Here is a 71,796-nt window from a genome sequence, read left to right on the forward strand (position 1 = left end):
AGTACTGAGAGGTGATCTCATTAAAATGCACAGCATTAAAACTGGATTACACAGGTTGGACGGGTCTGGAACCAGGAGCCACTGTCTCAGAAACAGGGGCGGGGCAACGATTGGCGACTGAGAGGAGCAAGTCTTCACACGAGGGTGAGGAATGTGTGGGAATCTCCACCCTGTCAGGTAGTGGGGGCTCATTGAGTGACCTCATTCAGAAAAGAGGTGGGTGGTGGTCTGAATACTGAGGGAATGGAGGGATGTGGAACGGGTGGAGAACATGCTGGGGTGTTAGACAAGTCGTGGTCTTGTTGGTAGCTCAAGGGCTGAATGGCCTCCTCCTGCTGTTTCTCACTGTGTGATATTCAATGTCCTTGTATACCGAGGCAAAAAATGCAGATATAAACTCAGTTTTATAAATATAAATGTAATTTGACTTAAATCTGAATTTAAGGGGGGGGGGGGGGAGCCAGGGAGACGAAGAGATGGTTTGGAGAGGGTGTTGACAGGCTGACACAGATGGGAAAATAGAAATGAAATGTTGGTGCTGGAAATGTGAAATGAAAACGAACATTGGAAACATTTGGCAGATTAAACGACGTGTGTGGTGAGAGGAACAGACTGACTCACATCAATCGGTGCCCCATGACCCGACACGCGACTTCTGTTTTTCTCTTTATTTCATTTGTGCAGCAGCTGCTGGTTTATTTAATTGTGGAGTTGCTGCCTTTGCCGGATCGTACGGCTGCAGGTGGTCGTGGTGTCAACGCTGCCAGTTCCTCCTCATCCCCGGCTATCCACAGGTTGAGACCATTGCCTCTGCTGGGTCCCACTGCTCACCAACACTGTTGGGTCCTGCAGCCCTTCCTCCAAGCTAACCATGCCACTTACCCAAATTGTTTTTAGTTGATACATATTTGCAGAGGTATCACAGCCTCAGCTATCACGGTAACAATCCCAATAATACCATCAAACCCACTGACAAGTGTAGTCTGGCAAGCTGATCTCTGCTGTTCTGAGGCCAGGCGTCATATCTCAGACAGCTTCTCATATCTATCCCCTGACTGTGATCCGACCTACATGGATCTTGTTGCCTCCTGTGATATGCCCTCTATCGTCTTCAATCTTGTAGTTCTCCAAACCTGCATTGCTGTTTCTAGTTTCTTCCCAAAATCCACGAGCAGGACTGCCCTGACAGACATAATGGAGAGGCAGAAGCAAACTCATCTTCAAATACCTTGTCTATTTTGTCATCCCCCCTCCCCCCCCCCCGTTCAGTGTCTTCCGACCTACATCAGAGATATTTCACATGCTCTTCACCTCTCACTGTCTTCCCATTCCTCGGCCCCCGTCGTCTTATCTTTACCATGGACCTGCAGTCTCTTTACTACTCCATTCACCATCAGGAAGGCCTCAAGGGCCCTTTGGATCTTCATTCTTTACTCCTTGTTCCAAACTTACCGTGGTACCATTCCCAACTCTTATCGATGTGTATCGACAACTGCATCGGGGCTGCCTCTGCACCCATGCAAAACTTGTTGATCCCATCAACTTTACTTTTGATCCTGCCTTGAAATTCACTTGGACAATCTCTCAATACCTTTCTCCTCTTTATCGATCTCTTTGCCTCCTTCACAGGGACAGACTATTGAGTAACATCTATGACGAGCCCACTGATTTCCACAATTACTTTGACCACACTTAGTTTTCGTTTTTAGTTTAATTTAGTTTAGAGATACAGCACAGAAACAGGCCCACCAAGTCCGCACCGACAAGCGATCCTCACACACTAACACTGTCCTACACACACACATTAGGGACAATTTACACTTGTACCAAGCCAATTAACCTACAATTCTGTATGTCTTTGAAGTGAGGGAGGAAACCGAAGAGCTCGGAGAAATCGCACGTGGTCACGGTGAGGACGTAGAAAATCCGTACAGACAGCACCCATAGTCGGTATTGAACCATGGTTTCTGGCGCTGTGAGGCTGCAAATCGATTGTGCTGCCCTCTTGTAAGGATGCTATCCTTTACTCTCAATTTCTCAATTTCCATCGCATCCGCACCCAAGATTCTTTCCACTCGAGGACATCAGAGATGTCTTCTGTCTTTTGCATTGGTTCTGTTCTCCCATTGCTGTTGGTGGAGCCCTCACCCATGTCTCCGATATCAAATAGTTCTGGTCTTACTCCCACTTCCCCCAGACAGCATAAAGGTAAGGGTTACCCTGGTGCTCACTTCCACCTCACCAGCCTCCGCATCAACATATAATTCTCCAACATTTCCGACACCCTCAACGTGATCCGACCACAAGTGTAATTTATATAAATAAATCCATAAAATGTAAAATTAATACTTTTACTTAGTTTGTGATGAATAGTTCAGATTAAATTGTAGCTCTCTGAGTGGAGGATCTATGAATGTTGGTCTATGAGATGAGGAAAAACTTTTTCAGCCAGAGGGTTGTGAATTTGTGGAATTCTCTGCCTCAGAAGGCAATGGAGGCCGATTCACTGAATGTATTCAAAAGAGAGTTAGATAGAGCTCTTAGGGCTAGCGTAAGCAAGGTATATGGGGATAAGGCAGGAATGGGGTAATGATCGTTGTTGATCAGCCATGATCACATTGCTGGCTCAAAGGGCTGAATGCACCACTCCTGCACCTATTTTCCATGTATATATGAAAAGGTTTAGTTTAGTTTAGATGAAGGTTTATTATTGTCACATGCACTGAGGGACAATGAAAAGATTTGTTTTGCATGTTATCCAAATCGATCAGATAGTGACTGACATCCACTATAAACCCACTGACTCGCACAGCTATCTGGACTACACTTCTTCCCACCCTGTCTCCTGCAAAAACGCTATCCCCTACTCCCAATTCCTCCATCTACGCCGCATCTGCACCCGGGATGAGGTGTTTCACACTAGGGCATCAGAGATGTCCTCATTCTTCAGGAAACGGGGCTTCCCCTCTTCCATTATAGATGAGGCTCTCACTAGGGTCTCTTCTACATCCTGCAGCTCCGCTCTTGCTCCCCCCATTCGTAACAAGGACAGAATCCCCTTCGTTCTCGCCTTCCACCCCACCAGCCAGCGTATCCAACAAATCAACCGCCAACATTTCCGTCACCTACAACTGGACCCCACCACTGGCCAAATCTTCCCATCCCCTCCCCGTTCTGCATTCCGCAGAGACCGTTCCCTCCGTAACTCCCTCATCCACTCGTCTCTTCCTACCCAAACCACCGCATCCCCGGGCACTTTCCCCTGCAACCGCACGAGATGCAACACCTGTCCCTTTACCTCCCCCCTCAACTCCAAGGACCCAGTCTTTCCAGGTGAGACAGAGGTTCACCTGCACCTCCTCCAACCTCATCTATTGCATCCGCTGCTCAAGATGTCAACCTCTTTACATCGGCGAAACCAAACGCAGGCTCGGCGATCGTTTCACTTAACACCTTCGCTCAGTCCGCCTTAACCAACCTGGGATTAAAGGCCATGAATGAGTAAGGCCCTGGGTTGGCAGCTGTACCATCGGTGGTTGCAGAGACAGCGTTTGGTTAGTTGTTCCTAGTGCTGAGCACTTCAACTACCCCTCCTAGTCTGACCTTTCTGTCATGGGCCTCCTCCAGTGCCATAGTGAGGCCCAGCGGAAATTGGAGGAATAGCACCTCATATTTCGCTTGGGCAGCTTTCAGCCCAGCGGTATGAACATTGACTTCTCCAACTTTAGATAGTTCCCCTGTCCCTCTCTTCCCCTCCGTCTTCCCAGTTCTCCCTCTATCTTCCTGTCTCTACCTATGTCCTTCCTTTGTCCCGCCCCCCTGACATCAGTCCGAAGAAGGGTCTCGAACCGAAACATCACCCATTCCTTCTCTCCCGAGATGCTGCCTGACCTGCTGAGTTACTCCAGCATTTTGTGAATAAATACCTTCGATTTGTGCCAGCATCTGCAGGGCCTGTTTCTGCGCTGTATCTCTAAATCTAAAAAAAGATCTAAATCTATTTTCTTACAGATACTGTATGCCATACATAATCAGTCCAAACACAAGTACAATAGATAGAGCAAAGGGGAAGATACAGAACGCAGAATGTAGTTCTCAGCAATGTAGCGCATCTTTAATAGTCATTAGTCAATGGTCAATTTATTTGTCACATACACATGAATGTGCAGTGAAATGAAAAATTACCCGCAGTTCAACAATAAGACCAGAAAAAATGAGCAATAAAAATATGCAATACACATACAATCATAAACCAACACCAAACAAAAGAAACATCCATCACAGTGAGTCTCCTCCAGTCACCTCCTCACTGTGATGGAAGGCCAGAATGTATTTTTCTCTTCCCCTACCGTCTTCTCCCGCGGTCAGGCTGCTGGAGTTGCCACATCGGGGCGGTCGGGGCTCCCGACATTGAAGCGCCGCGCCGGACCGTGAAAGGTCCGCGGCGGGCCGACCCAAGCCCCACGGTTCGGGGCGGGCGAAGACGCTGCCGCTGCCGGAGCTCCCGATGTCGGCCCCCACCCAGGGGCCTTCGGGCTTCCGACGTCCACGCGGCCCGCGGCGAAGCCTCCGGAGACGAGTCGGAGTTTAGTTTATTTATTATTGTCAAATGAGTCAAGATAAAGTGAAAAGCATTGTTCTGCATGTTCCCAGTCAAATCATCCCATGCCCAAGCACAGCAGATCCTATTCTGGAAGAACACATACAGTGTGCCACATTCCAGAACCATCTCGCAACTTCTTAATCTCTGAAAAGTCCAATGTAGGCCCAAGGAAATATGCAATTTCTTAAACTCTCACTTTAAAGCCTGACAGCTCTAGATAATGAAGTGGGGATTGTCTTAGTTCAGCGTGAGACCATGTTCTTTCCACCACAACTCTTTATTCAATCCACTCACTCACCCGGCTGCTGTAGGGCTTCCTGTGGCCGCCTCCACCAACATCATGACACTTGAACACAGTCAGCATGTCCCCCATCTCCTCCAACAGCCGGAGATGCTGGAGCTCTTTTAGATTTATAGATTTTTTTTAGATTTAGAGATACAGCGCAGAAACAGGCCCTTCGGCCCACTGGGTATGCGCAGGGCCGTCTTAACGCATGGGCCTGATGGGCACTTGCCCGGAGCCCCACGAGCATAGGGGCCCCATGCTGATCTGTGTATGTTAAGTGACTTGCAATAAATAAATACTACTTTAAAAATGTAGGTTCAATAAGTGCTTTTTTCGCAACATTTTCGGTCCCTGTGCTTCTCACAGCGATCTGTAAGTGCTTTTCGCAACAATGTAGCACCCTAAGTCCATCGCTAAGTGCTTTTCGGTAAGTGCTTTTTGCCAGCACGACAGGGGGGGGGGGGGGGCTGGTAGGGAAAGGGGGGTGGGGAGAGTAACGGTCAGGGCGACGGGGAGGGTGGGAGGAGGAGAGAGTGGGGGTGGGAGGAAGCAGAGTGGGACTGGGGAGGGGGACAGCAAGGGTGGGGGTTGGTGGTGGGGGGGAAGAGAGAGTGGGGGAAATGGGGGTGCTGGGGAAAGGGGGGTGGCAGAGAGTAACAGTTGGTCTGGGGGAGAGTAGTTGTCGTAGGGCCCCCAGTACACTGCTTTGCCCGGGGCCCATAATGCTGTAAAGACGGCCCTGGGTATGCGCCGCCCAGCGATTCCCGCACATTAGCACTATCCTACACCCACTAGGGACAATTTTTACATTTGCCCAGCCAATTAACCTACAAACCTGTACGTCTTTGGAGTGTGGGAGGAACCCGAAGATCTCGGAGAAAACCCACGCAGGTCATGGGGATAACGTACAAACTCCGTACCCGTAGTCAGGATCCAACCTGAGTCTCCAGCGCTGCATTCGCTGTAAGGCAGCAACTCTACCGCTGCGTCCTGTCTTTTAAATGTTGACTCTTGAGGCAGCTACTATAACAACATTTAAAAGACATTTGGACAGGCACATGGATAGGAAAGGGTTAGAAGGGTCAAACACGAGCAGGTGGGACAAGTGGAGATGGGGCATCTTCAATGGCAAGGGAAAGCTGGGCTGAAGGGCCCGTTTCTGTGCTGTATGACTATGAAGCTCTGCAGAATAAGCTGCCAAATGAAGTGAGGAGACAGTTGCAATTAGTGTTGAAAAGGTACCGGAGAAGTACTGGGATACAAAAGAGGGAAAGGAATAGTGTCCGATGGCAGACAAATTGATTAAGGTAGAGATATGCATGAGTTGAGCCGAGGGGTTTGTTCTTGCAGCAACTCATACTCTCCTGGAGGAACTCGGCAGGTCAAGCAGCATCAGTGGAGAGAAAATAATTGTGGAGGCTTTGGGTAGAAACTATTTCTGTGCTACAACTCTGTAACTCGCATTCTCAAGCGAGTCAGTCCAAGTCCAGAGGCTGTCCTGTAGGGGCAGTATTCCGCAGGGAAGTCTGCCCTCTCTGTACACAGACTATTCCCCTCTCCAAATGTTTTAATGAGAGCTGGGACATTGTTCCCCTGGTCACAAACAATACTTACTCTTCAACTCTTCATACTTACAAATCCTGTCACTTTGTTCTATTTAGCTTAGAGATACAGCATGAAACTGACCCTGCGGCCCACCCAGTCCACACCGACCATCGACCACCCATTCACGCTCGGTAACGTTTTGGGTCGAGACCCTTCTTCAGACTGCGTTAGTCTGAAACGTCACCGATTCCTTCCACCCAGAGATGTTGCCTGTCCCGCTGAGTTACTCCAGCATTTTGTGTCTATCTGCTGTGTATTGCCCTTGCTGTCGGGGGGGGGGGGGGGGTGACACGCAATTTCCCAAATTAATGCAACTACAGGTTGCAAAGCAGCGCAAAAGCGCTCCTTAAATGCAAGTTTGGAACATGAAGACTACATTACCCAGATGCCACGGGGCGGTAGGTCCCTGGCCGCTGGTGTCACAGGGCGGAGACGCCGGACGTGACGCCTCGCGCCGCGCAGTTCTGACGTCCACGGATAAGTTCATCGGCGGGTCGGAGTCGAGCGCTGGGCCGCAGTTTTAAGCAACGCCGAGGAGCACCCGCGGCTGAGCTCCACAACACAGCGAGTCAACGGGTTGAGGACCAATCCACCCGAAGCTCCGCGGACTGACGACAGGGCGGCGCAGATGCGCTGTCAGAATAGGGCGCCTTCTCTGTCGCTTGGCCACAAGGTAATTGTGCCGCCATTACTTCCACTGCGCCGAGTCCGCGGACGGACAGTTTGGAACGCAACTGATGGTTGAGACTTTCGAGATCTCATTGGCACAGAATTCCAAAGATTTTATAACTTTTGAAAGAAAAAAAGTGATTATCCGGTCATCTCCTTTACTGAGCAGTGGGTTCACACAGGGAAATATCACCCCGTGCTCCAGGTGCATCAAGGGATCCACTCAGTCATCTGACCAGATGAGACCCCAGACGGTTCACTCCATTGAGAGGTCATTCACGTGCTCTGAATGTGGGAAGGGATTCAACCAGCCATCTAGTCTGAAGATCCACCAGCGGGTTCACTCAAGGGAGAAACGCTTCACCTGCTCCGAATGTGGGAAGGGATTTACACAATCATCCAAACTCACCATTCATCAGCGTGTTCACACCGGAGAGAGGCCGTTCATCTGCTCTGAGTGTGGGAAGGGGTTCACTGAGTCATCGGCCCTTCTGACACACCAACGGGTTCACACCGGGGAGAGACCGTACGCTTGCTCTGAGTGCGGGAAGGCATTCTGTCGATCGTCCGACCTGTTGGCACACCAGCGAATACACACCGGGGAGAGACCATTCATCTGCTCTGAGTGTGGGAAGGGATTTGCACGATCATCCAAACTCCTCATCCACCAGCGTGCTCACACTGGAGAGAGGCCATTCATTTGCTCTGAGTGCGGGGAGAGGTTCACTCGGTCATCGGTCCTTCTGACACACCGACGAATTCACACCGAGGAGAGACCGTTCACCTGCTCTGAGTGTGGGAAGGGATTTAGGTGGTCATCTGGTCTGCAGACCCACCAGCGGGTTCACACCGGGGAGAGACCATTCATCTGCTCTGATTGTGGGGAGAGGTTCACTCGGTCATCGGTCCTTCTGACACACCAACGAATTCACACTGGGGAGAGACCGTATGCTTGTTCTGAGTGCGGGAAAGCCTTCAGTCAATCTTCCGGTCTGCAGACGCACCAGCGAATACACACCGGGGAGAGACCGTTCACCTGCTCTGAGTGTGGGAAGGGATTCAGCCGGTCATCTAGTCTACAGACCCACCAGCGGGTTCACACGGGGGAAAGACCATTCATCTGTGCTGAGTGTGGGAAGGGATTCACTCACTCATCGAAACTGTTGACACACCAGCAACTTCACACTGGGGAGAGACCATACGCTTGCTCCGAGTGCAGAAAGGCATACAGTCGATCTTCCGACCTGCGGAAGCACCAGCGAATACACACCGGGGAGATGCCATTCACCTGCTCTGAGTGTGGGAAGGGATTCACACGATCTTGCGACCTGCTGGCACACCAACGGATTCACACTGGGGAGAGACCGTACGCTTGCTCCGAGTGCGGGAAGGCATACAGTCGATCTTCCGACCTGTGGAAGCACCAGCGAATACACACCGGGGAGATGCCATTCACCTGCTCTGAGTGTGGGAAGGGATTTGCACGATCTTGCGACCTGCTGACACACCAACGGATTCACACTGGGGAGAGACCGTACGCTTGCTCCGAGTGCGGGAAGGCATTCAGTCGATCATGTGACCTGCGGAGGCACCAACGAATACACACAGGAAGAGGCTGTTCACCTGCTCCGAGTGCGAGAAGGGATTCGGTCGACCATGCGACTTGCTGATGCACCAGGGAACACACGCAGGGGAGAGGCCATTCACCTGCTTGGAGTGTGGGAAGGGATTTGCACGGTCATCCAGACTGCTCACTCACCAGCGAGTGCACAATGGGTAGAGGCCATTCACTTGCTCCGAGTGTGGGAAGGGATTCACTCAGTCAACTCACCAGTTGAGACACCAATGGACTCATTTTGAACACAAAGGTTGATTGTTCGGTATGTACACGGGGCGTCAACACTGAAGCTGCCGAAACTCGGCAAGTCCACAGGTGTCTGCGTCCATCGGTTTGCAGTCAATGCTGTTATTCATCATGACCAGGATTGGACCATGGTTATTGGGCACATTGAGGGGCGGTTCACTACTAGATTTGGAGGCACAATTCTATTAATCATGAATTTGAAATATAGTTGTGGTGTTTGAATGAACTGACTGCGAGTTTGTAGAGATCTCAGGGTCTGTTTACACTGAATCCCTCTGCTTCACAGTCTGAGTGTCTGTGTGTGTAGGAGCCATTTACACGGAGCCATCAGGGGAAGGCAGGTTAGGAGTGAGTGCGGGGATTGGCTGAGCAATTAAATTAGGGGATTGGTAAATTGGTCAATTAGTCAATTTAACAGCAAATATAAGCAAGGGTTGCTCAAGGGGGGGTGGCCTGTCGAGGAGCGGTCTTGTCGAGGTAAGTGCCTTGTGAGCAAAGTGCGAGTCTTTGGCTCAAGGGTCTTGCGCGAGGAGGCTACACCTGATTTGAAACTTGTGATTTTTTTGTCCACTGAAGAAATGGCAGGCAGGTTCGTGCAGTGTGTTTTCCTGTGGGCGGTCAGGGATGCCGATGGAGCTTCTGGAGACGACACCTGCAGTAATTGTGTCCAGGTGCAGCTCCTGAGTGACCTTGGGGCAATAAACAATAGACAATAGGTGCAGGAGTAGGCCATTCAGCCCTTCGAGCCAGCACCGCCATTCAATGCGATCATGGCTGATCACTCTCAATCAGTACCCCGTTCCTGCCTTCTCCCCATATCCCCTCACTCCGCTATCCTTAAGAGCTCTATCCAGCTCTCTCTTGAAAGCATCCAACGAACTGGCCTCCACTGCCTTCTGAGGCAGAGAATTCCACACTTTCACCACTCTCTGACTGAAAAAGTTCTTCCTCATCTCCGTTCTAAATGGCCTACCCCTTATTCTTAAACTGTGGCCCCTTGTTCTGGACTCCCCCAACATTGGGAACATGTTTCCTGCCTCTGTCCAATCCCCTAATTATCTTATATGTTTCAATAAGATCCCCCCTCATCCTTCTAAATTCCAGTGTATACAAGCCCAATCGCTCCAGCCTTTCAACATACGACAGTCCTGCCATTCCAGGAATTAACCTAGTGAACCTATGCTGCACGCCCTCCATAGCAAGAATATCCTTCCTCAAATTTGGAGACCAAAACTGCACACAGTACTCCAGGTGCGGTCTCACCAGGGCCCGGTACAACTGTAGAAGGACCTCTTTGCTCCTATACTCAACTCCTCTTGTTACGAAGGCCAACATTCCATTGGCTTTCTTCACTGCCTGCTGTACCTGCATGCTTCCTTTCATTGACTGATGCACTAGGACACCCAGATCTCGTTGAACTCCCCCTCCTCCTAACTTGACACCATTCAGATAATAATCTGCCTTTCTATTCTTACTTCCAAAGTGAATAACCTCACACTTATCTACATTAAACTGCATCTGCCATGTATCCGCCCTCTCACACAACCTGTCCAAGTCACCCTGCAGCCTTATTGCATCTTCCTCACAATTCACACTACCCCCCAGCTTAGTATCATCTGCAAATTTGCTAATGGTACTTTTAATCCCTTCGTCTAAGTCATTAATGTATATCGTAAATAGCTGGGGTCCCAGCACCGAACCTTGCGGTACCCCACTGGTCACTGCCTGCCATTCCGAAAGGGACCCATTTATCCCCACTCTTTGCTTTCTGTCTGTCAACCAATTTTCTATCCATGTCAGTACCCTACCCCCAATACCATGTGCCCTAATTTTGCCCACTAATCTCCTATGTGGGACCTTGTCGAAGGCTTTCTGAAAGTCGAGGTACACCACATCCACTGACTCTCCCCTGTCAATTTTCCTAGTTACATCCTCAAAAAATTCCAGTAGATTTGTCAAGCATGATTTCCCCTTCGTAAATCCATGCTGACTCGGAATGATCCTGTTACTGCTATCCAACGAGAGTTTCCTGGACAGGACCTACAGTGCGGTTGTCACGCCAAGGATGCAGGAAGTGAGAAGGTGGGTGACTGTGAGGAAAGGGAGTAAACGTGGAGCGCTGGAGGGTGTACCCAAGAGGGCGTATGTTTTCCTGTTCCTGTGTACCTGTTTTCATTCGGGACAGCCCCGGTGGCTGTCCCTAATGAAAACAGGTACACCCTCTTGGGAGCTGTCGGGGCAGAAGACGCTTCCAGTCCGAGCGGCGGACAGGTTGGTGGTTCCAATCCTGGCAATGAGACGTGACCGGGGAGACCGACGTCGGGCAGAGCCATAGGAGTGGGTGACTCCTTTGTCCGAGGTGCGGACCGGAGATTCTGTGGAGGCAGGTGAGACTTGAGGATGGTCTGTTGCCTCCCTGGTGCGAGGGTTAAAGATGTCACAGACCGAATTCAGAAAATCCTAGAGAGGGAAGGTGAACAGCTAGAAGTAGTTGTGCACGTGGGCACGAACGACATCGGGAAGAAGAGGAAGGAGGTTCTGCAAAGTGAGTTTAGTGAGTTCGGAAGACGACTGAAAAGCAGGACTTCTAGGGTGGTTATCTCTAGATTGCTTCCTGTACCTCGTGCAAGTGAGGGCAGGAACAAGGAGATAGGGGATATGAATGTATGGCTATGGGGCTGGTGCAGGGAGCAGGGATTTAGATTTATAGACCACTGGAACCTCTTCTGGGGTAAGGGTGACCTGTACAAAAGGGATGGGTTATACCTTAACTGGAGGGGGACCAACGTTCTGGCAGGCAGGTTTGCTAGTGCTTCACGTGTGGGTTTAAACTAAGTAGTGGGGGAGAGGCATTGACAAATTGGGAGTATAAAGATGGAGTTAAAGAGGAAGCGAATACAGGAAAAATTGCAAGAGACTCCCAAATTAATGGGAAGGAAGATTCGAGAAGGGATACGAGAGTAAGGTCGGGGTCAATAGTGACGATGTGAGACAGGAGGTGACTACCAAAGTTATAATGTATTTGAATGCGCAAAGTATAAAAACTAAAGTGGATGAGCTTGAGGCTCAGTTAGATATTGGCAAGTATGATGAATTACAGAGACATGGCTGCAAGGGGACCAGGGCTGGGAGCTGAATATTCTGGGGTATTTGACCTATCGAAAAGACAGACTGGTGGGCAGAGGGGGAGGGGTCGCTCTGTTGGTAAGGAATGATATTCAGTCGCTTGCAAAGGGTGACATAGAATCAGGAGATGTAGAATCTTTATGGACAGATCTGAGGAATTGTAAGGGTAAAAAGACCCTAATGGGAGTTATCTACAAGCCCCCAAACAGTAGTCTAGATATAGGGTGCAAGTTGAATCAAGAGTTAAAATTGGCATGTCGCAAAGGTAATGCTACAGTGATTTTGGGAGATTTCAACGTGCAGGTAGACTGGGAAAATGAGCTTGGTAATGGACCCCAGAAAATGGAGTTTGTGGAGTGCCTCTGAGATGGATTCTTAGAGCAGCTTGTACTGGAGCCTTCCAGGGAGAGGGCAATTCTGGATTTAGTCTTGTGCAATGAACCGGATTTGTTAAGGGAAGTCAAGGTTAAAGAGCTATTAGGAGGTTGTGATGTTTGATGGACCGTGTGGGGTGGGAGGACCCGTTGTTGCCTGCCCGCATTATCGATGATAATGTATTGTGCACCGCCACCTGCTGTACGGGAGGAGCAATGGGCCTCCCACCCCACACGGTCCATCAAACATTACAGAGGTAGTGATCATAATATGATAAGTTTTAATCTAGAATTTGAGAGGGAGAAGGGAAAATCAGAAGTGTCAGTATTGCAGTTGAGCAAGGGGGACTATGGCGGCATGAGGGAGGAGCTGGCCAGAGTTGACTGGAAAGAGACCCTCGCAGGGAAGACGGTGGAACAACAAAGGTAGGTATTTCTGGGAATAATACAGAAGGTGCAGCATCAGTTCATTCCAAAGAGGAAGAAAGATTCTAAGGGGAGTAAGAGGCGACTGTGGCCGACAAGGGAAGTCAAGGACAGTATAAAAATAAAAGAGAAGAAGTATAACATAGCAAAGCTGAGCGCGAAGGCAGAGGATTGGGACTCTTTTAAAGAGCAACAGTAGATAACTAAAAAGGCAATACGGGGAGAAAAGATGAGGTATGAAGGTAAGCTAGCCAAGAATATAAAGGACGATAGTAAAAGCTTCTTTAGGTATGTGAAGAGAAAAAAAATAGTTAAGACAAATGTGAGTCCCTTGAAGACAGAAGCAGGTGATTTTTTTATGGGGAGTAAGGAAATGGCAGACAAGTTAAACAGGTACTTTAGATCTATCTTCACTAAGGAAGACACAAACAATCTCCCAGATGTATTAGTGGACAGCGGTCCTAAGGTGATGGAGGAACTGAAGGAAAGGTGGCAGGAAATAGTGTTGGGCAAACTGATGGGACTGAAAGCTGATAAATCCCCAGGGCCTGATGCTCTGCATCCCAGGGTACTTAAGGAAGTGGCTCTGAAATCGTGGACGCATTGGTGATCATTTTCCAATGTTCTATAGATTCAGGATCAGTTCCCGTGGATTGGAGGGTAACTAATGTTATCCCACTTGTTAAGAAAGGAGGGAGAGCGAAAATGGGAAATTATGGACCAGTTAGTCTGACATCAGTGGTGGGGAGGATGCTGGATTCAATTATAAAAGAAGAAATTGCAGAACGTTTGGATAGCAGTAACAGGATAGTTCCGAGTCAGCATGGATTTACGAAGGGGAAATCATGCCTGACTAATCTTCAGGAATTTTTTGAGGATGTAACTAGGAAAATGAACAAGGATGCCAGTGGATGCAGTGTACCTGGACTTTCAGAAAGCTTTTGAAAAGGTTCCACTTAGGAGATTAGTGGACAAAATTAGACCACATGGTATTGGGGGTAGGGTACTGACATGGATGGAAAATTGGTTGACAGGCAGGAAACAAAGAGTAGGGATTAATGAGTCCCTTTCAGAATGGCAGGTAGAGACTAGTGGGGTACCGCAATGCTCAGTACTGGGACCGCAGCTATTTACAATATGACTTGGATGAAGGGATTAAAAGTAACATTAGCAATTTGCAGATGACACAAAGCTGGGTGGCAGTGTGAACTGTGAGGAGGATGCTTTGATGCAGGATGACTTGGACAGGTTGTGTGAGTGGGCAGATGCATGGCAGATGCAGTTTAATGTGGATAAATGTGAGGTTATCCACTTTGGTGGTAAGAACAGGTAGGCAGATTATTATCTGAATGGTGTCAAGTTAGGAAATGGGGAAGTACAAAGAGATCTGGGTGTCCTTGTTCATCAATCACTGAAAGTAAGCATGCAGGTATGGCAGGCAGTGAACAAAGCGGGCAGTGAACAAAGCTAATGGCATGTTGGCCATCATGACAAGAGGAGTTGAGTACAGGAGCAAAGAGATCCTTCTTCAGTTGTACAGGGCCCTAGTGAGACCGCACCTGGAGTAGTGTATGCAGTTTTGGTCTCCAAATTTGAGGAAGGACATTCTTGCCATTGAGGGAGTGCAGCGAAGGTTCACTAGGTTAATTCCCGGAATGGCGGGACTGTCGTATGTTGAAAGACTGGAGCGACTGGGCTTGTATACACTGGAATATAGAAGGATGAGAGGGAATCTTATTGAAACATATAAGATTATTAGGGGATTGGACACGCTCGAGGCAGGAAACATGTTCCCAATGTTGGGGGAGTCCAGAACCAGGGGCCACAGTTTAAGAGTAAGAGGTAGGCCATTTAGAATGGAGAGGAGGAAAAATGTTTTCACTCAGAGAGTTGTAAATCTGTGGAATTTTCTGCTTCAGAAGGCAGTGGAGTACAATTCTCTGGATGCTTTCAAGAGAGAGTTAGTTAGAGCTCTTAATGATAACGCAGTCAGGGGGTATGGGGAGAGGGCAGGAATGGGATATTGATTGTGAATGATCAGCCATGATCACATTGGGCCGAAGGGCCTACTGCGGCACCTATTGTCTATTGTAATTTATGTTTAGACTAGCTACTGTTGCATAGACTCCAAAGACGTACAGGTATGTAGGTTAATTGGCTGGGTAAATGTAAAAATTGTCCCTAGTGGGTGTAGGATAGTGTTAATGTACAGGGATCACTGGGCGGCACGGACTTGGTGGGCCGAGAAGGCCTGTTTCCGGCTGTATATATATATGATATAGATGATATTATATTATTTTGTCTAGATATATCTTGCCGTATTTTGGACACTGGGGGGCAGTCATTAGATGTACAGGGTGGTGTATAGAAATGGGCAGATACAGGGAGGGAGAGTATATATTTCTTACCAGACCTGGGAACAGACCTGGACAGACCATCGACTGGAAAGACCTGAGACCTGGGACCAGACCAGGGACAGAGCAGCCAGCAAACGTACTTGTATGCGAAATAAGTGTAGCCTGTTTGTTTGTACAACTATTTCAATAAACAACTAATTAAACTGGAAAAAACAACCGGAAGATCTGTTCTGTTGAGTCTGCGTATGATCACTCTGACTCCCTATGTAGTAATGGCAATTGGAAAAGAAGTCACTGGAAAAGTCGGAAAGTTGCCATTACAGTGTGTTTGTACCGTCTCGCTCGGTGCTTCCTGTATTGGGAGGTGAAGCCACACTGACTTCTAATTCCATGCAGAATACCCGCTTTTATCCTTGACTCAGTCTGTAATCCAACTTGCCAGTGACATCTCATGGTCCCTTCCGGGACCACCTAATTTCCATCTAGAAAATCATGAGAGGAACAGATTTTGTAAACGTACACGCCCAGAGTACAGGAATCGAGAAGCGGAGGACATCGGTTTAAGGTGAGGGGATAAAGATTTAACAGGAACCTGAAGGATAACGTTTTCACACAAAGGATGGTGGGTGTATGGAACGAGCTGCCGGGAGAGGTAGATGTGGCAGGTATTATTGCAATGCTTAAGAAACATTTTTGACAGGAACCATAATCAGGATCAGAATAACCTTTATTGTCATCCAAAAAAACAAGTCTTTTGGACAAAATTCCGTTACCCACAGTCCAACAATAAGAGCAATAAAATAAGCAATTACGCACACAATCACAAACCAACACAAAAAAAAAAAAAGAAACATCCATCCAGTCACCTCCTCACTGTGATGGAAGGCGAGAATGTCTTTTCTCTTCCCCAGCCATTTTCTACCGCGGTCAGGCTGTTGAAGTTGCCACGTTCCGGGCTGTGCTGGACGGTGAAAGGTCCGGAGCGGGCCGACCCAAGCCCCGCTATCCGGGGCGGGTGAAGACGCTGCCGCTGCTGGAGCTCCCGATGTCGGCCCCCACCCAGGGGGCTGCGAGCTTCCGACATCCACATGGCCCGCAGCCGAAACCTCCGAAGGCGAGTCGCAGCCGCTCCCGCAGCCTCCGAAGGCAGCCAGCTCCGCCGATGGTAAGTCCGGTCTGCGGGCTCTGCAAACCAGATCCCAGGTGGTCCCAGGTGGAGGCCCCAACTCCAGGTGTTTGGCCGATGGTGGGCCGCAGCGTGAACGGAGACACGGCCCAGAAAATAATAGGTCGTGTCTCCGCTGGGAAGACAATTTTACAATTTTACAGTCCCCCCCCCCACCCACAAATAGCACACAACCACAAAAAACAAAACACTACATATCTAAACACTACAACTAAGACAAAAAAACACACAAAGACAAATAGACCGTAGGTAAGCCGCAGCTGCTAGAGCAGCGCCGCCATTTTGCACAAGATAGGTTTAGAGGGATATGGGCCAAATGCTGGCAGGTGGAACTAGTGTAGGTGGCACATGTTGGTCAGTGTGAGCAAGTTGGGCTGATGGGCCTGTTTCTGACCTGTATGATTCTATGGCTCTGGGACTCTTTGAACAACTTACTCAACTTATTATGTTCAGTTCTGGACATAGAGTTAGAAGGTCATAGAGTGATACAGTGTGTTAACAGGCCCTTCGGCCCAACTTGTCCACACCAGCCAAGAGTGTCCCAGCTAAACTAGTCCCACTTGCCTGAGCTTGGTCCATATCCCTCCAAACCTGTCCTATCCATGTACTTGCTTAACTGTTTCTTAAATCATGGTTTCGTCCCAGCCTCAACTACCTCATAGAAACATAGAAAATAGGTGCAGGAGGAGGCCATTTGGCCCTTTGAGCCAGTACCACCATTCATTGTGATCATGGCTGATCATCCACAAAATAGTAACCTGTGCCTGCCTTCTCCCCATATCCCTTGATTCCGCTGGCCCCTAGAGCTCTATCCAATTGTCATTTAAATTCATCCAGTGAATTGGTCTCCACTCCCTTTTGTGGCAGAGAATTCCACAAATTCACAACTCTCTGGGTGAAAAAGTTTTCCCTCACCTCAGTTTTAAATGGCCTCCCCTGTATTCTCAGACTGTGGCCCCTGGTTCTGGACTCCCCAACATTGGGAACATTTTTCCTGCATCTAGCTTGTCCAGTCCTTTTATAATTTTATACATTTCTCTAAGATCCCCTTTCATCCTTCTAAATTCCAGTGAATACAAGCCCAGTCTTTCCAATCTTTCATCATATGACAGTCCCACCATCCCAGGGATTAACCTCATGAACCTATGCTGCACTGCCTCAATAGCAAGGATGTCCTTCCTCAAATTCCTCTGGCAGCTTGTTCCATACATCCACCAGCCTTTGTGTGAAAAAGTTTCCCCTCGGAGTCCTATTAAATCTTCACCCTGAACCTATGTCCGCTGGTCCTCGATTCCCCTACTTTGGGCAAGTGACTCTGTGCATCTACCTGAACTATTCCTCGCCTGATTTTGTACACCTCTATAAGATCACCCCTCATCCTCCTGCGCTCCAGGGAATAGAGACTCAGCTTACTCAACCTCTCCCTGTAGCTCACACCCTCTAGTCCTGGCAAAATCCTCATATATCTTTTCTGAAGCCTTTCAAACTTGACAATATCTTTACTATAACATGGTGCCCAGAACTTAACACAATATTCTAAATGCGGTCTCATCAATGTCTTATACAACTGCAACATAACCTCACAACTTCTATAATGTTAAAAACAGTATTTTTAAATTTCCCCTTTGGCGGTTGCTTTATTATGGTAGGAGTGTGAACTCAAATTACTGAACAAAACAAGGTGGGGGTAAATTTACTTTCGAAAAGTTGCCATGGGTAAATGGGACGAAAAATGTTGGGAACCCTTGGAATATAATGTAGCAAAATGTGGAGTCATGCATTTTGGTAGCAGGATTACAGGCGTAGACTATTTTCTAAATGGGGTGAGAATCCAGAAATTGGAGGTGCAAAGGGACTTTGGGTATCCTGCACCAGCACTCCCAAAAGTTAATCTGCAAGTCGAATCGGTAGTAAAGAAAGGAAACTCAATGCTGGTATTTGTTTTCAAGAGCCAGTATACAAAAACAGGGATGTAATGCTGAGGCTCTATCAGGCGCTGGTAAGGTCGCGTTTGGAATATGGTGAGCAATTTTGTTCATTATATCTGAGGAAGGATGTGCTGGCTCTGGAGAGGGTCCAGAGGAGGTTTACAAGAATGATCCCAGGAATAAGTATATTAACCTATGATGAGCATTTGTTCTTAATGGGCCTGTACTCGCTGGAGTTTAGAAAAATGAGGGGGGACCTCATTGAGAAATTGATTCTTGATTAGTCCAGAGGTTATGGGGCTGGAGGATGGGGTTAGGAGGGAGAGACAGGTCAGCCTTGATTGAATGGCGGAGTAGACTTGATAGGCTGAATGGCCTAATTCTACTCCTATCACTTCTGACCTTGTGAACTTCCCCACACTTGCCAGCATGTCCCAGCTCCACTAGAGCAACCTGCCTGCGTTTGGCCCAGATCCCTCCAAACCTGTCCTATCCATGTACATGTCTGTTTTTTAAAAGTTGTGATATTTCCTGCCTCAACTTCCTTTTCTAGCAGCTTGTTCCATATACCCAACACCCTATCTGTGAAAAAGGTATCCCTCAGATTCCTACTAAATCTTATCCCCTTCACCTTAAACCTCTGGCCCTTGATTAATCTATTCTGGGTAACAGACTGTGCATCTACCTGAACTATTACTCACATGATTTTATGCATCTCTATAAGATCATCCTGTGCTCCAAGGAATAGTCCCAGCCTACTCAACCTTGCCCTATAGCTCCGACCCTCAGACTCCTGGCAACATCCTTGTAAATCTTCTCTGCTCCCTTTCCAGATTGACAACATCTTTCCTATAACATGGTGCCCAGAACTGAAAACAATACTCCAAATGAAGCCTCACCAACATCTTGTACAAATGCAATATAATCTCCCAACATCAATACTCAGTAAATCTGGCTGATGAAAGCCAATGTGCCAAATGCCCTTTCAACCACCTTATCTACCTGTGACTCAAATTTCAAATAACTATTTACCTGCACTCCCTGATCCCTCTGCTCTGTAACACTCACCAGAGCCCTACTGCTCACTTAGGTCCTGCCCATGTTAGTTTTCCTGAATGTAACATTTAATTTCTCTATTAAATGCAGAGAAATTCTCTGTATTAAATTCCATCAACAATTCCTCAGCCCACCTAGCCAAACGTTCAAGATAGTGCTGCGCATTTTCAGAACCATCTTCACTATCCCAAGCGTGTGAAGGAGAGATATCGAAGGTTCTTCCTTCTTGCTGTCGTCAGACTGCACAATCAGCACAAGAGACACGAAGCTGGGATCAAGTATATCCCTGGTAGAGTTTCAGGAATTAAGGATCAAACTAAATAAGAAAATCAGAAGGGCAACAAGGGGCATGAAGGACAATCCCGAGAGATTTTATAAATACATGTGGGAAAAAGGGTAACTAGAGAGAGTGGTATCACTCTGGAATCATGGCGAAACATTAATGTAACAATCCAAAGGCTGTGGAAGAGCTGTACCGCTTCACAACAACCGTTCTGAGTATCGACCACAGACGAGTCTCCGCCTGCCCGTCTTTGTCTAAATCCCGCAGAGTAACGACTATATCCGCGCACCAAGAGCTCCGTCTCAAACCCGAACCCTTTTCTCTTATTTTCTCTTCAAACTTTTTAAACCAGAAATAAGGAAATCCCCCGGCCTTCTCCCTTGTACTTCCTGTATGAATGGTGAAGCGCCTAATCTCACTGGTGAGGGGAGCGGCCCATTCATGAGTGGCTTCGTGCACCAATGAACAGGCGGCAACAAGAGAAGCGCCGAAACCAACGGTCAGTCCCCAAAATGAGCTGAAGTTTGAAAAGTCCGCCAACATTTTTTATTCAATAAAAATCTCCAAAAAGAAATATATTATAATCTCAGATCTCGGATTCATCATTTCGCCTGTCACTTGTTCTCGGTCCATTTACACTAGAAACGGAGGTGAATTACTTCTCCGACATGAGAGATTCTGCGAATTTAATCTCGCATTTACATGAACTGGTAAACGATCGCAACAAATGCGTTTCACTGAACATAACAGCGGTCGCGTTTCTGTGTAAACAGTGGTATCACAAAATGATCGAGTAACTCAGCAGGCCAGGCAGCATCCAGGAGAGAAGGAATGGGTGACGTTTCGGGTCGAGACTAGACTATTTAAACATTATTAAATTATGGTCGGTCACTACTCACTGCGGACGGACACACGCGAGATTACAGCGTCAAAAGTGATTCTGTGAATCTGTCCTGATCTCAGTAAAAGCGGGGTTTTGGAAACAAACATAGAAAAAGGTGCAGGAGTATCCCATTCGACTCACCGCCGCCATTCAATATGATCATCCAAAATCATTACCCTGTTCCGGCTTTTCCCCCATATCCCTTCAATTCCCTCAGCCCCAATAGCTAAATCTAACTCTCTTGAAAGCATCCAGTTAATTGGCCTCCACTGCTTTCTGTGGCAGAGAATTCCAGATCCACGACTCTGTGAAAAAGGTTTTCCTCGTCTCCGTCCTAAATGGCGTACCCCTCACTCTTAAAACTATTTGGCCGTAGTTTGATCAACAAACATAATTTAAAATATTGTAGCTGCCTAAAAAAAAGCCCCCACACAATTTTGTAGCAATTCGATGCCGAAATAGTGCTACAACTCTTTCAGTGAGATTGTGGGTGGCTCTTAAAAGAGCCTTTGGGTTTTCGGTTTGTCAGCACGGAGGATCTTTACTTGGAACTGGTGTACTTGGTCACCGCCTTTGTCCCTTCCGACACGGCGTGCTTGGCCAGCTCCCCGGGCAGCAGTAAGCGCACTGCGGTCTGGATCTCCCGGGAGCTGATGGTCGCCCGTTTGTTGTAATGAGCCAGGCGGCAAGCCTCGCTCGCGATGCGCTCGAAAATATCGTTGACGAACGAGTTCATGATGCTCATGGCCTTGGAGGAGATGCCGGTGTCGGGGTGAACCTGCTTCATCACTTTGTAGATGTAGATGGCGTAACTCTCCTTCCTCGACCTCCTGCGTTTCTTGCCCGCCTTTCCTGCAGGTTTGGACACGGTTTTCTTGGCGCCCTTCTTGGCCGCTTTCGGTGGGTCAGGCATTTCGTCTCTCGGCTTCAGACACACGAACGTCTGAAACAAGCTCTGAGCGCGGATTAAATAGGCTGCCCCACCGCCCTATGCTAATGAGGGAATGGGGAAGGCGAGCACTGTCATTGGTCAGTTTGATTCCACTGTTTGATTAGACCACTGAAGCGACCAATCACAGCACCTCGCTGCCACCAATCACGGAGCGCGCCCACTGACCGTGTCTGGTGACACTGACAGGGCGGGGGAGGCGGAGTTGGGCGGAGCAGCTGCTGAGAATCATCGCTTCTCTCCTTGGAACAATGGAGGTTGCGAGGCAATCACGCAGGGGCCAGGCTGGGGAAGGACGGCACATTGGGTTTTCCCACAGGCCAGTTCCTGTGGGACTCGACAAACTGCCGGATTCAAAGTCACGGTCTCAGTTCCATAAAAGGACAGCCGTCACCACACATACAATACACATGGAGGTCGTAGGCTCAAGGTGAAGGGGAGAAGATTTTATAGGAATCTGAGGGGTAACGTTTTCACACAAAGGGTGGTGGATGGATGGAACAAGCTATCAGATGAGGTAGTTGAGGCTGGGACTATCCCAATGTTTAAGAAATAATTAGACAGGTACATGGATAGAACAGGTTTGGAAGGATATCTACCATGTGAGCTTAGAAGGATGGGGGGATGGGGAACCTCATTGAAACTTACAGAATAGTGAAAGGTCTGGATAGAGTGAACGTGGAGGGAATGTATCCACTGATCTTGGACAAGATATAGCCTCAGAATAAAAGGACGTACTTTTAGAAAGGTTCACCAACACCTCCTCCTACCTCATCTATGGTATCCGCTGCTCTAGATGTCAACTTCTTTACATCGGCGAAACCATACACAGGCTCGGCGAGCGTTTCGCTCAACACCTTCGCTCAGTCCGCCTTAACCAACCTGATCTCCCGGTGGCTGAGCACCAACTCCCCCTCCCACTCCCAGTCTGACCTTTCTGTCATGGGCCTCCTCCAGTGCCATAGTGAGGCCCACCGGAAATTGGAAGAACAGCACCTCATATTTCGCTTGGGCGGCTTGCAGCCCAGCGGTATGAACATTGACTTCTCCAACTTTAGATAGTTCCTCCGTCCTTCTCTTCCCCTCCGCCTTCACAGTTCTCCCTCTAACTTCCTGTCTCCACCTATATCCTTCCTTTGTCCCGCCCCCCTGACATCAGTCTGAAGAAGGGTCTCGACCTGAAACGTCACCCATTCCTTTTCTCCTGAGATGCTGCCTGACCTGCTGAGTTACTGCAGCATTTTGTGAATAAATACCTTCGATTTGTACCAGCATCTGCAGTTATTTTCTTACACTACTTTGAGAAAGGGAATGAGAAGGAATTTATTTTGTCAGAGGAGAGTGAATCTGGAATGCATTATCATATCATATCATATCTATACAGCCGGAAACAGGCCTTTTCGGCCCTCCAAGTCCGTGCCGCCCAGTGATCCCCACACATTAACACTATCCTACACCCACTAGGGACAATTTTTACATTTACCCAGCCAATTAACCTACATAACCTGTACGTCTTTGGAGTGTGGGAGGAAACCGAAGATCTCGGAGAAAACCCACGCAGGTCACGGGGAGAACGTACAAACTCCTTACAGTGCAGCACCCGTAGTCAGGATCGAACCTGAGTCTCCGGCGCTGCATTCGCTGTAAAGCAGCAACTCTACCGCTGCGCATTGCCACAGACAACTGTGGAGGTCAAGTCAATGAATATTTTTAAGGTGGAGATTTACAGATTCTTGATTTGTTTGGGTGTCAAGGGGTTTGGGGTAAAGGAAGGAGAATGGGGTTGAGAGGAAAAGATAGATCAGTCATGATTCAGTCATGCAGTAAACTTGATGGGCTGAATGGCCTTATTCTGTTCCAATGAACGCACATGTGTTCTGGATTTAATACAGGTTTAATCTGTCCCAGTCAGAGACTCAGGCACAAAGACCGAAGGCTGAACCTGGGGTCAGATAGAGAGATGGTGACAGAAGAGATCAGAGACTGAGTGATACAGAGTCAGGCCACTCATCCACAGGCCCAGCCTAGGTCATGGAACAAGGGAATGAAATGTCGCATCGTGCACTAGGCAGAGAGACAGCTAACAGGGACTGGTGTTGGGACCTTTGATATTTATAATGTAAAGACTTGAAGGGGAATGTGGGAGGTGTAATTTGCATGTTTACGGATTATATAAGAATGTGTGGTTTTGTAGGGAGTGTGGTGGATTATCAGAGGCAACAACAGAATATAGATCAGATGCAATGTCAGGCAGAGGAATAGCAGATGGAATTTAATCCTGACACCTCTGATGTGATGCAATTTGGAAGGTGTAATAGGGTGAGACGTACCAAGTAAATGGTCGGGCCTCAGGGAGAGTCAATGAACCGAGAGTCCATGAGATCATGGGGCACATATATCCTGAAAGTGGCAGTACATGTCACATGTTATAACAAGTGGCAATCATATTATAACTTAATTTAACATTAACAAACCCATTTATTAACTGTCTATATTAATTACCTGGAGGAGAGGGCAGAGTATAAGGTTGCACCTTGGCTGAGGGCAAAGTAGAGGGAACAAGGTATTCTTGTGTACTCATTACAGGGATAGGTGCAGCAAGTGGTGCGGGAGGGAAATTGGCATTTACTGCATTTACTGCAAGAGGGTTAAAGTTTAGAAATAGGTAAGTATTGCAGTTGTGCAGGGATTTGTGGTCAGTTTGTGCAACAAGGATTCACTCGGCACAAATACTGGCACTGTATTCAAAGCACACTGAGCTGCCAGAGCACAACACTGGCCAGTGAGGCCCAGACCAGTACAACACCCAGCTCTTCAATACAAAGGCAGAGATTGAACACAACACACTACAGATGGCCTGCAAGGGATGGGCAGCACAGTGGCGCCAGTGACACAAGATAGATCCCGCCCTCAGCTGCTGTCTGTGACAAGTTGGCATGTTCCCTCTGTGACGGCGTGGGTTTCCTCCGGCTTCCTCCCTCGTCACAAAAACGTGCTCGTTTGTTGGCTGTCATTGGCCTCTGTAAATTGTCCCTTAAATTGTGTGCAGGATATTAATCAGAGATTTTTGCAATTTTATCAGTTATTATATTCATCAAAAATAACAGATACTTCTGCGCAGATGCAAAAGTCTTTGCAGGAATGTAACCTTCCTGGTTTGAATGTGAGTGATAGAAATTTACTGGGCGCAGAAATAACTATGAAAGACGTTGAAGAGACTATTAAATCCATGAAAAATGGGAAGACTCCTGGCCCTGATGGCTTAAATAATGAATTTTATAAAAAATTCAGTGGTTTGATCTCTCCACGTTTGCAAACTGTATATAGTCACGCCTTTAAACAACAGAGATTGCCACAAACTCTGACTGAATCAACAATAATCCTCATTCCTAAAAAAGATAAGGATTCTGAAGACCCTGGTTCGTATAGGGCGATAGCTCTTTTAAATACTGATCAGAAGATATTAGCGAAAATCTTAGCTCAGAGATTAAGTCTAGTTATAGACAAATTGATACACCCCGATCAATCAGGCTTTATAGCCAAACGATATTCATTTTTCAACTTGAGACGCTTGTTTAATATAATTTATTCAAATAGACTATTAAATGAAGATTTAGCAATCATCTCGCTAGATGCTGAAAAAGCATTTGATCAAGTAGAATGGCCCTATCTTTTCTCAGTGATGGAAAAATTTCAACTAGGTGAAAATTTTTGTGCATGGGTGAAACTTTTATATACATCCCCAACAGCTAGAATATTAACTAATCAAATGCTGTCATCTAAATTTCATTTAGCTAGGGGTTGTCGACAAGGATGTCCACTATCACCACTTTTATTTGCCCTTATTATAGAACCACTTGCTGAGAGTATTAGATCAAATTCAGATATTCATGGCTACAACACTAAACATACAACCAATAAAATTTATTTATATGCGGATGATGTATTAATATATATTACAAAGCCAGAAATTAGCATTCCGAATTTATTAAATCTCATAACTCAATTTGGTTCATTTTCAGGTTATAGAATTAACTGGTATAAAAGTGAAATTATGCCAATAATGGAGTATAATCCGGCCATACTTCAACAATTTCCTTTTAAAATTGCCTATGAAAAGTTTAAATATCTTGGAATTTACGTGACTAGGAAATATACTTCTTTATTTAAATCAAATTTTCCTCCTTTACTTGTTAAATTACACAGAAATATCCAATTTTGGAAAACACTTCCTATATCATTAGTTGGTCGTAGTAATGCTATAAAGATGATCTTTCTTCCACAGCTACTATACTTATTTCAAGCAATTCCGATCTATCTTCCAAAAAAGTTTTTTTAAAAATTGATTCAATTGTTACTAATTTTATTTGGGACTACAAGACTCATAGAATAAATAAAAGACACTTATGTAAGCCTAAAATTAATGGAGGAATTGCTTTACCTAACTTTTTATTTTATTATTGGGCGGTTAATATTAAAAATATAACCTGCTGGTTGGATGATTCTGATCAACAACCGGATTGGTTAAAGATGGAGAAAGAGGATTGCTTACCATTCGATATTGGTGCGATCCTCTTAGCTCCAATAAATTTAAATAAAAAAACATATGGAGGTAATCCCATTATACATAGTGTTATCCGTACCTGGAAACAATTAAAGCTTACGTTAAAATTGAGTAAATTATCTGTTTTCCTTCCTATTGCGAATAATCCTTCTTTTAAACCGTCTGTCTTAGATAGAGGCTTTGCTCAATGGAAAAGTTATGGAATCAAAAGGGTGGGAGATCTTTACCATAAGGGAACTTTTCTTTCGTTTCAGGAGTTACAGCAGAAGTACGGATTACATGTTAATAATTATTTTAGATATTTACAACTTAGAGATTATGTAAAATCACACATGCAAGAATATAAGTTTAGAGGTCCAGAAACACTTGATGTATGCCTGAATCGACATTGTAACTCAAATAAATTAATATCTTTTATTTACAATACTCTCCTTGACATTGACATTCCGTCATCAGAATCTTATAGACGAGCATGGGAGGACGAATTGAATCAATTTATAATGCAAGATATATGGGATGAAAGTTTACAACATATACATCAATGTTCATTGAATACTAGACATTCCTTAATACAATTTAAAATAATACATAGATTACATTATTCGAAGACGAAATTAAATAGGATTTTTCCTAGTATCTCTCCTATGTGTGATAAATGTCAATTTCAAGAAGCTAATTTAACTCATATTTTCGTAACTTGTATAAAAATGCAAAACTTCTGGTTGGAGATTTTTAAAATAGTTTCTAAAGTTATTAATAAAAAATTAGATATGGACCCAAAATTAATTATATTAGGATTATCAGAACATACTACAAATTTTACAGTAAGTCAGGTACATTTTCTTGATTACAGTCTAATAACTGCGAAAAAACTAATACTTAAATTTTGGAAAAAACCAATAACCCCCACAATTAAAATGTGGACTATGGAAATGACAGAGACCCTGCATTTGGAAAAAATAAGGTTTGCCTTAATCGACAAACCTGAGTTATTTTTAAAAATATGGTCTCCATTTATTGAATTTTTAGAAAAGTAAATGGGTTTGGCACAGGACTAAAATAAAAAAAATTTAAATAAAAAGTTGAAACTTGAGTTGGGGGTTGGATGTACAGCTGTGGTTTTTGTCTCCCGGATCTACTCCCGTTAATTTTTATTGTTAGATCCTTTTTTTTTTTTAACCCTCTTACTCTCTCTCCCCAAGTTTATAGTTTTATATTTTTATTTTTACTTTCTCTCTTCAAAAATTTAAAAATTGAAGCTATGTAAGAACTTTGTAACAAATGTGTTTTATCTTATTTCGATTTGTACATATGCTTTTCAAAAATAAAATATTAAAAAAAAAAAAAAAAAATTGTGTGCAGGAAGTCGATGAGAAGGTGTTGCAATAGAGACATATTGGGAAGATTGATAATAGCTGTGTGTGGTGGGCCAGAACGCCAGTTTCCATGCGGTATCTTTCAAATAATTCATTGTACCGACCTAGAAACATCAACAGCACTGTGCTCTCAGGGCACAAACCTTTACAACAGCCGACACTGCACTGCAAAGCCACAGACCATCACAACGCCTGGCAATGCACTGAAAGGGTCCAGACCTCTGCAATAGATGGACTACACTGTTATGGTATAAACCATTATAACAGCTGGCACTGTATTGCAAAGCGATTCGATAAAGCACACAGTACTTTATTGTAATGTAAGAACACAGACTCTAGCAAATCCTGCACTCATCTGTGAGGCCACAGATTCCCAGCACTATTTGTTGGACAGATAAAGACATGAACACCACCTCCTTCACACTGTGAAGTCCAGTAAAGACCACACTCACCCAAAATGCACCAGCCACTCCCAACACTGGAAGGACAATCCCAGAGCATTTGTCACTGTATAAAAGGCAAGAGGGGAACCCGGGAGAGAGTGGGTGCATTCAGCACTGATGCGGGGTCTGCGTCTGCAGCAGAGGACGGAGCTGAGGTCGGAAATGAACAGCTGCATTCGAAGAAGGACTGGTGGAATGAAGGGATGTGAGGATGTGTAAAGGGCCACTGATGGAGGAGAGCAGAGATGTCAGAGAGTCATAGAACTGGAGGAGGTGACAGAGAGAGTGAGGAGGTGAGGTCTAAAGAGGAATTTGAACACAAAGATGAGAATGTTAAAACTGAAGTAGGAAACCGGAGCAGTAAGGCACTAACACTCACTATTCACTGCCCTGCAGGCAGGAAGAGAAGATCTCAATGTCCACAGTGGAGGGTCAGTCAGGTCCACAAAACCCCACCAGTCAGGTCCCAGATCCTCATGGGAATGGCAGACAGCAAGGACCAGCTCGTTAGATACAAATCAACATCATCTCCATCTCTCCAAATCAGTCTGCAAACAACAAGAGAAGCCGTTGAGATCACCTCTCATTCTTCTAAACCCCAACTGGTGCAGATATTCCACTTCCGTGGGTACTGATTGTGAATGATCAGCCATGATCACATTGAATGGTGGTACTGGCTCAAAGGGCCAAATGGCCTACGCCTTGTCCTATTGTCTATTGTTCAGTCCCTAACTTCAGGCTCCGATTTAAAGATGAAAATAAAAAAACCCTGCATCTGCAGGAACATCTGAGATAATGACAGATTCAGCTGGAATCCATTATGTCTTTGGAGAGAGAAACAGAGATGAGACCTGGATCTGAAACTCCATCTCTCCCCAGAGATGCTGCCTGACCTTCCGTATTTATTCCTAATTCTCCTATTAAAGGTAACATATGCAAATTTGCAGATGACACAAAGCTGAGTGGCAGTGTGAACTGTGGGGAAGGTGCTGTGAGGTTGCAGGGTGACTTGGACAGGATGTGTGAGTGGGCAAATACATGGCAGATGCAGTTTAATGTGGATAAATGTGAGGTTATCCACTTTGGTGGTAAGAATAGCAATGGAGATTATTATCTGAATGGTGTCAAATTAGGAGAAGGGGACGTACAACGAGATCTGGGTGTCCTCGTGCATCAGTCACTGACAGGAAGCATGCAGGTACAGCAGGCAGTGAAGAAAGCCAATGGAATGTTAGCCTTCATAATAAGAGGAGCTGAGTATAGGAGCAAAGAGGTCCTTCTGCAGTTGTACAGGGCCCTAGTTGGACTGGAGTACTGTGTGCAGTTTTGGTCTTCAAATTTGAGGAAGGATATTCTTGCTATTGAGGGCGTGCAGCGTAGGTTAATTCCCGGAATGGCAGGACTGTCGTATGTTGAAAGACTGGAGTGTCTATGCTTGTATAGACTGGAATTTAGAAGGATGAGAGGGGATCTTATTTAAATATATAAGATTATTAAGGGATTGGACACATTAAAGGCAGGAAACATGTTCCCAATGTTGGGGGAGTCCAGAACTTGGGTCCATAGTTTAAGAATAAGGGGTAGACCATTTAGAACGGAGGAAAAACTTTTTCAGTCAGAGAGTTGTAAATCTGTGGAATTCTCTGCCATTGTGGGCAGAAGGTTCCTCTGCTGTTCTATGTTCAGACTGGGAGAACCTCAGCATAGTGCAGGGGAGGTGAATCTTTGGAGTTTTCTATCCCATTGAGTTGTGGGGACCAGACGTTGTCAAACACTGTTTGAAAAGCACCGAGCTTATGCCATAAGGCTCCATAATGAAAGGTCACAGAGTCCAACAACCCAGCACTACTCTGTCGGGCCACAGATTCCTTTGTTGTACTGAAAGACATGAACACCCCCTGCACTACTCTGTAGGTTAAGGGAATGTCTGGAGTTTACTACACCATAGGGTTGTGGGGGTCAGATCACTCTCGGTATTTGAAGAGGGAAACAATGTTTTTTTCCAGAGAAAACCCAGTGCAGGTCATGGGATGAACGTACAAACTCCGTAAAGACAGCACCCGTAGTCAGGATCAAAGCCAGGTCTCTGGCACTGCAAGGCAGCGAGTCTACCATTGCGCCACCCTGCCGACCATGTAGGAAAGATGAGATTACATTGGAGAGGAGATTCACCACAATGTTGCCTGTGGTGGAATGTTTCAATTATGTGGGGAGGCATGACAGGCTGGGTATGTTTTCATGGTGCAGGAGAGACTGAAGCGAACCAGATAGAGATGTACAAGATTATGAGAGGCACTGATCAGGTAGATAATAAGAAACCTTCCCCCCAGGAAGAGGTGTCGTAGGCACATGTTTAAGGAGAAAAGAAAGAATTTTCAGGGAATATGAGGAATCATTTATTTTTTCACCTAGGCATTGGGTAATATCTGGAACGCACTGCCAGAGGGGGTGGTGGAAGCCGGTATTTACGAAACATGTGCTGATAATAGAGTAATACAGTGTGGAAACAGGCCCTTCAGCCCAACTTGTCCACATCAACCAACATGAGTCCTACCTGCCTGCATTTGGCCTATATCCCTCCAAACCTGTCCTATCCATCCACTTCTCCAATAGTTTCTAAAACATTGCAATAATCCCTGTTTCAAATATCTCCTCTGGCAGCTCGTTCCATACACCCACCAGCTTTTGTGTGAAAAAATTACTCCGCAGATCCCTATTACATCCTTTCCCTTTCACCTTAAAGCTATGTCCACTGGTTCTCGATTTCCCTGTTCTGGGAAAGAGACTCTATGTGTCAATCCAAGCAATTCCTCTTAAGATTTTATACACCTCTAGAAGATCACCCCTCATCCTCCTGTGCTCCAGGGAATAGAGTCCCAGCATGAACCTCTGCCTATAGTTCAGACCCTTGAGTCCTAGCAACATGACTTCTGTAATTCTTATCCTCTTCATTCTGACTTCTGTAAACCTTCTCTGTACCCTTTCCAATGACAACATCTTTCCTGTAACAAAGTGCCCAGAACTGAACACAATACTCTAAATGCGGTCTAACCAATGTATTGTCAAACTGCAACATGACCTCCCAACCTCTATGCTCAACAGGTAGACACAAAAAAATGGAGTAAGTCAGCGGATCAGGCAGCATTTCTGGAGAAAAGGAATTGGTGACCGTTTTGGGTCGTGACCCTACTTCATATTGAGAGTCAGGGATAAGAGAAAGAAGAGACAATGTACTCAATACTGACTGATGAAGGCAAATATGTCAAAAGCCTTTTTGACTACCCCACCTACCTGTGATGCCACTTTTTAGAAACTATGAACCTGCACTCTTAGATCCCTCTGTTCGACAACACTTCCCAGAGACCTACCATTCATTGTGTTTGTCCTACCATTTTCGACTTGCAAACTTGCTAATCTTGCCACGTATATTCTCATCCAAATCATTGATATAGGTGACAAACAGTAATGGATGCAGCACCAAGCCGAGGCACACCACTGGTCACAGGCATCCAGTCCAAGAAGCAGCCTTCCACCATCACCCTCTGCTTCCTTCCATGAAGCCAATTTTCTATCCATTCAGCTATCTCTCCTTGGATCTCATATGATCTAACCTTCCAGAGCAACCTACCATGTGGTACCTTGTTGAATGTTTTGCTGAAATTCATATTACATCTGCATGTAAATTGGTGAAACACCATGGGTAACACTGGGAGAGATGGCTGACAGCTCGATCACAGTGGGAGTTGAAAAAGGCCAAATGGCAATCGTAAAAATAACATAAGTAAAATGAGGTCAGAAGAGTAACAGGACATTTGTTGAGCTGCCATGGGGAGAGGTTGAAGAAGATCCAAGCGGAGATGTGTTTGTCGGAGGTGCATGATTTCCAGCTGTTGTCAGAGCAATCTGATATCAGGGGTATGCTGAAGAGTCTGTGAAATCTGTCATGGTTCTATATGTAAGGATGACATGAATCTTTGTATCACATGGCCATTGCATTTGACGCTTCTAAATAAAGTCTTGATGGCATTGTCCTATCTGTAGTGTGTTTTAAAGTTTTCTTTAATAGACGGTCCAAATAACATCTCAAAGAACAATTGGTTCAGTGAGGCAAGCTCAGAGCTGAGGGCTCAGGCAGCCAAAGCCAGTGCAGGCAGTGGTGGAGTGTCACAGTCACACAGTTGTACAGTTTAGAATCAGACCCTCGGGCCACTGAGTATATTCTCTCCATCCTCCCCACACCACCATCACCATGCCCTATACTAATCCCACCTGCATGCATTATTCCATATCCCTTTGTGCTCTGCTTATTCAAGTACCTGCCCAGGTATGTCTTCAATCTTGTTTCTGTCCCACCACCTCCTCTCCCAACTCATTACAGATATCAATGACCCTGTGTGAAGCACTTACACCTCAAATCACCTTAAATTATGTTCCCTCTCACCTTAAACCTATGCTCTCCAGTTAAGCACTCCTACCATGGGTAACAGATTCTAGCTATCCCCCATCTATGCCACTCAGAATGTTACGCACCCCTAACATGTCATCTCTAGCCTCCTTGCTCCGGACAGAGCAGCTACCCAATCTCACCTGCAGGCCCACTGAATCGAGGCAACGTTCTTGCAATAATTTCCGCGCACTATCTGGCTTACGCAAATCTTTCATGTGGTGTGTCAACCAGAACTCCAGGCAATACTCTCAAATCAACAGTTTGTACAACTGATGTCCATCTCTTGTACTCAAAGACTCAGCTGATGAAGGCAAGAATGGCCTTTTTCACCGTCCGACGCAGCCTGGAACGTGCCTGGAACGTGGCAACTTCAACAGCCTGACCGCGGAAGAAGACGGCAGGGGAAGAGAAAAGACATTCTGGCCTTCCATCACAGTGAGGAGGTGACTGGAGGAGACTCACTGTGATGGATGTTTATTTTTTTTTGTTTTGTGTTGGTTGTGATTGTGTGTGAAATTGTTTATTTTTATTGCTCTATTGCTGGACTGTGGTGACCTTTCATTTCACTGCACATCTTGTATGTGTATGTGACAAATAAACTTGACTGGACTTGACTGTGTACTGGTATCCCAAGGCCAATCTACTCAGCAACACTTCTGCAAGACCCATCCATTCACTGTAAATCTGCCCTGATATCACTACCAAACATCCATCAATTTGCACTTGTCTGAGTTAAATTCCACCTGTCATTTCCTTGTCCACTTTCCCAATTGATCTAAATCCTGTTGTCAACATGAACAACCTTTTACCCTGTACACTGTACCATCAGTGTGGTGTCACCTGCAAGCTTACCAACGATATCATGTACATTCTCACAAAATGACTCATATGTATGACAGAGAATAGAGGAACCAGTAACATACTGGGCAGAAGCCTCCAGTCTGAAATGGGAAGGAATGCAATGATGCTAAAGAGGCCACAGATGGTCACAGCACCAGAGGGGATTACAGAGAGAGTGAGTGAGTCAGAACCAAGGAAGAATAGGACCACGAAGATGAGAATGCTAAAACTGATGCAAGGACCCAGTGGATAAGGTACGAACACAAACTCACTGTTCACTGCCCAGCAGGCAGGAAGATGTCACAGTGGAGGAGCAGTCAGACGCATAAGATTCAACCAGTCAGGTCCCAGATCCACCTGGGAACGACAAAGAGCAAGGACCAGCTCAGTTAATACAATCGCCACCTTCCCCATCTCTCCAAGTCAGTCTTGGGACCTCACCCCCTCACCTCCTGGCCGATACCTCCGGCCACACCAACATCTCCCCGCCGGGCCTCACCACCATCCCCGGGCCCAGGCCGCTCCTCCTCCGTGGGCCTCGCCGCCGCCAAGGCAACGACGTCACGGACGCTACGAGACCTCTGTGACGTCAGACGCACGTTGCTCGGTGAGGTTGCCCCGCATCATGTGACAGGGGCGGCCGCAGCCCGGGGCAGAGGGAGCTGTCAATCACAGGAGTCAACACTGATGGAAAATTACATTAAATAATAAAAATAAATATGGAATGCAAATGACAGTGAGTCCAAGGGTCTGGCAGGTAATGAGATCGTATGCCTTCCTGCCAAGATTAAAAAGGACAGAAAGTGCTGGAGCAACTCAGCAGGTCAGGCAGCATCTCGGAGAGAGGGAATGGGTGACGTTTCGGGTCGAGACCCTTCTTCAGACCCAGAATAGGAAGGGCAGTATGGGAAGGAACGCAAAGATACTAGAGGAACAAGATGGAGCACTCCGTTTCAATCGCCTACACTGAAGTGTAGCACGGAACGGATCGGAACAGCCGCCATTTTAGTAGGCAATCCCCGCCGTCCCTTATGCCTCTCGCAGTGCAAGCAATGTTTTGTGTGAACATTATGTGTGATGATACCTTTAAAATGCAGAATATATCTCATCTATCAATTCACAGATTTTTGTTATTTTTCTTTTTAAATGTTTCTGCAAGTCTCTGCCTACTAAAATGGCGCCGTGACTTACTACGGTTTTTGGGTCGAGTGGTCTGGTCTATCTTGTTCCTCTAGTATATTTGAAGGAAAGAGAGTTTAAATGGTTAGCAATGGAAACAGGTAGTAGGCCTCGGTGGAGCGAGTGCAAAAATTCAGTGAAACGGTTGGCTTGTCCACACTTGGTTTCCCGAGGTACCGGAGGCCACAAGTACCAGCCAGCGAACTAAAGGCAAGTACATGACATCATTGGTGGGGAAGTAACTGGAAGAGGTTCTGTGCGACAGGAGCTAACTGTACTGAAATGTCAAGACCCATTCCTTCTCTCCAGAGATGCTGCCTGTCCCGCTGAATTACTCCAGCATTTTGTGTCTATCTTTGGTTTAAACCAGTTCCTTTGTACACAATTGATAGGTGGATACTGGTGAGGGGCGGATGGTTGGACAGGCGAATGGTTGGATGAAGGCCCGAGATGAAAAACAAAAGGTGTGATATAAGGATAGAAGAGGTACAAATTGTTATGCCTACGGGTGGAATATCGGTGGAAGGGGAGGAATGGGGTGTGAGTCCATGTGGGATATAGGGACGAGCGGGGAGGGGGGTGAAAAAGTAGGAGGGGTGGTGTTTGGGGTTGTTTATAGGTCAATAACCTACAATTGGAGAGGTGTAGGAAAATACCTGCAGATGCTAGTACAAATCAAAGGTATCACAAAATGCTGGAGTAACTCAGTAGCTCAGGCAGCATCTAGGAGAGAGGGAATGGGTGACGTTTCGGGGCGAGACCCTTCTTCAGACTGAATCAGTCTGAAGAAGGGTCTCGACCAGCAACGTCACCCATTCCCTCTCTCCTAGATGCTGCCTGAGCTACTGAGTTACTCCAGCATTTTGTGATACCTACAATTGGAGAATTCAATGTTCATACCATTAGGTGGTAAGCTACCCAATGAGGTGCTGTTCGTGCAGTTTGCTTGTGGCTGCACTCTGGCAATGCAACTGGCCCAAGATAGAATGGTCTTTATGGGAAGGGGAGTTACAAAGGCCAGAGGCTGGGAGATCCAGCAGGTCATGACGGACCAAGCGCAAGCATTTGGCGAAAGGTCATTGAGACTATGCTTGGGCTCGCTGAAGTAAAGGAGGCCACATCGGGTGCACCAATATACAGTACATTATGTTAGCAGAGGTGCATGCGAACCTCTCCCTCACCTGGAAAGACTACTGGGGTCCATGGATGGATGTGAGGGAGGAGTTATGGGGACAGCTGTTTTAACTCCAGGAATTGTAGTGAAAGTAGCTATGGACGGAGTGGTTTGGGTGGGTTAGGATGAGTGAACCAAGGAGTTACTGAAGAAGGGTCTTGACCCGAAACGTCTCCCATTCCTTCTCTCCAGAGATGCTGCTTGTCCCACTGAGATACTCCTGCTTTTTGTGTCTATCTTCGAGTTACAGAGGGAGCGGTCTGTGCAGATGGCAGAAAGTGGTGGGGATGGAAAGCTGTGCCTGGTGGTGGGGTCACGTTGAAGGTGATGCAAATGTCGGAGAATGATGTGGAGGATGCGGAGGCTCGTGGGGTGAATAGGTGAGGATTGGGGGAGTTCTATCATTGTTCCTTCTGTGGGGTTGTGGAAATGAGACCAGAAGTACAGGAAACAGAGGATATGATGGTGAGGGATACAGCTGTGGCAGTGGGGAGGAGAAAACCATGTTTACCAAAGAAAGAGAGGATCTCAGATGTCCAAGAATGGAAAGCCTCATTTTGGGAGCGACTGTGGTGGAGACAGAGAAATTGAAGTGGGCGGGGGGGGGGGGGGGGGGGGGGGGGGGGGGGCGGTAACATCTTTGCATGAGACAGGGTGGGAGGAGGCAGAGTCCTGACAACAGTAGGAGCAGGTAGGTGTAGAGTAGATTGACACAAAATGCTGGAATAGTGTCTATCAGCAGGACAGTCAGCATCTCTGGAGAGAAGGAATGGATGACCTTTCGCGTTGAGACCCTTCTTCCAGACTGATGTCAGGTGAGTGGGCGGTACAGAGATAAAATGTAGTCGGAGACAGTAACACTGGTAGGAGAACTGAGAAGGGGGAGGGGTTGGAGAGAGAGGGAAAGCAAGGGCTACTTGATGTTAGAGAAGTCATTGTTCATACTGCTGGGGTGTAAGCCACCCTAGCGAAATATGAGATGCCGTTTCTCCAATTTGTGCTGGGCCTCACTCTGGCAATGGAGGAGACCCAGGACAGAAAGGTCAGTGTGGGAATGGGAAGGTGGATACAGTAGATGAGGTTGGAGGAGTTGCAAGTGAACCTCTGCCTCACCTGAAAAGACTGTCGGGGTTGTTGGAGTCGAGGGGGCAAGTATAGGGACAGGTGTTGCATCTCCTGCGGTTGTGTCGTGGTTACCGGTGTTCAAAATGAAGCAGATGACACGGAGAATTCTTCAAGAAGTTAAAAGCCTTTATTTGCAAACAATGGCTGGAACAATCAGGATGTCAACCATCTGACTGCCCACTTAGTACATCGGGCAGTCTATGTTTATAGGATTATTCCAAACCTTATCTTCTTTACATTACCTCATACCCAGGCTCCTTTCTTCAGTCATTCATTTCTTTGCAGTCACCCGTCTGTCCCGCCACCATTAAATCCTATTCAGTAATATATCCTTATCTCAATGCTCACATCCCTTCTTACTTCGCCTCCCTTATTTCCTGCTAGTGCATCCCTCACATCCATTCATCACCCCAAGGCCTATGTCTTTCCTTATCTGCCACCATTAAACCCCACTCATTGATGAATGTCTGTATCTCTTCACATTTTGCCACCCTTATCTTCTATTCTGGTTCATCCATCATTCCAACTCATATGTTTCTCCTTCTCGCTCCCTCATTAATTATCCGCCTGAGCAGCAGTTACAGACACGTGTCAAGGGTAAGGAATGTCTAGAGCGCCTTAATTAGTTACAAAGAGGCGCCTAATGCCTAAGTAGTTACAAACCTTAAATAACAATGTCTAATGTATAAAGTAATATCGTAACAATGTCTAATGTATAAAATAATATCGTAACAATGTCTAATGTATAAAATAATATCGTATTATGTCTAATGTATAAAATAATATCGTATTATGTCTAATGTATAAAATAATATCGTATTATCTCCCATAGTTGCAGGGTAAAATACCCAGGGAGGGGGTGGTTTGGGTGGGAAGGGACGAGTTGACCATGGTGTTGCAGAGGGAATGGTCTCTGCGGAAAGCGAAAATGGAGGGAGATGGGAAGATGTGGCCAATGGTGTTATCCAGCATTTTGTGTCTATCTTTGGTTTAAACCAGTTCCTTTGTACACAATTGATAGGTGGATACTGGTGAGGGGCGGATGGTTGGACAGGCGAATGGTTGGATGAAGGCCCGAGATGAAAAACAAAAGGTGTGATATAAGGATAGAAGAGGTACAAATTGTTATGCCTACGGGTGGAATATCGGTGGAAGGTGAGGAATGGGGTGTGAGTCCATGTGGGATATAGGGACGAGCGGGGAGGGGGGTGAAAAAGTAGGAGGGGTGGTGTTTGGGGTTGTTTATAGGTCAATAACCTACAATTGGAGAGGTGTAGGAAAATACCTGCAGATGCTAGTACAAATCAAAGGTATCACAAAATGCTGGAGTAACTCAGTAGCTCAGGCAGCATCTAGGAGAGAGGGAATGGGTGACGTTTCGGGGCGAGACCCTTCTTCAGACTGAATCAGTCTGAAGAAGGGTCTCGACCAGAAACGTCACCCATTCCCTCTCTCCTAGATGCTGCCTGAGCTACTGAGTTACTCCAGCATTTTGTGATACCTACAATTGGAGAATTCAATGTTCATACCATTAGGTGGTAAGCTACCCAATGAGGTGCTGTTCGTGCAGTTTGCTTGTGGCTGCACTCTGGCAATGCAACTGGCCCAAGATAGAATGGTCTTTATGGGAAGGGGAGTTACAAAGGCCAGAGGCTGGGAGATCCAGCAGGTCATGACGGACCAAGCGCAAGCATTTGGCGAAAGGTCATTGAGACTATGCTTGGGCTCGCTGAAGTAAAGGAGGCCACATCGGGTGCACCAATATACAGTACATTATGTTAGCAGAGGTGCATGCGAACCTCTCCCTCACCTGGAAAGACTACTGGGGTCCATGGATGGATGTGAGGGAGGAGTTATGGGGACAGCTGTTTTAACTCCAGGAATTGTAGTGAAAGTAGCTATGGACGGAGTGGTTTGGGTGGGTTAGGATGAGTGAACCAAGGAGTTACTGAAGAAGGGTCTTGACCCGAAACGTCTCCCATTCCTTCTCTCCAGAGATGCTGCTTGTCCCACTGAGATACTCCTGCTTTTTGTGTCTATCTTCGAGTTACAGAGGGAGCGGTCTGTGCAGATGGCAGAAAGTGGTGGGGATGGAAAGCTGTGCCTGGTGGTGGGGTCACGTTGAAGGTGATGCAAATGTCGGAGAATGATGTGGAGGATGCGGAGGCTCGTGGGGTGAATAGGTGAGGATTGGGGGAGTTCTATCATTGTTCCTTCTGTGGGGTTGTGGAAATGAGACCAGAAGTACAGGAAACAGAGGATATGATGGTGAGGGATACAGCTGTGGCAGTGGGGAGGAGAAAACCATGTTTACCAAAGAAAGAGAGGATCTCAGATGTCCAAGAATGGAAAGCCTCATTTTGGGAGCGACTGTGGTGGAGACAGAGAAATTGAAGTGGGCGGGGGGGGGGGGGGGGGGGGGGGGGGGGGGGGCGGTAACATCTTTGCATGAGACAGGGTGGGAGGAGGCAGAGTCCTGACAACAGTAGGAGCAGGTAGGTGTAGAGTAGATTGACACAAAATGCTGGAATAGTGTCTATCAGCAGGACAGTCAGCATCTCTGGAGAGAAGGAATGGATGACCTTTCGCGTTGAGACCCTTCTTCCAGACTGATGTCAGGTGAGTGGGCGGTACAGAGATAAAATGTAGTCGGAGACAGTAACACTGGTAGGAGAACTGAGAAGGGGGAGGGGTTGGAGAGAGAGGGAAAGCAAGGGCTACTTGATGTTAGAGAAGTCATTGTTCATACTGCTGGGGTGTAAGCCACCCTAGCGAAATATGAGATGCCGTTTCTCCAATTTGTGCTGGGCCTCACTCTGGCAATGGAGGAGACCCAGGACAGAAAGGTCAGTGTGGGAATGGGAAGGTGGATACAGTAGATGAGGTTGGAGGAGTTGCAAGTGAACCTCTGCCTCACCTGAAAAGACTGTCGGGGTTGTTGGAGTCGAGGGGGCAAGTATAGGGACAGGTGTTGCATCTCCTGCGGTTGTGTCGTGGTTACCGGTGTTCAAAATGAAGCAGATGACACGGAGAATTCTTCAAGAAGTTAAAAGCCTTTATTTGCAAACAATGGCTGGAACAATCAGGATGTCAACCATCTGACTGCCCACTTAGTACATCGGGCAGTCTATGTTTATAGGATTATTCCAAACCTTATCTTCTTTACATTACCTCATACCCAGGCTCCTTTCTTCAGTCATTCATTTCTTTGCAGTCACCCGTCTGTCCCGCCACCATTAAATCCTATTCAGTAATATATCCTTATCTCAATGCTCACATCCCTTCTTACTTCGCCTCCCTTATTTCCTGCTAGTGCATCCCTCACATCCATTCATCACCCCAAGGCCTATGTCTTTCCTTATCTGCCACCATTAAACCCCACTCATTGATGAATGTCTGTATCTCTTCACATTTTGCCACCCTTATCTTCTATTCTGGTTCATCCATCATTCCAACTCATATGTTTCTCCTTCTCGCTCCCTCATTAATTATCCGCCTGAGCAGCAGTTACAGACACGTGTCAAGGGTAAGGAATGTCTAGAGCGCCTTAATTAGTTACAAAGAGGCGCCTAATGCCTAAGTAGTTACAAACCTTAAATAACAATGTCTAATGTATAAAGTAATATCGTAACAATGTCTAATGTATAAAATAATATCGTAACAATGTCTAATGTATAAAATAATATCGTATTATGTCTAATGTATAAAATAATATCGTATTATGTCTAATGTATAAAATAATATCGTATTATCTCCCATAGTTGCAGGGTAAAATACCCAGGGAGGGGGTGGTTTGGGTGGGAAGGGACGAGTTGACCATGGTGTTGCAGAGGGAATGGTCTCTGCGGAAAGCGAAAATGGAGGGAGATGGGAAGATGTGGCCAATGGTGTTATCCCATTGGAGGTGGCGAAAATGTCGGAGGATGTCATACAGTAGATATTCTATCCCCTGTGATGGAGATACAGAGATCAGGTAAGGTGAGTGAGGTGTCAGAGATAGTACATCAATTTGAGGACAAGGTGGAATTGGTCATGAAGTTAATGAAATCAACAAGTTCTGCACAGATGCAGGAGACAGCTACGATGCAGTCATCAATGTAGTGGAGAACAATTTGGGGGATGATGCCAATGTATGTTTGGAGCAAGGAATGTTGAACATTACCAATAAAAAGGCATTCACAGCTGGGGCCCATGTGAGTCCCCATAGCTACACCTTTCAGCTGAAAGTGAGGAGTGAGAAAGAGATGATACTTCAGATACACAATGCATTGTGGGTGCTCCAACTGGAGTATGTTCTTTAAAAAGGAAGGGTTGCTCTTGTAAGAAAGAGATGAAGTGAAACTGAATCCAGGGATGAGAGACTGTGAGGAGCCCCAACGTCAGAGAGTTTAACAGTTACTAAGCTGGGAAACTACTAGTATCCCTGAGAACCTGCAACACAGACAACTGGGACTAGTGTAGCTGGGATATTGTCGGCCGGAGTGGGCAAGTTGGGCTGAAGGGCATGTTTCCACACTGAATCACTCTATGACAGGAAAACCTGCCCTGGGAACTGTGGATTGGGCCAACCGTCTGTTCTGTGAGTGTGTAGATGTTGGGAGTTGACTAGAGGCATCCAAATAGTTAATGGGTTTTAGAAGAACAAATATGCAAGGACATTGCAAGACTAATCGGGTTGCCATGCTAGGGGATTTTAACTTTCCCGATGTAGACAGACTATCATAGTGCCAAGGGCTTTGACGGAGTGGAATAAGTCAGATGTGTTCTGAATGGTTTCTTCTGGCAATATGTAGAGGCCCCTACAAGTGAGAGGGCAAAGATGAATCTACTCTTCAGAAATTGGGAACAGCAAGTGACTGAAGTGTCAGTCGGGGAGCCTTTTGGGATTAGTGACACCAGTTTTATTAGCTTTGAAATGGTTATGGATAAAGACTGTGTGCCCACAAGTTAACATTCTGGATTGGGCCAAGGCCTACAATGATGGTATTAGACAGGAACTTGCTAACATTGATTGAGGTAGGTTTGAGGTAACATTGATTGAGGTAGGCCAAAGAATGTCTGGAATGTGGGATGCATTTATAAATGTGAAGTCAAGAGTTCAGAGCATGCATGTTCCTGTTCGGGTGAAGGGCAAGGCAGGTTGCAATAAGGACGCTTGGATTGCAAGAAAAATGAAGACTCTTATCAGGGAAAAGGAGGTGGCATTGGACAGGTGTAGGCACCTGTGATCAAGTGTATCCCTGAAGGAGTTTTTGGATGTAAGGAGCATACTTACGAAATTAGGAGGGCAAAAAGAGGGCAGAATATATTATGGAAAATCCTGAGATTTTAAATATGCATAAGAGAAAGGGGGTTACTACACAGAGAATATGGTCCCTCAGAAACCAAAGTTCTTTAATTTCTCTGTGGGGCCGCAGGAGATGGGCAACGTCCTCAATGAGTATTTCTCCTCCGTTTTTACCAAGGATGAAGACGTGAATCCTGTGGAACTTGGAACAAGTAATAGTGATGTCTTAAGGTCACTCCATATTATGGTCACGGTCAGGCTGGAAGTCCTAATGCATATGAAGGTACATAAATTGCCTGGGCCCGATCAGATATATCCAACTTACAGAAGAACCTGTGGCAGCCCTGGCTGATATATATCAATCATCATTAGACATGGGTGAGGTGCATGAAGGTGGCTAATGTTCTGCCTCTGTTTAAGAAGGGCTGCAAGGAGAAGCCCTGAAAACTATAGACCAGTGAGCCAAACATCTGTGGTAGGCTCGCTACTGGAATGGATTCTGGCAGATAAGATATACTGTATATGCATTTACACTGATTGATCAAGGATAGTCAGCATAGTTTTGTACTTGGAAGATCATGTCTTATGAATCTGAGTTTTTTGAAGAAGTGATCAAAAAGGGCAAACAAGGGCAAAATAGATGTTGCCTATGTGTTGCCTACATGGACTCTGCAAGGTATTTGATAAGGTTCAGCCTGGTAAGCTGCTCTGGAAGGTTAAATCGTGTGGGATCCAGGGAGAGGTATCTATTTGGAGACCAAAACTGTAGGCAATAATCCAGGTGTGGTCTCACCAATGCCCTGTACAACTGCAGCAGAACCTCCCTGCTCCTATACATAAATCCCCTCGTTATATATGCCAACAAACCATTCGCTTTCTTCACTGCCTGCTGCACCTGCATGCCTACTTTCAATGACTGGTGTACCACGACACCCAGGTCTCGTTGCATCTCCCCTTCTCCTAATCGGCCACCATTCAGGTAATAGTCTGCTTTCCTGTTCTTGCCACCAAAGTGGATAACCTCACATTTATCCACATTATACTGCGTCTGCCATGCCTTTGCCCACTCACCTAACCTATCCAAGTCACGTTGCAGTCTCCTAGCATCCTCCTCACAGCTAACACTGCCCCCAGCTTCGTGTCATCCGCAAACTTGGAGATGTTGCATTCAATTCCCTCGTCCAAATCATTAATATATATTGTAAATAGCTGGGGTCCCAGCACAGCCTTGCGGTACCCCACTAGTCACTGCCTGCCATTCTGAAAAGGACCCGTTTATTCCTACTCTTTGCTTCCTGTCTGCCAGCCAGTTCTCTATCCACATCAATACTGAACCCACAATACCGTGTGCTTTAAGTTTGCATACTAATCTCTTATGTGGGACCTTGTCGAAAGCCTTCTTGAAGTTCAGATATAACACATCCACTGGTTCTCCCTTATCCACTCTACTAGTTACATCCTCGAAAAATTCTATAAGATTCGTCAGACATGATTTACCTTTCATAAATCCATGCTGACTTTGTCCAATGATTTCACCATTTTCCAAATGTGCTGTTATCCCATCTTTAATAACTGACTCTAGCATTTTCCCCACTACCGATGTTAGACTAACTGGTCTGTAATTCCCCGTTTTCTCTCTCCCTCCCTTTTTGAAAAGTGGGGTTACATTAGCTACACTCCAATCCTCAGGAACTACTCCAGAATCCAAATAGTTTTGAAAAATTATCACTAATGCATCCACTATTTCTGGGGCTACCTCCTTAAGCACTCTGGGATGCAGCCTATCTGGCCCTGGGGATTTATCGGCCTTTAATCCATTCAATTTACCTAACACCACTTCCCGACTAACCTGGATTTCACTCAGTTCCTCCCTCTCATTTGACCCCCGGTCCCCTGCTATTTCCGGCAGATTATTTATGTCTTCCTTAATGAAGACAGAACCAAAGTAGTTATTCAATTGGTCTGCCATGTCCTTGTTCCTCATGATCAATTCACCTGTTTCTGACTGCAAGGGACCTACATTTGTTTTAACTAATCTTTTTCTCTTCACATAACTATAGATTTAATAGGAATCTGAGGCATAACTTCTTCATACAAAGGGTGGTGGGTGCATGGAACGAGCTGTCAGAGGAGATAGTTTGGGCAGGGACTATTGCAATGTTTATGAAACAATTAGACACGTACATGGATCAGAGGGGTTTAGAGGGATACTGGCCAAACACGGACAGGTGGGACGAGTGTAGATGGGACTGATTGGGCGATGTGGCATGTTGGGCCGAAGGGCCTATTTCCACAATGTATGACTCTCTGACTCCAAAGGGAATAACGCTTAGTGCAAGATAGAGTCCAGTGAAATTCGTATAAGGATAGTCCGATGGTGTCCAACGAAATTGATGATCGGTCTGGACTGCTTTATAGTTGAGATGGGATGATTCATTTGCTTGATACCAGCTGAGGGAAAATCCTGTCCCCGAATCTGGAGGTGTGCGTTTTCACATTTCTGTCCCACTTGCCTAATGGGAGGGGGTAGAAGAGGGAGTGATCCGGGTGAGACGCGTGGCGGTGGCCTTGCCGAATACAGATGGAGTCCATGGACGGGAGGGTAATTTACATGATGGTTTGGGCTACACCGACATCTCTCTGCAATTGATCGCGCATTTGGATTGAGCTGCTCCCAACCCTGATTTGTGATGCACCCTGACGAAATGTTTTCTACGATGCCTTTATAGAAGTCGCTGAGCGTAATTAGGGACATGCCGAACTTCCTAAGTCTTCTTAGGAGGCAGAGGCGTTGGTGTGTTTTCTTGGCCATTGCGTCGATATGGTTGGTTCGGAACACGTTGTTGGTGATATTTGCTCCTATGGACATGAAGCTTTCAAACGTCTCTACTTCGGCGCCGTCAACGTATTCAGGGGTATGTGTACCCCCTCGTTTTGTGAAGTCGATCACAATCTCCTTTATCACGCTGACAAGGAAGGAACCTAATGTCTGGGCACTAGATTACGAGCGTCTCAATTTCCTCCATGTATTCCGTCTTCTCGTTTTTCTATATTCGGCCCATTACGGAATGTCGTCTGATTATTTGTAAATTGACTTGGACAAGTATTTGGCTGCACGGTCTTGGGTGCAAACGGTGCTGAAAGGGGCGCTGAAAATACATCTTACAAGCACCAGTGTTGAAAATTATCGTCGAGGATGACTTTCCAAGGTCAGATTAGTGGGACACATCAAGATGAAGTGGAGATTTTTGTGAAAGACAATTAAATTTGGCTGTGGTTATTAACGTAGAAGTGTGGTTGAGGCCCTAGGCAGATTAACCACGATCATAGTTGGGGACGAAATAAAACAGAGGGTCAAATAGTTATAGTCCTACTTTAATGTCCTTACGTTTTGTTCTGGAAGTTACAGCATGTCAGTCTAATTGACGCCGGAGCTATCAGATTTGCAGCACGACTATGATGATATTGATGAAGGTAATACTACTAATATTAACATTAACACTACTTGCACAAACATTATTACCACCATTACTATAACTACTGCTATCACCAGCACTGCTAATACCATTGCTCACAATACCACATCCACTGACATTACTACTATAAATAATCCTACTATTACTACCTGTAATACTACTAATACGACCATTCAGATTTTTACTATATTTAACGCTACGACCACTATCGTGGGTAGACCAGCTTATAAAGAGACGTTGGGTACGCTGTATTTGTTTGCACAGAAATGGAAGGGACTGAGGGAGACGTTATTACATGTTCAAAAAATGAGGATAGTTAGGGTAGAAGATCATAGCCTTTCTCAGACGAAGAATCATAATCTGCTGGAGGAAAAAGAAACTGTTGATGCTGGGACACAGAGCAAAGTTGAACTATTTCTGGGGGGAGGGTCTGCGAATGTCCAGGGAACTAAACGGTTCTTCCAGGTGAGGCAGAGATTCACGTGTGCATCCCCCGAAGTCTATAGTCTTCGCTGCTCCCAATGTCGCCTCAGAGATTGGTGAGGTGAAGCAAGACGATGTGACAATTTTGCAAAGCAATCGTGCTCTTCTCGCAACAAACATCTTGAGCTTCGTATTGCATGTCCTTCAGGCTCTCCTTCCAAGTTCCCCACCGACATTTCTGGTGAATCTCTTGTCACTGCCTAATCGCTAAACGCTAATCGGTTCCATGCGTCCCAATTCACTTGAAGAGCCAACGACCCAGTGCAAGACCAAGTTTCCAATATTAGGCTGTTCACTCGCTGGGTTTATTCCCTCTCCCGGAGTCGACCCAGGCTCCCTCACCCTTTATTCACCTTGACCGTGACTTGCCCTCCCCTCCCCACAATAACTAATGACGTTGAACACACTTCCCCCGCCAACCCCGTACACTTGGCTGTATCTGCTCACGGACGACACCCGAAAGATGTATCTGTCTTTCTTCCGGCTCGGTTTGCCTATCCTCTTCCCTAGACCCTCCATCTACTCTCTCCTATCCATCATCACTCCCTCAAACGCATTAACATCGTCAAACTTTTGAACTGCCGCATTCAGTCACTTCGTCTCACCCGACGGGCGAAGTGTTCTCGTTGTGAGGCCCATCGCTCCCGGCTTTTCTATTACTGAAGCCTGACTTTGATCTATCTTTCCCGAATCTATGAAGGCGCTTTGCCTGAAAGTTTAACATCTCCTCTGAGGCCCCGCCTGCAATCAATAACAAACTACACGGCGAAGCGTGAAACCCGGATATGTTCTGAGTGCGTTTGCTAGCGTATTCGCTGCATAATCTTTTTTTTTCTGAATCCGAGCTTTACGTCTCATTATGAGGAGTGGACAGACGAGGATGAAACTGCTGCTTATTTTACTCGGTGCCTTAGCCGTGTCGCAGACCTCCATTGCCGTTGAGGAATTGAGAGGAAGATTGAGGTTTGGTCAGTTAACTTTACAGTAATCCCTATACCGACGTTTCACAGCAAATGTGTAGATTAACAATACTGTACGGTGATATAATTGAATAGAGTCGTACGCTTCCTTTCTAACAAGACAGACCCCGCGGCCTAAATTCTTCCGCGTATATCATAGAGCACACAACAGTACAGCACACGAACCACCCATTTGCCCCACTATGTTTGTGCCGAACATGATGCATAGTTAAGCTGAACTCAGCGACCTGAACATTATTTATATCCCTCTATTCCCGCCACATCAGTGTGCCAACCTATAAACCTCTGAAACGCCACATTCGTATGTGCATCCACCACGACTGCTGGCAATGTGTTGCGAGCCCACGCCACTCGCTGTTTGAGAAACATGTCCCACACATGTCCTTTGAACTTTGCCCCTCCCACCTTATAATTATTCCTCTAGTTTTGGACATTTCAACCCTGGGGAAAAAGGTTATGACCTTCTGCTCTATCTATGCATGTCATTTCTTATATACGTCTGCTAGGTCTCCCCTTCACCACCGACGTGCAAGAGAAAAACATCCAATTTCATCGAACCTCTCCCTGATGGTGAAAGCCTCTAATCCAGGCGTCCTTACCCTCTCTAAAACCTCCACATGTTTCATGTAATGGTACGACTAGAACTGCATATAATACACCAAATTCGACCTTTTGAGTTGTTTCGATAGAGCAGAAGGTCATAACCTTCCTAACTCTGATATTCAATGCCCCTCGCAGTTAAGGTTTAGTACCACACGTCTTCTTTACTACTCTCTCTAATTGTGCTGCCACCTTTCGTGAGTTATGAGCTTAGGTTCCAAGATCCCTCTGCATGCTAAAGTTATTAACCGTATGCTCTCTTCACACATTCAACCACCCAGAGTGAAACACATCAAACTTGCTTGGGTTAAACACATTCTGTAATTTCTGCAGCTACCTTCTCGTAAATGTAGATGTATTGGTGAGTAGGTGTCAAAATATGCGGCGGGACATAAACATGCATATACCCACGCACACACATACTCAAATACGCACAAAGGAACACACCCCCCCCCCCTCCACCCCCCCCCCCCCCCCCCACACACACACACATGTTTATATTCATAACGTCATAGTGAATTCCGTACACTTTAATTTTAATTTTAACTAGCACAAGTGTGCCCGTTGGGCCCGTCCTCGTAGGGTTTCCATTGTAACCGGGAGGGGAGTGGGGGGGAGGGAAGGGGGAGGGAGGGAGGAAGGGAGGGGGAGGGAGGGGGGGAGGGGGAGGGGAGGGAGGGGGGAGGGAGGAGGGGAGGGAAGGGGGGAGGGAGGGGAGGGGAGGGGGGAGGGAGAGAGGATGGAGGGGGGTAGGGAGGGGGGAAAGGGGGAGGGAGGAGGACCTCCCCTATTCCCAGTACCCCGCTTTCCCCGTTGGGCCCGTCCTCGTAGGGTTTCCATTGTTAACGGGAGGAGGGGAGGGAGGGAAGGGGGAGGGAGGGAGGAGGGAGGTGTGGAGGGAGGAGGGGAGGGGGAGGGGAGGGTTGGAGAGGGGAAGGGGGGGAGGGAGAGGGGAGGGACGGGGGTAGGGGGGGAGGGAGGGGGGAGGGAGGGGGAGGGAGGGGAGGGGAGGGATGGGGACCTCCCCTTTTCCCAGTACCCCTCTTTCCCCGTTGTGCCCGTCCTCGTAGGGTTTCCATTGTAACCGGGAGGGGAGTGGGGGGGAGGGAAGGGAGGAGGGAGGGGGGAGGGGAGGGGGAGGGAGTGGGGGAGGGGAGGGGGGAGGGAGAGTGGAGGGAGGGGTTATGGGGAGGGGGGAAGGGGGGAGGGAGGGGGACCACCCGTTCTCCCAGTACCCCTCTTTCCCCGTTGGGCCCGTCCTCGTAGGGTTTCCATTGTAACCGGAAGGCGGGGAGGGAGGGGGGAGGGAGGGAGGAGGGAGGTGTGGAGGGAGGAGGGGAGGGAAGGGGGGAGGGGAGGGGGGAAGGGGAGGGGGAAGAGGGGGAGGTGGAGGGAGAGGGGAGGGAGGGGGGAAGGGAGGAAGGAGGGGGACCTCCCCTTTTCCCAGTACCCCTCTTTCCCCGTTGGGCCCGTCCTCGTAGGGTTTCCATTGTAACCGGGAGGTGGGGAGGGAGGGGGGAGGGATGGAGGAGGGGAGGGGGATGGAGGGGGGGAGGGGAGGGGGGAAGGGGGGGGAGGGGAAGGGGGGGAGGTGGAGGGAGGGGGAGGGAGGGGGAAGGGGGGAGGGAGGGGGACCTCTCCTTTTCCCAGTACCCCTCTTTCCCCGTTGGGCCCGTCCCCGAGGGGTGAGGGAGGTGGGGAGGGAGTTGGGGAGGAGGGAGTGGGGATGGAGGTGGGAAGGAGTGGGGAGGAAGGGGTTGAGGGGGGAAGGGGTACCTCCCCTTTCTTTTTTCGTAACACTTGCCCCGGTGGCCCACGAGCATAGGGGCCCCATGCTGATCTGTGTATGTTAAGTGACTTGCAATTAAAAACACAACTTTAAAAAACAACCATTTGCTTTTCGCAACAATGTAGCACAAGCATTGTGACGTCACAAGCTGAAGACCTTGGAAAAAAAAAGGTTAAAAATTAAAAAATGTAAATTTGTAAAGAGCAGACACCCAATAGCAGCTGCTTGGCACAGGGGCATTGTGACATCACAATGAAGATTAATCCGCACCGCAGCGCCCCCCTTCTGTCAAAACTTCGATAAATCAGGGGGGGCAGCGCTTTAAAACCTCTGTAACTTAAAAAATATATGACCAAATTAAATGAAAATATCGCGGCCGGTCAGACGGGAGGTTGGTGATCAAGGCGGTTCAAAAACCGTGACGCGACAGTTTACAGTTTTGCCGCAATCACTGATATATACACAAACCCAGGATACAAACATATTTATAAACAAGAAGTGAGTTTTAATAGTATATAGATAGATAGATAGAAGATGAGGGACATTATCAAAGGCCTTATTAAAATCCATACCTTCATCAATCTCCTTTGCCGCCTCCTCAGAAAACCCAACCAGTTTATTAGGCATGACCTGCCACGTACAAAGTCGTTTGCCATGTCTGCAGAATCCATAAAGCTTACGCAAATCCCCTCCTACCTGTGACCCGAAGACGTTAATTCCGAAGCACCGCCAGACCACTGCGCGATTTGAATATTCTTCATACAATGGAGATTCTTCCTTGGAAATAGCAATTGTCCCGCATCAAAGTAAAATGCAATACCTGGATGTAGAAGAATAATTCCAAGCAGGGTGAATTTCGACAACGTGACACAGAATCGGGGAGATGGATGGACCATGCTTCTTTCTTCTTATGGCATCATCACTTTTTCTGTATGCCACCCAGAGTTATTGACTAAAATATCTTGCTCTATGTGTTTCAGATAATCTAAATATATGTCGCAGCATCGGAGGTTACTGCGAGTTGAACCAATGCAGACGAGGCGAGGAGTCGTATCTAGATCTGTGTTTTTTCGGTCAGAGATGCTGCAAGAGAGAATACTGGAATTCAAAACGTGCGAGTCACTTCAAGCTGTTGAACGGGCGCTCTCTGTCTTGGAACATCAGTGTGTCTGACGAATCCTCTGATTCCAAATAATGTTCTGGTCTGTTGCCCGAATCGTGCGAATAAAATATCAAAGCATCGTTTCGTCTTCTCGCTTCTGTTCTCCCGATTCGTTGCGGTAAATTGGGATCGGGTAAAATGGCGGGCCATTGTTTCTTTCTTACCTGTCAATCACGGGTTGGACCCTCCGAGCAGGGAATATTTGGTTATGTAGCACGTGGACTGAGATCACCTCTCTCTGACAGGTATATAATCGCAGCGTAAACGACTGTTGCTATTTAGCATTGGGATGACTGCTTGGACGTCCGTTTATGTCGTGTTCGTGCGTGTGTGTGTTGTGTGCGTGTCTGTATTTGTGAACGTGTGCGAGTGGGTGGGCGCGTACGCATGTGTGTGTGTGTGTGTGTGTTTGTGTATCGTCCTTACTCTATTACCCCTCTTGGGTCTTATTCTTTAAAACACAAACATACTCACAAACAAGTGTGTACAATTGAATCTGCGATCTTCTGGAAAAATCTACGCGTATCCGTTCGGCGTCCGAACGGTCATCGCAAGTCATGGGCGCTTGGCAGCTGGTCGCTTACACATACGCACATAAAGATATACTACTCTTTCTACCTCTTCAGCGAACCGGTGTGTTATTTAATAATAAAGGACAGACAGGGGGTCAGGGTGCATGGGGTAGCTCTACTGCCGGTAAGGAATAGAAGTCAGCCCTAAGTAAGAGATGTCATAGCATCAGAATATGGAGAATCCATGTGGGCCGAGGTAGGAAACTGAAATGTTAAAAAGACACTGGTGGGACTTTTATACAGACCTCCGAACAGTAGCCAAGATGTAACGTGCACATTACATGTTGATATACAATCGGCAGAAGGAAGGCAATGTTACATTGCAGGAAAAAATAACTGCAGATGCTGTTTTAAATCGAAGGTAGACACAAAATGCTGAAGTAACTCAGGGGGTCAAGCAGCATCTCTGGAGAGAAGGAATGGGTGACGTTTCGGGTCGAGACCCTTCTTCAATCTGAAGAAGAGTCTCGACCCGAAACGTCACCCATTCCTTCTCTCCAGAGATGCGGCCTGACCCGCTGAGGTACTCCAGCTTTCTATGTCTACCAATGTTACATTGGTCAGGTTTTTCCCAGTATCTCGACCCCAAGAGAAAAAAAAATAGTAGTGAACCTAGGCTTCTTAGAGCAGCTTTTCCTTGGGCCTGCTAGGAAAATTCTGGATTTGGTGTCGTGCAACGAACATAATTTGATTCGGAAGTTTAAGGTAAAAGGACCACCAAGGACACACTGACCATAATGTAACAAAATTCAACCTGCAGTTTGAAAGAGAGAAAGGGGGAAGCTGAAATCGGATATGTCGGTATTTCTATTGAGTAAGCTAACTACGGAGGCACGAGGGGAGAGCTGGCTAAAATTGATTGGAAAGGGACCCGAGCAGGGATGAAGGTCGAGCAACGATGGCTGGAGTTTAGGAATAATTCTTAATCGCAGGATCTTTGAATCCCAAAGAGGAGGAAAGATTCGAAGGACGGGGGTGATGGTGGGGGGGGGGGGGGGGTTGAAGCAACGGTATCTGACAAGGTAACACAAATACTGCAATGCAGGAAGAAATTTGAAGGTAGGTCAGCCAACAATATAAAAGAAGATAGCATTTTCTTTTTTCAGATATACAAAGGGCGAGAGAGAGGCAAGGGAAGACACTAGACCGCTGGAAAATTACGTTGGAGAAGTGATCATGGAGGTTAAAATCGCATATGAATTGAATAACTATTTTACGTCGTTCTTCACATCGGAATACACCAGTGACATCCGTAAAGTTCAAGTGGTTTCAGTGGACTGAGTTAGTGAATTTGCTATTATTACAGAGAAGGTGCTTGGAAAGCTGAAAAGTCCGAAGGTGGAAAAGTCACCTGAATCAGGTGGAACCCGAAGGTTCTGAAAGAGGGAGCTGTAGAGATTGTAGAGGAATTATTGGGGATCTTTCAAGAATCATTGAAGCTAGGAGAGGACTGGAAAAAATGCAAATGTTACTCCGCTGTTCAAGAAGGGAGAGAGGTAAAAAAGCGAAAACTATAGGCTGGTTAGCCTGGCTTCAGTGGTTTGTAACATTTGTGACTCCACTATTATGGATGAGGCTTCCGAGTAGTTAAAAGCACGTGCTAAAATAGGCCAAAGTCAACATTGTTTGGTGAAGGTGAGATCTTGCCTGAGGAATCTTTGGGAATTCTACGAGGAAGTAAATGCCAGGATAGACAAAGGAGACCCAGTGGATGTTGTTCACGTAGATTTTAAAAGGTGAACGCGGGGAGAGATTAGCAGAGGGGTGGTATAAGTGACAACAGTTAGAGGTGAAAATAGGGTGTCAGATAAAGGAAGAAGGGACTGAAATGTAAAACCTCGAAGAGTGAAATGGGTGGGCAAGGAAGGGCACAGCGGGGGAGTGGAAGAGGGAGGATACAGTGGATATATGGGACTAACTCGAGAATGTGAGGTGGTCCCAATTTTTGCGTGTCTTTCTATCTCTGCTCATTTTTGAAGACAGAAACAACGACTATATTTCATTGGAGAAAATAAATCAATACCCAGGAACAAGCCCTTCGACCCATGATGTCTGTGCCGAATGTGATGCCTACCTATACCAATACCTTCTGCCTGCGCACGCAGTATATCGATATCCGTTCAATCACCGTACATTCAAAAGTCTATTTAAAGGCAGCTTAAACTCCATCATATCTGCCTGCATCGCCAAACCTGTCAGAGCCTTCCAAGTACCTAGCACTCTCGGTATAAAAAAAATACTCAGCAATCTCATTTAAACGTGCTCTCCCTGACTTCAACACGTTATCGTCTAGTATTTGACATTTGACGCGATCTGCCTTCCCTGTGCCCTATTGAGTCTAAATGTGCACCATCGATCAGTATTTCTCCATTCGACAACGAATTCCTGTTTAATTGTGAAGGGACCATTAATGTTAGACTAGCGGGATGATTACGAACAAATCTTGTTCCATAAAATGTACTAGACGTTCTGTGATCCTGTTAATATAAACTGGGCTTTCCCACCCGCTGTATGTGATCTGCACGAGTTTTTCATTCTGTTAATATTCCAAAGGACATGTTGAAGTTTAACTCTCCAGTTTGTCTAGATTACGTGCGTTCGAATGGAACCGAGTTGTCTCACAGTGCTTGTGACATTCAGCAGAGCTCGCACAGAGCTAACTCACTAGATTTCCCTGAACCCGTAAATAAGATGGACTGCCTTATCAGTTTAGATTATTTATATTTTTATTAAGAAATATGACACATGAAAATAAAAAACAATGTCAGTTCAATGATGAGAATCACAGTCAAAGGATAGAAACAAAAATGGCAATACTACAATCAAAGCACTGTGTATCTCAATAGATTGAAATAAAAACTAGTCATACTTTCTGTGTTTCAAAGGTATAACAAAACAAAACAAAACAAAACAAAACAAAGCAAAACAAAAGACAAAAAAAGGGAGAAGGGGTGGGGGGGGGGGGGGAGGGGGATCCGTTAGTCAGGAGACAGAGATTGCAGAGAGTGAAAAAACGTTAAAAAAAGATTGCCACTTATTATAAAATTTATCAGAATTGCCACTCACTGAATATCTAATCTTCTCTAACTTTAGAAAGGACATGATATCACTGAGCCACTGAGAGCTGGAGGGAGCTTTAGTAGACTTCCAGTGAAGAAGAAGATGCCGTCTTGCCAGTAGGGAAGTGAAAGCAAGAATGTCTCATTGCATGGAGGTGTAACGGTTGTAGTCTTCTGGAAGCCCAAATATGGCAATATGGGGAGAGATGTTTATAGTTATCGAAAGTATTTTTGACATATTATTGAAATAGTTCTGCCAAAAACAAAATAATAATGGACAAGAATAGAACATATGGGTTAAATTGCAGGATGAAGCGTGACATTTGTCACAGCTGTCGGTGATATTGGGATAAATTTATGACAGTCGAGCTTTGGAAAAATGAATTCTAAAGAGTACCTTAAACTGTATGAGAGTGAGATGAGCACAAGTCGAGCTTGCATGAATTTTATTAAGAGCAGCGTCCCACCAGTTATCCTCCAGGTTCAACCCCATTTCACGCTCCCAGGCAGTCTTGACTTTGGTAGCTGGTAAACCGTCATAAGACAAGAGTTCGTTATAGACCTTCGAGATGAGTGACTTTTGAAAAGGGGGAGACATTGGAACAGAAACAGGAATTTGGGCAAAATATTCATTTTAATTGTATTTATTCTTCCAATCAGCGTCAGAGGTAGACTTCCCCCTCTTTGAAGGTCAGATTTCATTTTAGACACTAAAGATGAAAAATTCGCAGAAAAAAGGGAGGTAAAATTTCTGATCCCCAGGTGCTTAAAGCCAGAGGGGCTCTATTTGAAAGGTATATCAGACTGTTTAAGTTGTAATGCAGGAGCATTGATAGGATAGCATTCACTTTTGGAAATATTAACTTTATAACGTGAGAATGAGCCAAATGTCTGAAAAATAGATAGGATTGCTGGTAAAGATTGGTTTAGATCTGAAACATACAGCAATAAATGGCTGAATGGGAGATACCAGAGGGTAACGGTTGACAATTGTATGTCAGGTTGGAGGCCAGTGTCTAGTGGAGTGCCCCAAGGATCTGTGTTGGGTCCACTGTTGTTTGTCATTTACATTAATGATCTGGATGATGGTGTGGCAAATTGGATTAGTAAATATGCAGATGATACTAAGATAGGTGGAGTAGTTGATAGTGAGGTAGATTTTCAAAGTCTACAGAGAGACTTGGGCCTTTTGGAAGGGTGGGCTGAAAGATGGCAGATGGAGTTTAATGCTGATAAGTGTGAGGTGCTGCATTTTGGTAGGACAAATCAAAATAGGACGTACAGGGTAAATGGTAGGGAATTGAGGAATGCAGTGGAACAGAGGGATCTGGGAATAACTGTGCATTGTTCCCTGAAGGTGGAATCTCATGTGGATAGGGTGGTGAAGAAGGCGTTTGGTATGCTTGCCTTTATAAATCAGAGCATCGAGTATAGAAGTTGGGATGTAATGTTAAAATTGTACAGGGCATTGGTGAGGCCGAATCTGGAGTATGGTGTGCAGTTCTGGTCGCCAAATTATAGGAAGGATGTCGACAAAATGGAGAGGGTACAGAGGAGATTTACTAGAATGTTGCCTGGGTTTCAGCACTTAGGCTACAGAGAGAGGTTGAACAGGTTGGGTCTTTATTCTTTGGAGCGTAGAAGGTTGAGGGGGGACTTGATAGAGGTTTTTAAAATTTTGAGAGGGACGGACAGAGTTGACGTGGGTAGGCTTTTCCCTTTGAGAGTGGGGAAGATTCCAACAAGGGGACATAGCTTCAGAATTGAGGGACAAAGGTTTAGGGGTAACATGAGGGGGAACTTCTTTACTCAGAGGGTTGTGGCTGTATGGAATGGGCTTCCGGTGGAAGTGGTGGAGGCTGGCTCGATTTTATTATTTAAGAGTAAATTGGATAGGTATATGGATAAGAGGGGATTAGAGGGTTATGGTCTGAGTGCAGGTAGATGAGACTTGGTCAGGGAAAATGGTCGGCGTGGACTGGTCGGGCCGGACAGGCCTGTTTCCATGCTGTAGTTGTTATATGTTATATATATGTTAATAAATCATCAGCATAAAGCGATAGCTTAAATTCCATGCCCAATCGTGATATCCCAGTAAAAATAGAAGACCTCAAATATATTGGCAAGGGCTCTATAGCTAGTGCAAACAATAGGGGGGGGGGATAAGGGGCATCCCTGTCTGGTACCACGAGACAGAGTGAAAAAACTGGATTGTGAGGGAAGGCGATCAACCTGAAGTCGTTGTGCACGTGGGCACGAATGACTTCGGGCGGAAGAGGAAGGAGGTGCTACAGCGAGAGTTTAGAGAGTTGGGAAAAACACTGAGAAGTAGGACGTCGAAGGTGGTTATCTCTGGACTGCTACCGGTACCTCGTGCTGGTGAGGCCAGGAACAGAGAGATAGAGGGTATGAATTTATGGCTGAGGGACTGGTGCAGAGAGCAGGGATTTAGATTTCTGGACCACTGGGATCTCTTCTGGGCTAGGGGTGACTTGTACAAAAGGGACGGGTTGCATCTTAACAGCAGGGGGACAAACATTCTGGCAGGCAGGTTTGCTAGTGTGACACCTGTGGCTTTAAACTAAGTAGTGGGGGGGAGGGGTTAACACATTGTGAATATGAAGATGAGGTAAAAGGGAATACAGGAGATATTGCAAAAGACTCTCGGAAGAATGGGAACAGAAGTTCTAGAGGGGAAAAGAAATTAAGGGCAGGGCCAATTGTGAACGATGTGAGAGGGGAGGTAAATACAGAAGTTAAAGTGTTGTACTTAAATGCGCGTAGTATAAAAAATAAAGTGGATGAGCTTGAGGCTCAGTTAGTCATGGGCAAGTATGATGTTGTAGGGATCACTGAGACATGGCTACAAGAGGACCAGGGCTGGGAACTGAATATTCAGGGGTACACAACGTATAGAAAAGACAGACAGGTGGGCAGAGGGGGTGGGGTTGCTCTGATGGTAAGGAATGATATTCATTCCCTTGCAAGGGGTGACATAGAATCAGGAGATGTTGAATCAGTATGGATAGAAATGAGAAATTGTAAGGGTAAAAAGACCCTAATGGGAGTTATCTATAGGCCCCCAAACAGTAGCCTTGACATAGGGTGCAAGTTGAATCAGGAGATAAAATTGGCGTGTCAAAAATGTAATGCTACGGTGGTTATGGGAGATTTCAACATGCAGGTAGACTGGGAAAATCAGGTTGGAAATGGACCCCAGGAAAGAGAGTTTGTAGAGTGCCTTCGAGATGGATTCTTAGAACAGCTTGTACTGGAGCCTACCAGGGAGAAGGCAATTCTGGATTTAGTGTTGTGTAATGATCCTGATCTGATAAGGGGACTAGAGGTAAAAGAGCCATTAGGAGGCAGTGATCACATCATGATAAGTTTTACTCTGCAAATGGAAAGGCAGAAGGGAAAATCGGAAGTGTCGGTATTATAGTATAGCAAAGGGGATTACAGAGGCATGAGGCAGGAGCTGGCCAAAATTGATTGGAAGGAGGCCCTAGCAGGGAAGACGGTAGAACAGCAATGGCAGGTATTCCTGGGAATAATGCAGAGGTTGCAGGATCAATTTATTCCAAAGAGGTGGAAAGACTCTAAGGGGAGTAAGAGACACCTGTGGCTGACGAGGGAAGTCAGGGACAGCATAAAAATTAAGGAGAGGAAGTATAACATAGCAAAGAAGAGTGGGAAGACAGAGGATTGGGACTCTTTTAAAGAGCAACAAAAGTTAACTAAAAAGGCAATACGGGGAGAAAAGATGAGGTACGAGGGTAAACTAGCCAATAATATAAAGGAGGATAGCAAAAGTTTTTTTAGGTACGTGAAGAGGAAAAAAATAGTCAAGGCAAATGTGGGTCCCTTGAAGACAGAAGCAGGGGAATTTATTATGGGGAACAAAGAAATGGCAGACGAGTTAAACCGTTACTTTGGATCTGTCTTCACTGAGGAAGATACACACAATCTCCCAAATGTTCTATGGGCCGGAGAACCTAGGGTGATGGAGGAACTGAAGGAAATCCACATTAGGCAGGAAGTGGTTTTGGGTAGACTGATGGGACTGAAGGCTGATAAATCCCCAGGGCCTGATGGTCTGCATCCCAGAGTACTTAAGGAGGTGGCTCTAGAAATAGTGGAAGCATTGGAGATCATTTTTCAATGTTCTATAGATTCAGGATCAGTTCCTGTGGATTGGAGGATAGCAAATGTTATCCCACTTTTTAAGAAAGGATGGAGAGAGAAAACGGGTAATTATAGACCAGTTAGTCTGACATCAGTGGTGGGGAAGATGCTGGAGTCAATTATAAAAGACGAAATTGCTGAGCGTTTGGATAGCAGTAACGAGATCATTCCGAGTCAGCATGGATTTACGAAGGGGAAATCATGCTTGACAAATCTACTGGAATTTTTTGAGGATGTAACTAGGAAAATTGACAAGGGAGAGTCAGTGGATGTGGTGTACCTCGACTTTCAGAAAGCCTTCGACAAGGTCCCACATAGGTGATTAGTGGGCAAAATTAGGGCACATGGTATTGGGGGTAGGGTACTGACATGGATAGAAAATTGGTTGACAGACAGAAAGCAAAGAGTGGGGATAAATGGGTCCCTTTCGGAATGGCAGGCAGTGACCAGTGGGGTACCGCAAGGTTCGGTGCTGGGACCCCAGCTATTTACGATATACATTAATGACTTAGACGAAGGGATTAAAAGAACCATTAGCAAATTTGCAGATGATACTAAGTTGGGGGGTAGTGTGAATTGTGAGGAAGATGCAATAAGGCTGCAGGGTGACTTGGACAGGTTGTGTGAGTGGGCGGATACATGGCAGATGCAGTTTAATGTAGATAAGTGTGAGGTTATTCACTTTGGAAGTAAGAATAGAAAGGCAGATTATTATCTGAATGGTGTCAAGTTAGGAGGAGGAGGAGTTCAACGAGATCTGGGTGTCCTAGTGCATCAGTCAATGAAAGGAAGCATGCAGGTACAGCAGGCAGTGAAGAAAGCCAATGGAATGTTGACCTTCGTAACAAGAGGAGTTGAGTATAGGAGCAAAGAGGTCCTTCTACAGTTGTACCGGGCCCTGGTGAGACCGCACCTGGAGTACTCTGTGCAGTTTTGGTCTCCAAATTTGAGGAAGGATATTCTTGCTATGGAGGGCGTGCAGCGTAGGTTCACTAGGTTAATTCCCGGAATGGCGGGACTGTCGTATGTTGAAAGGCTGGAGCGATTGGGCTTGTATACACTGGAATTTAGAAGGATGAGGGGGGATCTTATTGAAACATATAAGATAATTAGGGGATTGGACACATTAGAGGCAGATAACATGTTCCCAATGTTGGGGGAGTCCAGAACAAGGGGCCACAGTTTAAGAATAAGGGGTAGGCCATTTAGAACGGAGATGAGGAAGAACTTTTTCAGTCAGAGGGTGGTGAAGTTGTGGAATTCTCTGCCTCAGAAGGCAGTGGAGGCCAGTTCGTTGGATGCTTTCAAGAGAGAGCTGGATAGAGCTCTTAAGGATAGCGGAGTGAGGGGATATGGGGAGAAGGCAGGAACGGGGTACTGATTGAGAGTGATCAGCCATGATCGCATTGAATGGCGGTGCTGGCTCGAAGGGCTGAATGGCCTACTCCTGCACCTATTGTCTATTGTCTATTGTCTAATGCCGTTGGTGGAAATACTAGCTTGTGGAGATGTATAAAGGAGACGTATCCACGAAAGAAATACATTTCCCAGCCCTAATCTACTTAGTACTGGAAGCAAATAGTCCCGCTCAACCCTGTCGAAGGCTTTTTCAGCGTTGACTGAGATCACGACTTCAGGAGTTAGACAATAGACAATAGACAATAGGTGCAAGAGGAGGCCATTCGGCCCTTCGAGCCAGCACCGCCATTCAATGTGATCATGGCTGATCATTCTCAATCAGTACCCCGTTCCTGCCTTCTCCCCATACCCCCTGACTCCGCTATCCTTAAGAGCTCTATCCAGCTCCCTCTTGAGTTGTTGTGGTAGTTTTAGAATAGACTAGACCGAGTGGGCCCGTTGGGCCCGTCCTCGTAGGGTTTCCATTGTAACCAGGAGGGGAGGAAAGGGGGAGGGTTGGGGGAGGGAAGGGGGAAGGAGGAGGGGAGGGAGGGGGGAGGGGAGGGGGGGAGGGGAGGGGGGGAGGGGAGGGGGGAGGGGGGAGGGAGAGGGGAGGGAGGGGGGTAGGGGGGAGGGAGGGGGGAGAGGGGGGGATGGGAGGGGGAGGGGGGAAGGGAGGAGGGAAGGGGGGGAGGGAGAGGGGAGGGAGGTGGGTAGGGGGGAGGGAGGGAGGGGGACCTCCCCTTTTCCCAGTACCCCTCTTTCCCCGTTGGGCCCGTCCTCGTAGGGTTTCCATTGTAACCGGGAGGAGGGGAGGGCGGGAAGGGGGAGGGAGGGAGGAGGGAGGTGTGGAGGGAGGAGGGGAGGGGAGGGAGGGGGGAGGGGAGGGAGGGGGGTAGGGGGGAGGGGGAGGGAGAGGGGAGGGGGGAGGGGAGGGGAAGGGGGGAGGGAGGGGGACCTCCCCTTTTCCCAGTACTCCTCTTTCCCCGTTGGGCCCGTCCTCGTAGGGTTTCAATTGTAACCGGGAGGGGGGGAGGGAGGGTGGAAGGAGGGGGGAGAGGGATGGAAGGGTGGAGGGAGGGGGGGAGGGATTGGGGAGGGAGGGAAGGAGGGAGGGGGGAGTTAGGGGGGAGGGGGGAGGGAGTTGGGGAGGGAGGGGGAGGAGGGGGGGAGGGAGTGGGGATGGAGGTGGGAAGGAGGGGGGATGAAGGGGTTGAGGGGGGAAGGGGGACCTCCCCTTTTCCCAGTACCCCTCTTTCCCCGTTGGGCCTGTCCTCATAGGGTTTCCATTGTAACCGGGAGGGGGGGAGGGAGGGTGGAAGGAGGTGGGAGGGGGAGAGGGATGGAAGGGTGGAGGGAGGGGGCAGGGAGTGGGGGAGGGTGGGATGGAGGGAAGGAGGGAGGGGGGGAGTTAGGGGCTGAGTGGTGATGGAGGTTGGGATTGAGGGGGGAGGGAGGGGGGGAGCGAGTGGGGATGGAGGTGGGAAGGAGGGGGGAGGAAGGGGTTGAGGGGGGAAGTGGAACCTCCCCTTTTCCCAGTACCCCTCTTTCCCCCACCACCAAGCCCCCTCCGCAACGACCCCTGTTGTCCCCCTCCCCAGTCCCCATTCCCAGACCCCCCCACCATTCTCTCTCTCCCCCAGACACACTCTCAGTGCTTTTTTCGAAACACTTGCCCCGGTGGCCCACGAGCATAGGGGCCCAATGCTGATCTGTGTATGTTAAGTGACTTGCAATAAAAAAAAATATTTTAAAAAAGATAAGTGCTTTTTAAGTGCTTGTTTTGAAACATTCGCGGTCACATAGTGCTTCTCACTGCGATCTGTTAGTGGTGCTTTTCGAAACAATGTAGCACCCATCTCAAACAAGCATTGGGAGGATGGGAGGGAGGGAAGGGGAGGGAGGGAGGGATTGGGGAGGGAGGGAAGGAGGGAGGGGGGAGTTAGGGGGGAGGGGGGAGGGAGTTGGGGAGGGAGGGGGAGGAGGGGGGGAGGGAGTGGGGATGGAGGTGGGAAGGAGGGGGGATGAAGGGGTTGAGGGGGGAAGGGGGACCTCCCCTTTTCCCAGTACCCCTCTTTCCCCGTTGGGCCTGTCCTCATAGGGTTTCCATTGTAACCGGGAGGGGGGGAGGGAGGGAGGAGGGAGGTGTGGAGGGAGGAGGGGAGGGGGGGAGGGGAGGGGGGAAGGGGAGGGGGGAAGGGGGTAGGGGGAGGGGAGGGAGGGGAATCTCCCCTTTTCCCAGTACCCCTCTTTCCCCGTTGGGCTCGTCCCCGTAGGGTTTCCATTGTAACCGGGAGGGGGGGAGGGAGGGTGGAAGGAGGTGGGAGGGGGAGAGGGATGGAAGGGTGGAGGGAGGGGGCAGGGAGTGGGGGAGGGTGGGATGGAGGGAAGGAGGGAGGGGGGGAGTTAGGGGCTGAGTGGTGATGGAGGTTGGGATTGAGGGGGGAGGGAGGGGGGGAGCGAGTGGGGATGGAGGTGGGAAGGAGGGGGGAGGAAGGGGTTGAGGGGGGAAGTGGAACCTCCCCTTTTCCCAGTACCCCTCTTTCCCCCACCACCAAGCCCCCTCCGCAACGACCCCTGTTGTCCCCCTCCCCAGTCCCCATTCCCAGACCCCCCCACCATTCTCTCTCTCCCCCAGACACACTCTCAGTGCTTTTTTCGAAACACTTGCCCCGGTGGCCCACGAGCATAGGGGCCCAATGCTGATCTGTGTATGTTAAGTGACTTGCAATAAAAAAAAATATTTAAAAAAAGATAAGTGCTTTTTAAGTGCTTGTTTTGAAACATTCGCGATCACATAGTGCTTCTCACTGCGATCTGTTAGTGGTGCTTTTCGAAACAATGTAGCACCCATCTCAAACAAGCATTGGGAGGATGGGAGGGAGGGAAGGGGAGGGAGGGAGGGATTGGGGAGGGAGGGAAGGAGGGAGGGGGGAGTTAGGGGGGAGGGGGGAGGGAGTTGGGGAGGGAGGGGGAGGAGGGGGGGAGGGAGTGGGGATGGAGGTGGGAAGGAGGGGGGATGAAGGGGTTGAGGGGGGAAGGGGGACCTCCCCTTTAGGGATGGGGGAAGGGATGGGGGAAGGGATGGGGGAAGGGGGGAGGGAGGGGGACCTCCCCTTTTCCCAGTACCCCTCTTTCCCCGTTGGGCCCGTCCCCGTAGGGTTTCCTTTGTAACCAGAAGGGGGGAGGGAGGGTGGAAGGAGGGGGGAGGGGGAGAGGGATGGAAGGGTGGAGGGAGGGGGGGGAGGATGGAGGGAAGGAGGGAGGGGGGGGAGTTAGGGGAGGAGGGGTGAGGGAGGTGGGGAGGGAGTTGGGGAGGAGGGGGGGAGGGAGTGGGGATGGAGGTGGGAAGGAGTGGGGAGGAAGGGGTTGAGGGGGGAAGGGGGGGAGGGAGGGAATAGGGGCCCCATGCTGATCTGTGTATGTTAAGTGACTTGCACAACTTTAAAAAACTGGCAGTTGCTTTTCGCAACAATGTTGCAACAATCTCACACAAGCATTGTGACGTCACAAGCTGAAGATGTAAATTTAAAACCGAGCTGATCTCTCATTGGTGCACGGGTGCCATTGTGACATCACGCGCTGAAGCCCCTTCAAGAAAAGGGTTAGAAATGAAAATTTAAACTTTAATATCTCTCTAGCTTTAAAAAGGTAGCTTCAATTTGAACGAAAGTACTTACAATAGTTGCCCACGTTAATGGTGAATATGGCGGTACAAAAATCGTAGCGCTTTGGTGTACCGTCTGGGAGGAGTAGGGTTTGTAAGTTATGGACAGAAATTCTTCGGAATCTTCCGTACATACACATATACATACATACATACGGAATGTTGGACCGCAGAGTTTTAGTAGTATACTAGACCGAGTGGGCCCGTTGGGCCCGTCCTCGTAGGGTTTCCATTGTAACCGGGAGGGGAGGAAAGGGGGAGGGTTGGGGGAGGGAAGGGGGAGGGAGGAGGGGAGGGAGGGGGGTAGGGGGAGGGAGGGGGGAGAGGGGGGATGGGAGGGGGGAGGGGAGGGGGGAAGGGAGGAGGGAAGGGGGGGAGGGAGAGGGGAGGGAGGAGGGTAGGGGGGAGGGAGGGAGGGGGACCTCCCCTTTTCCCAGTACCCCTCTTTCCCCGTTGGGCCCGTCCTCGTAGGGTTTCCATTGTAACCGGGAGGAGGGGAGGGCGGGAAGGGGGAGGGAGGGAGGAGGGAGGTGTGGAAGGAGGAGGGGAGGGGAGGGAGGGGAGGGAGGGGGGTAGGGGGGAGGGAGAGGGGGAAGGGGAGGGGGGAGGGAGGGGGACCTCCCCTTTTCCCAGTACTCCTCTTTCCCCGTTGGGCCCGTCCTCGTAGGGTTTCAAGGAAGGGGGAGAGGGATGGAAGGGTGGAGGGAGGGGGGGAGGGATTGGGGAGGGAGGGATGGAGGGAGGGGGGAGTTAAGGGGGAGGGGGGAGGGAGTTGGGGAGGGAGGAGGAGGGGAGGGAGTGGGGATGGAGGTGGGAAGGAGGGGGGATGAAGGGGTTGAGGGGGGAAGGGGGACCTCCCCTTTTCCCAGTACCCCTCTTTCCCCGTTGGGCCCGTCCTCATAGGGTTTCCATTGTAACCGCGAGGGGGGGAGGGAGGGAGGTGTGGAGGGAGGAGGGGAGGGGGAGGGAGGGGGTGAGGGGAGGGGGGAAGGGGAGGGGGGAAGGGGAGGGGGGAAGGGGGTAGGGGGGAGGGGAGGGAGGGGGATCTCCTCTTTTCCCAGTACCCCTCTTTCCCCGTTGGGCCCGTCCCCGTAGGGTTTCCATTGTAACCGGGAGGGGGGGAGGGAGGGTGGAAGGAGGGGGGAGGGGGAGAGGGATGGAAGGGTGGAGGGAGGGGGGAGGGATTGGGGGAGGGTGGGATGGAGGGAAGGAGGGAGGGGGGGAGTTAGGGGCTGAGTGGTGATGGAGGTTGGGATTGAGGGGGGAGAGAGTGGGGATGGAGGTGGGAAGGAGGGGGGAGGAAGAGGTTGAGGGGGAAGTGGGACCTCCCCTTTTCCCAGTACCCCTCTTTCCCCCACCACCAAGCCCCCACCGCAACGACCCCTGTTGTCCCCCTCCCCAGTCCCCATTCTCAGACCCCCCCCCCATTCTCTTGGAATAAAAAAAAATACTTTAAAAAAAATAAGTGCTTTTTAATTGCTTGTTTTGAAACATTCGCGGTTAAGTGCTTTTTAAAAAAACATTCGCGGTTAAGTGCTGGTTTTGAAACATTCGCGGCTACTTAGTGCTTCTGTCAGCTGCTTTTCGAAACAATGTTGCAACCATCTCACACAAGCATTGGGAGGATGGGAGGGAGGGAAGGGGAGGGAGGGAAGGAGAGGGAGGGAGGAGGGAGGTGTGGAGGGAGGAGGGGAGGGAGGGGGAAGGGGAGGGGGGGAAGGGGGCGGGAGAGGGGACGGAGGGGGGATGGGATGGGGAAGGGGGGAGGGAGGGGGACCTCCCCTTTTCCCAGTACCCCTCTTTCCCCCGTTGGGCCCGTCCTCGTAGGGTTTCCATTGTAACCGGGAGGAGGGGAGGGAGGGAAGGGGGAGGGAGGAGGGAGGTGTGGAGGGAGGGGACGGGGAGGGAGGGGGGAGGGGAGGGGGGAAGGGGGGGGAGGGGGAGGGAGAGGGGGAGGGAGGGGGGAGGGGGGAAGGGGGGTGAGCGGGGAGGGAGAGGGGTAGGGGGGAGGGGAGGGAGGGGGACCTCCCCTTTTCCCAGTACCCCTCTTTCTCCGTTGGGCCCATCCTCGTAGGGTTTCCATTGTAACCGGGAGGAGGGGAGGGAGGGAAGGGGGAGGGAGGGAGGTGTGGAGGGTGGAGGGGGAGGGGGAGGGAGGGGGGAGGGGAGGGGGGAAGGGGGGGAGGGAGGGGGGGGTGGAGGTGGGAAGGAGTGGGGAGGAAGGGGTTGAGGGGGGAAGGGGGGGGAGGGAGGGAATAGGGGCCCCATGCTGATCTGTGTATGTTAAGTGACTCGCACAACTTTAAAAAACTGGCAGTTGCTTTTCGCAACAATGTTGCAACATCTCACACAAGCATTGTGACGTCACAAGCTGAAGACCTTGAAAAAAAAGGTCAGAAAAAAAATCATGTAAATTTAAAGTAGTAAACACCCAATAGCAGCTGCTTGTCCATCGCGAGCTGATCTCTCATTGGTGCACGGGTGCCATTGTGACATCACGCGCTGAAGCCCCTTCAAGAAAAGGGTTAGAAATGAAAAATTTAAACTTTAATATCTCTCTAGCTTTAAAAAGGTAGCTTCAATTTGAACGAAAGTACTTACAATAGTTGCCCATGTTAATGGTGAATACGGCGGTACAAAAATCGTAGCGCTTTGGTGTAACTTCAGGGAGGAGTAGGGTTTGTAAGTTATGGACAGAAACTCTTCGGAATCTTCCGTACATACACATATACATCCGGAATGTTGGACCGCAGAGTTTTAGTAGTATATAGACTAGAAGAAGTGGGCCCGTTGGGCCCGTCCTCGTAGGGTTTCCATTGTAACCGGGAGGGGAGGAAAGGGGGAGGGTTGGGGGAGGGAAGGGGGAGGGAGGAGGGGAGGGAGGGGGGAGGGGAGGGGGGGAGGGAGAGGGGAGGGAGGGGGGTAGGGGGGAGGGAGGGGGGAGAGGGGGGGATGGGAGGGGGGAGGGGAGGGGGAAGGGAGGAGGGAAGGGGGGGAGGGAGAGGGGAGGGAGGTGGGTAGGGGGGAGGGAGGGAGGGGGACCTCCCCTTTTCCCAGTACCCCTCTTTCCCCGTTGGGCCCGTCCCCGTAGGGTTTCCATTGTAACCGGGAGGGGGGGAGGGAGGGTGGAAGGAGGGGGAGAGGGGTGGAAGGGTGGAGGGAGGGGGGGAGGGAGTGGGGGAGGGTCGGATGGAGGGAAGGAGGGAGGGGTGAGTTAGGGGCTGAGTGGTGATGGAGGTTGGGATTGAGGGGGGAGAGAGTGGGGATGGAGGTGGGAAGGAGGGGGGAGGAAGAGGTTGAGGGGGAAGTGGGACCTCCCCTTTTCCCAGTACCCCTCTTTCTCCCACCACCAAGCCCCCACCGCAACGACCCCTGTTGTCCCCCTCCCCAGTCCCCATTCTCAGACCCCCCCCATTCTCTTGGAATAAAAAAAAATACTTTTTAAAAAAAAGTGCTTTTTAATTGCTTGTTTTGAAACATTCGCGGTTAAGTGCTTTTTAAAAAAACATTCGCGGTTAAGTGCTGGTTTTGAAACATTCGCGGCTACTTAGTGCTTCTGTCAGTTGCTTTTCGAGGGAGGGAGTAGGGAGGTGTGGAGGGGGGAGGGGAGGGGGAGGGAGGGGGGAGGGGAGGGGGGAAGGGGGGGAGGGAGAGGGGAGGGAAGGGGTAGGGGGGAGGGGGAGGGAGGGGGGAGGGGGGAAGGGGAGGGAGGGGGGAAGGGGAGGGGGAGGGAGGGGGGGAGGGAGAAGGGAGGGAGGGGGGAGTGAGGGGGGAGGGAGGGGAACCTCCCATTTTCCCAGTACCCCTCTTTCCCCATTGGGCCCGTCCTCGTAGGGTTTCCATTGTAACCGGGAGGAGGGGAGGGAGGGTGGAAGGAGGGGGGAGGGGGAGAGGGATGGAATGGTGGAGGGAGGGGGGAGGGAGTGGGGGAGGGTGGGATGGAGGGAAGGAGGGAGGGGGGGAGTTAGGGGCTGAGTGGTGAAGGAGGTTGGGATTGAGGGGGGAGGGAGGGGGGAGGGAGTGGGGATGGAGGTGGGAAGGAGGGGGGAGGAAGGGGTTGAGGGGGGAAGTGGGACCTCCCCTTTTCCCAGTACCCCTCTTTCCCCCACCACCAAGCCCCCTCCGCAACGACCCCTGTTGTCCCCCTCCCCAGTCCCCATTCTCAGACCCCCCCCATTCTCTCTCTCCCCCAGACACACTGTCAGTGCTTTTTTCGAAACACTTGCCCCGGTGGCCCACGAGCATAGGGGCCCAATGCTGATCTGTGTATGTTAAGTGACTTGCAATAAAAAAAAATACTTTAAAAAAAGATAAGTGCTTTTTAAGTGCTTGTTTTGAAACATTCACGGTCACATAGTGCTTCTCACTGCGATCTGTTAGTGGTGCTTTTCGAAACAATGTAGCACCCATCTCAAACAAGCATTGGGAGGATGGGAGGGAGGGAAGGGGAGGGAGGGAGGAGAGAGGTGTGGAGGGAGGGGGGAAGGGGAGGGGGAACGGGGGGGAGGGAGAGGGGAGGGAGGGGGGATGGGATAGGGGAAGGGGGGAGGGAGGGGGACCTCCCCTTTTCCCAGTACCCCTCTTTCCCCGTTGGGCCCGTCCTCGTAGGGTTTCCATTGTAACCGGGAGGAGGGGAGGGAGGGAGGAGGAGGTGTGGAGGGAGGAGGGGAGGGGGGGAGGGGAGGGGGAGGGAGAGGGTTAGGGGGGAGGGGGAGGGGGGAGGGGAGGGGGGAAGGGGAGGGAGGGGGACCTCCCCTTTTCCCAGTACCCCTCTTTCCCCGTTGGGCCCGTCCCCGTAGGGTTTCCTTTGTAACCAGAAGGGGGGAGGGAGGGTGGAAGGAGGGGGGAGGGGGAGAGGGATGGAAGGGTGGAGGGAGGGGGGGAGGATGGAGGGAAGGAGGGAGGGGGGGGGGAGTTAGGGGAGGAGGGGTGAGGGAGGTGGGGAGGGAGTTGGGGAGGAGGGGGGGAGGGAGTGGGGATGGAGGTGGGAAGGAGTGGGGAGGAAGGGGTTGAGGGGGGAAGGGGGGGAGGGAGGGAATAGGGGCCCCATGCTGATCTGTGTATGTTAAGTGACTTGCACAACTTTAAAAAACTGGCAGTTGCTTTTCGCAACAATGTTGCAACAATCTCACACAAGCATTGTGACGTCACAAGCTGAAGATGTAAATTTAAAACCGAGCTGATCTCTCATTGGTGCACGGGTGCCATTGTGACATCACGCACTGAAGCCCCTTCAAGAAAAGGGTTAGAAATGAAAATTTATACTTTAATATCTCTCTAGCTTTAAAAAGGTAGCTTCAATTTGAACGAAAGTACTTACAATAGTTGCCCATGTTAATGGTGAATACGGCGGTACAAAAATCGTAGCGCTTTGGTGTACCGTCTGGGAGGAGTAGGGTTTGGACCCTTCAAGAAAAGTGTTAGAAATGAAAATTTAAACTTTAATATCTCTCTAGCTTTAAAAAGGTAGCTTCAATTTGAACGAAAGTACTTACAATAGTTGCCCATGTCAATGGTGAATACGGCGGTACAAAAATCGTAGCGCTTTGGTGTACCGTCTGGGAGGAGCAGGGTTTGTAAGTTATGGACAGAAATCTTCGGAATCTTCCGTATATACATACGGAATCTTCCGTATATACATACGGAATGTTGGACCGCAGAGTTTTAGTATTATATAGACTAGACCGAGTGGGCCCGTTGGGCCCGTCCTCGTAGGGTTTCCATTGTAACCGGGAGGGGAGGAAAGGGGGAGGGTTGGGGGAGGGAAGGGGGAGGGAGGAGGGGAGGGAGGGGGGGAGGGGAGGGGGGGAGGGGAGGGGGGGAGGGGGGAGGGAGAGGGGAGGGAGGGGGGTAGGGGGGAGGATGGGGGGAGAGGGGGGGATGGGAGGGGGGAGGGGAGGGGGGAAGGGAGGAGGGAAGGGGGGGAGGGAGAGGGGAGGGAGGTGGGTAGGGGGGAGGGAGGGAGGGGGACCTCCCCTTTTCCCAGTACCCCTCTTTCCCCGTTGGGCCCGTCCTCGTAGGGTTTCCATTGTAACCGGGAGGAGGGGAGGGCGGGAAGGGGGAGGTGTGGAGGGAGGAGGGGAGGGGAGGGAGGGGGGAGGGGAGGGAGGGGGGTAGGGGGGAGGGGGAGGGAGGGGGAGGGAGAGGGGATGGGGGAGGGGAGGGGGAAGGGGGGAGGGAGGGGGACCTCCCCTTTTCCCAGTACTCCTCTTTCCCCGTTGGGCCCGTCCTCGTAGGGTTTCCATTGTAACCGGGAGGGGGGAGGGAGGGAGGAGGGAGGTGTGGAGGGAGGTGTGGAGGGAGGAGGGGAGGGGGAGGGAGGGGGGAGGGGAGGGGGAGGGGGGAAGAGGGGTAGGGGGGAGGGGAGGGAGGAGGGGAGGGAGGGGAACTCCCCTTTTCCCAGTACCCCTCTTTCCCCGTTGGGCCCGTCCCCGTAGGGTTTCCATTGTAACCGGGAGGGGGGGAGGGAGGGTGGAAGGAGGGGGAGAGGGGTGGAAGGGTAGAGGGAGTGGGGGAGGGTCGGATGGAGGGAAGGAGGGAGGGGTGAGTTAGGGGCTGAGTGGTGATGGAGGTTGGGATTGAGGGGGGAGAGAGTGGGGATGGAGGTGGGAAGGAGGGGGGAGGAAGAGGTTGAGGGGGAAGTGGGACCTCCCCTTTTCCCAGTACCCCTCTTTCCCCCACCACCAAGCCCCCACCGCAACGACCCCTGTTGTCCCCCTACCCAGTCCCCATTCTCAGACCCCCCCCATTCTCTTGGAATAAAAAAAAATACTTTTTTTTAAAAAGTGCTTTTTAATTGCTTGTTTTGAAACATTCGCGGTTAAGTGCTTTTTTAAAAAACATTCGCGGTTAAGTGCTGGTTTTGAAACATTCGCGGCTACTTAGTGCTTCTGTCAGTTGCTTTTCGAAACAATGTTGCAACCATCTCACACAAGCATTGGGAGGATGGGAGGGAGGGAAGGGGAGGGATGGAGGAGGGAGGTGTGGAGGGAGGAGGGGAGGGAGGGGGGAAGGGGAGGGGGGGAAGGGGGCGGGAGAGGGGAGGGAGGGGGGATGGGATGGGGAAGGGGGGAGTGAGGGGGACCTCCCCTTTTCCCAGTACCCCTCTTTCCCCGTTGGGCCCGTCCTCGTAGGCTTTCCATTGTAACCGGGAGGAGGGGAGGGAGGGAAGGGGGAGGGAGGGAGGAGGGAGGTGTGGAGGGAGGGGAGGGGGAGGGAGGGGGGAGGGGAGGGGGGAAGGGGGGGAGGGGGGAGGGAGAGGGGGAGGGAGGGGGGGAGGGGGGTGAGGGGGGAGGGAGAGGGGTAGGGGGGGGAGGGGAGGGGGAAGGGGAGGGAGCGGGACCTCCCCTTTTCCCAGTACCCCTCTTTCCCCGTTGGGCCCGTCCTCGTAGGGTTTCCATTGTAACCGGGAGGAGGGGAGGGAGGGAAGGGGGAGGGAGGGAGGTGTGGAGGGTGGAGGGGGAGGGAGGGGGGAGGGGAGGGGGAAGGGGGGGAGGGAGGGGGGGTGGAGGTGGGAAGGAGTGGGGAGGAAGGGGTTGAGGGGGGAAGGGGGGGGGGGGAGGGAGGGAATAGGGGCCCCATGCTGATCTGTGTATGTTAAGTGACTCGCACAACTTAAAAAAACTGGCAGTTGCTTTTCGCAACAATGTTGCAACCATCTCACACAAGCATTGTGACGTCACAAGCTGAAGACCTTGAAAAAAAAGGTCAGAAAAAAAATTATGTAAATTTAAAGTAGTAAACACCCAATAGCAGCCGCTTGTCCATCGCGAGCTGATCTCTCATTGGTGCACGGGTGCCATTGTGACATCACGCGCTGAAGCCCCTTCAAGAAAAGGGTTAGAAATGAAAATTTTAAACTTTAATATCTCTCTAGCTTTAAAAAGGTAGCTTCAATTTGAACGAAAGTACTTACAATAGTTGCCCATGTTAATGGTGAATACGGCGGTACAAAAATCGTAGCGCTTTGGTGTACCGTCTGGGAGGAGTAGGGTTTGGCCCCTTCAAGAAAAGAGTTAGAAATGAAAATTTAAACTTTAATATCTCTCTAGCTTTAAAAAGGTAGCTTCAATTTGAACGAAAGTACTTACAATAGTTGCCCAGGTTAATGGTGAATACAGCGGTACAAAAATCGTAGCGCTTTGGTGTACCGTCTGGGAGGAGTAGGGTTTGTAAGTTATGGACAGAAACTTCGGAATCAACTTCGGAATCTTTCGTACATACGGAATCTTTCGTACATACACACGAACCCAGAGTTTTAGTATTATACTAGACCGAGTGGGCCCGTTGGGCCCGTCCTCGTAGGGTTTCCATTGTAACCGGGAGGGGAGGAAAGGGGGAGGGTTGGGGGAGGGAAGGGGGAGGGAGGAGGGGAGGGAGGGGGGGAGGGGAGGGG

The 71,796-nt window shown here is 48.5% G+C and overlaps 2 protein-coding genes and 1 long non-coding RNA gene across 4 annotated transcripts; 2 read left to right on the forward strand and 1 right to left on the reverse strand.

Moving 5' to 3' along the window:
* The first annotated feature begins 6,994 nt into the window (after window positions 1-6,994).
* Window positions 6,995-10,321, forward strand: LOC144609462 (uncharacterized). Its single transcript, XM_078427942.1, is given in 2 exon segments — window positions 6,995-8,771; window positions 8,774-10,321. Coding segments are annotated over 2 exon segments (1,710 nt in total). The 5' UTR covers window positions 6,995-7,231; the 3' UTR covers window positions 8,944-10,321.
* Window positions 10,322-21,187: 10,866 nt separating this feature from the next.
* LOC144609480 (histone H2B 1/2-like) lies at window positions 21,188-21,559 on the reverse strand. The gene has a single exon (XM_078427966.1). It carries the CDS (start codon window positions 21,557-21,559, stop codon window positions 21,188-21,190), a length of 372 nt encoding a protein of 123 aa, XP_078284092.1.
* A 16,203-nt stretch (window positions 21,560-37,762) lies between these two features.
* Window positions 37,763-50,585, forward strand: LOC144609488 (uncharacterized). 2 transcript variants are annotated; one of them, XR_013549328.1, is made up of 5 exons: window positions 37,763-37,836; window positions 42,209-42,313; window positions 45,434-45,504; window positions 46,835-46,957; window positions 50,339-50,585. It is a non-coding gene; the product is annotated as an uncharacterized LOC144609488 (long non-coding RNA). The 2 variants fall into 2 exon arrangements; XR_013549329.1 differs by having other exon boundaries at window positions 45,440-45,504.
* The last annotated feature ends 21,211 nt before the right edge of the window (window positions 50,586-71,796 follow it).

The sequence above is a fragment of the Rhinoraja longicauda genome, chromosome 34 (genome assembly GCF_053455715.1).
Source record: "Rhinoraja longicauda isolate Sanriku21f chromosome 34, sRhiLon1.1, whole genome shotgun sequence".
In the NCBI taxonomy this organism is placed as follows: Eukaryota; Metazoa; Chordata; class Chondrichthyes; order Rajiformes; family Arhynchobatidae; genus Rhinoraja; species Rhinoraja longicauda.

Coding starts and splice junctions, on each gene's coding strand:
- LOC144609480 (XM_078427966.1), bottom strand. CDS start 21,559: ATGCCTGACCCACCGAAAGCGGCCAAGAAGGGCGCCAAGAAAACCGTG.